Here is a 72,089-nt window from a genome sequence, read left to right as displayed (position 1 = left end):
TAACTCTTGACTTCCTTTGACTGGTATGCTCTTTCTTAGGTGTCCCCGGAGGTCTATGCTGATATTAGGAGGATCCACTATGGCCTGTGCTAGGTGATAGTTGCCAAGGTATTTCATACTTTCCCATTTCCCTTTTTTGCCCTTCTCCTTTCATTATTCTTCTCCTTGATCCTTTCCTATATTCCTTAGGATGGGAGGATTGCCACCTTGGAGAGCCAAGTTGGTTCCAATGAGCGGGAAATCGTACAGTAGGATGCTAGAACAAGTTGGACTAGCATCTGTGGATTCTTCGGTGCTTCATGAGGATAGTGTAGAGTATGATTCAGATGATGGCTTTTGTCCCAAAGGGATTTGTTCTTGCATTCACTGGAAACACAAACACATAGATATTTTCTTTCTTTTTTCTTTTTCCCTCCCCTTGTTTGTTCATCATTTATTTCAGTATCTTATAAAAACTTACTTTTGGCACAAAGAAAATCTTTCTTTCTTTTTTTTTTTGTTTGCAATGCTTAGGCACAATCAATTCCATAACTCAAGTCATAATTAGAATAATTGGAATAACAGGAAAATCCAAATACTTCCTCATTCCATTACCATGTGAATTACTTGAAAAGAGGGACAATTTTCCTACCACAAATGAGATAGGTCAATAACAAGGTGGGGAGACAATTCTTGAGGTGGGTGAAAGTTCACTAACTCTTCTGGGTCTGTCTCCTTGATCCTGTATTGTCGGCTGCTGTAAATAGGCAAATAAAAGGACGTGTGTGTCAATCCCATCAGTCTGACATAGTTGTGGCTAGGGGTCTTCACCAAAAAATCTTCTTATGGCTTCCCTGGGCACCTCCATGCGATATCCTACACAATCCTTTCCTGCAAGTACTTCTTCCAATCAGTGAGAAGGTTAAATTCTGGAACTTCTCTCTTATCCCGGCAACAAAAAACTCCGAGTGGGCTTTTCCTTAATGGTATGGTGAGCTTCAGTTTCTCGAGGAGCCAAATCTGAAAAATAGCAGGACTCCCCTGATAATGGTCTAGTTTGAATCTATGGCCATAGCTCATGTCATCAAATCCCTTGAATGTTTCTGCAAGAACCGTAGGGACGATATCACCTCCATTTTTCAACTATTTTACTACCTCAATCAGAATAGATGGTGCACCATGCACTAGAGTGCGGAGAACATAACAAGCTATCATGCAAAGTAAATAAGCATCTAGGGATCTTTGTTGATGGACTCCTCCTATTTGTGGATATTGGATGAAGATCTGAGCAACCTTTAGAATGTCGATCTTCCCATACCTGACAAACTGCTTTACTTTTTCTTCTTTCCATTCGAAGAAATTATGAATTTTCTCTAAGAAATCTTCTTTCAAAGAGGGTTGGAACAAACTGCCTTTGGGTGGAGATAGCATACAAACCCAAAATACATATAGGTTGGCATCCCAGTGTTGAGGCACTTGTCGGAGCAATTTGTGATGTAGCTTCAGACATCCAATCTAACCCATAAATGACACATTCATGGATTTCAGCAATCCTGGTGCCCACATATTTATGTTTAAGGTCCATTTTCTCAACGTCTCATCCAATGAGCCCATGAATTTTTCTGAGACCAATACAAACAACAAGATATGATGATTTATCAAAGCATTACTCATTAGCTAATGATTCAACAGGCCTTTACCACAGTTGCATCATGCTCTTCTTTTTTTTTTTTTTTTTCTTGACTGAGAAAAGTGGAGAACAAACTAGCCTTGATAAATTGATGCCAAGTAGTGACTTTTTTTGCAAGGGATAGAATCCCGGTTAAGAATAGATGGACCATAGGTGAATGACAGATACCTAATGGCCTTGTAGGCCAAATGGCGATTCTTGGGGGATAGAATCCTAGGTAAGAAGTGATGGGCCAATGGGTGGATGACAGATACCTAATGGCCTTTCATGCCAAATGGCGATTCTTAGGGGGCACAAACTATGATGATCTTTTAAGGTACTTTGATTATTAATCATGGAACCAATTTATTGCTTAGATGGTTGAGACCACACTTGCACATGTCAAGTTGCCTACATATCCCTCGAAAGGAATCCGGTCTGATGTAATTCAGGCTATTCACCCTGTCAAACATAATATTTCTTGAGTTGATCCATGTTAACTAGTCCGAGTATTTCTTCACCGTTGTGGTCTACGAGTTTTATAGCTTTTCCTGGTAGAATTTCTTTCACAGTGAATGGGCCGCCCCAATTGGACCTGAAATTTCCTCTTGGGTCATGAATTGGGACTCTTTGTTCTCGAAGAACAAGTTCGCCCACCTCTATGTGGTGGGGCTTCACATTTTTGTTAAAGGCCCTGGCCATTCTCAATTGATACTTCTTCTGATTATCCATGGCCTTCATGCACCTTTCATTAAGAAAATTGAGCTTGTCATGTCTGGCCTTCACCCACTCTCCTTCAGGTAGCTAACTATCAAGAAGCACCCTTAGGGATGGTACTAGGATTTCCACAAGTAGAACCACTCAACCCTATATACCAAAGAGAAAGGGGTTACCTCTGTTGAGGATCATACAGAAGTCCAGTATACCCATAAGACAAGGGGTAACTTATAAGCCCAATCCTTGTTTGATTCTGCCATTTTTTACTAAATGACTTTGATATTCTTGTTAGCTGCTTCTACTGCCCCATTGGTCTGCAGACTGTAAGTGGTAGAGCGATGCCTTCTGATACCGAATTTTATTCAGATTTTGTTGGTCTTGCTCCAGAAGTGGGATCCTTGATATGATATCAATTATTGAGGTACTCCATATCGGGAAATGATATTTTCTTGGATGACCTTGGCCACCTTAGCAAATGTGAGGACTGCATAGGACTGAGCTTCTATCCACTTGGTGAAATAATCAATGGCTACCAAGATGAACTCATAGCCATTGGATGCTTTAGGGTTGACCTTTCCAATGATATCAATGCCCCAAGTGGAGAATGGCCAAGATGAACTGAGCGAATGAAACTCTGTTGGTGGGATATGTATGAAGTTAACAAATATCTGACATTTGTGGCATTTCTTGATGAAGTCCACACAATCAGCTTCCATTGTGTTCCAGTAATATCTTAGCCTGAGGATCTTTTTAGATAACATCTTGGCATTCATGTGGGGTCTACAAAGACCTTGATGAATTTATTCCATGCTAGTTGTAGCTTGTTCCTCATCTACACACAACATCTGTATTTCATCATAGGACCATTTGTAGAAGAGTTCCTCTTGGAGAATAAACTGGGTGGCATATCTTCTCAGAAACTTATTCTCTCTATGAGTTGCTTCAACTGGATATTTTCTTTCCCTTATGCAATCCACTATGTGAGAGAACCAAGACCGACCATCCATAGTGAGAGAGTTCACTGAATTATGATAAATGGGCCTGCTTCTTTGTCCTACCAAGAATGGTCGGACTCTAGCCATAGGGTTGCACTTTACCATAGAAGCCAAGGTTGCAAGGGCATCAGCAAACCTGTTATTATCCCTCTGGAAGTATTCAAACAAAATTTTTTCAAAGTGTTCAATCACCTCTTTCAGATGTTCTTGATATGGCTTTAGCTTCTTATCTCTAGTTTTCCACTTTCCCTATGTCTGACAGATGACAATGGATAAGTCTCCATAAACCTTGATCCTTTTAACCCCAATGCTCAAAGCCATTTCCAGCCCCAAAGCACAAGCTTCATACTTAGCAATGTTGTTGGTACATGGGAAGTCGAGGTGGAATGACAAAGGTAAATAAATACCATTAGGAGTGACAAGCGATACTCCTGCACCACACCCCTTTTGATTGGCTGCTCCATCAATGAATAATTGCCATTCATTAAATGTGTCTTCTTCCTCTATTGTGGTGACTCCTTAATCGGGAATGGCATCATCCAAGGATCTTCCATCTTTTGTGGGGTGGGCTGCCAAATGATGGGCTATGGCTTGCCTCTTGATAGATTTCTGAGTAACATAAGTAATGTCAAACTTTGATAGCAAAAGCAACCAATGGGCCATCCTTCCTATTAAGGCCAGTTTCTCGAAGAGATATTTGATGGGATCATCCATATTTGAGATCAAATCCACTGGATAGGAAGCAATGTAGTGTCGTAACCTTTTAGTTGCCCAAATCAATGCGGCATAAGTTCTTTCCAAAGATGTGTATCGGGTCTCATATTCAAGAAACTTCTTGCTGAGGTAATATATGGCATACTCTGCCCCCTTTTTCTACTTCCTTCTGTGCTAGCAAAGAGCCCATTGAATATTCCCCCCATGGACAGGTACAACAGAAGTGGTGCTCTTTCCACCGGCGGTGTCAATATTGGTGGGTTCATTAGGTATCCCTTGATCTTGTCAAAAGCTTGCTGGCATTGGTCATTCCATTCCGTTGGCTGATCCTTCTTCAATAACTTGAAAATTGGTTCACAGATTGTAGTCAACTGAGCTATGAATCTGCGAATATATTGGATGTGACCCAGAAATCCTCGTATTTGCTTCTCAGTCTGAGACGTGGGCATTTCTTGAATTGCCTTGATCTTGATAGGGTCAACTTCAATGCCTCTTTCACTCACTAAGAAGCCTAACAACTTTCCCACCATTACCCTAAATATACACTTCTGAGGGTTCAACTTCAGCTAATACTTCTTGATTCTTTCGAAGAATCACCTTAGTATGGGAATATTCCCTTATCGATCTTTTGAATTTACTATCATATCGTCCATATGAACTTCCACGTCTTTGTTCATCATGTTATATAATATGGCCGTGGTTGCTCTTTAATAAGTTGCCCCAGCATTGTTCAGTCCAAAAGGCATCACCTTCTAACAATAGGTTCCCCACGGAGTGGTGAAGGCTATTTTCTCATGATCTTCTGGGTGCATGCTTATTTGATTGTATCCCGAGAATCGATCCATGAATGATAACAAAGCATGCCCCACCACATTATCCACCAAAAAGTCAATGTGAGGTAATGGGAAATCATCCTTAGGTCTTATTTTGTTAAGATCTCCGAAGTTTACGCACATTCGTACCTTTCCATCTTTCTTCGGTGCTGGTACAATATTGGCCAATCATTGGGGGTACTTCACCACTTGTAGGAACCCCGCATTCCATTGCTTCAAAACTTCTTCTCTGATCTTCTTACTCCATTCTGGCCACATTCTTCGAAGCTTCTGTTGTACAAGCTTTGCCTAGGTAAGTTGGCAATCGATGCTGCATAATATTGGGTTTGATTCCAAGTATATCCTCGTACGAGCAAGTAAAGACCTCGGTGAATTCCTTCAGAGGATTATTCATCCGCTCTGCTTCTTCGTCATCAAGGGTAGTGCCAATTTTTACCTCTTGAAGGCATTAGTCGGTTCCTAGATTAATAACTCGAGAATCCTCACGAATGGATTAGGCTTTCTTTGGTTTGAATTGTTTTATTAATTCTTAATATTTATTAAGATCATCATCGAAAAAAGGAGGCAAGTCATACTCGGAATCAAAAATTTCATTCATAAAAGAAGGAGTAACAAATTTGACATACAAGGACTCTGGACTCTTCTCAAGAGGAGAGATTGACACAGACTTGACTATAGACTCGATAACTGGCTTGATGCTTTCACCAGCGATAATCAGGCTGGCTGACTCAAAAGCATGAGCAAACTTGAAGTTTTCCTCAATGCTTGTCCAGTCCAGAAGTGGTTTAGTGGCTTGATGGATGAGGAGGTGTAGCAAAGGGCCTTCTTCGCCTTATGAGAAAGTTGCTACTATTTCTTTAGTGGCGCAATGGTTGTTCTGGACAAGTGCCTGCTTCTTCATGAATACCAGCTGATCAATCTCGTGCTCTCGGAAGCTGAACTTCCTGAGGGGTGAAGATCGATGGAGACTACTCAATCCTTTTTCTATAAAGTCTATCTTTTCGAGCCTATTGAGGAATGCCATCCCTGTACCATGGACACATCTTTGACCACCTTCACGAGCCTTCCGTAATTGGTTTGGGCACAGTAGGTTTTGGCACAGTACATACAAACCATCATCCTTTGTGCTCTCCTCTATTTTGCATACTCACTTCTTCTTTTGAAAGGATGGGGCTTGAGCTCATGCAACTCTCGAGTTCTTGGCTCTTGTAGGAGAGAGCAAATGAAGCCTGTCAAATCAATGCGAAGTGGCAGACTCGAGGTGAGCCTTATCTTCTTCTCACATTCTCTCTTTATGAGAACTTGACGACTAGGTGCCTCCTTTGATTGGATCAATGTTGTAGGATCATCAGAGGAAGACCCAGTCTCAATCAGTGCAATTTCTACTATCTCAGTGATGCAACTGTCTTGGTCACCTTCTTTGACTAGCGTTTTCTATTGTTCCACTTCATGAGTCACCCAATTGAACTCATCTTGGAAGAAAATTTCAAGTCCTTATTGTATTTTGGTGGCGGTTTCATCAAACCATGGCTCTACATTCCCACAAAACAGGAAGTCCTCTCCTTCTTTCACAAAGTATCTATTGAGAGTAGGGTAGTAAGTGTCAGAGATCTTCCTAGTCATCCTCAGCACTTTCTGCCCCTTGACAGTTAGAGGAGTGTATCCGAGACCATTCTTTCCTTTGTTCATGTCAAACTAGGCATGCCAAGAAAATACTACATGTTCTTCATCATCTGATTCACTGACTTCCAGATGGCTTCTTAGTTAGTTGGGATTTTCTCCTTTGGAGTTTCTTTGGCAATGGCTCCGTAAGTGGTGTCTATTTCAAAACCATTCAGTTGCACCTCCTGGTCTTGTTCTTCCACATTTTCAATGTTGGCCAGAGTGTTAACCACTTCAGGATCTCTAGCCACTAAGATCACCTTCCCCTCATGAATGAACTTCATTTTTTGATAGAGACTAGAGGACACCACCTTCGCAGGATGCAACCAAAGCTTTCCCATGAGCATGTTAAAAGCTATTGATATATCAATGACTTGGAAATCAACATCAAACTTCATCGGGCCAATCTTTACAGCAAGGGTAAGGATGCCAAGGATCTTCCTCTTGGTATTATCGTATGCCCTTATGGTTTAGGTGGTTGGCCTCATTTCTTCCAAGTTGACACCGATACTCTTTGCTGATCTCAATGGCAGCACATTCAAAGCAGACCCATTGTCAGCAAGAACCTGGGGAACTACTTTGTCAAGGCATTCAATTGTAATGAGGAGAGCTCGATTGTGTTGGGTTTCCCTAGGAAGCTTAGAATCCAAGAACATCAGGGACTACACCACATATGTTGCTCTCACTGTATGTGCGAGGTGTGTCAGATTTATCTCGATCGGCACTTGTACATTAGCGTGAGACCTCAAGACTGCTTTACAGTGCGAAGGGGACACCATCAACAATCCCCAAATGGAGATGTTTACCTGGGACTTCTTGAGTTGAGCCAAGACTGGGTCCTCTGGCTCTTTCTTTATGCTGCTAGTTTTGGCTTCATTAGCCCTTGGCTGCTCTACTGCTAGAGCCTTGCCCTTATAGTCTTTCTCACTTCTAGTTTCCATCATTGGTTTTTTCACAATAATCTTGGTGGGATAACTTTCTTCATCATCACTATTGGTTAGGGTGATTATCCCCACCATAGAATCATCTTCTTTTGATTCTCCTTCCCTGTTTGGGGTGGGAAGTCAAAGACCTCCACAAATATCTACCACCCTGGGTCATAGCTTCTTAACTGCATTGAAAAGTTGTTAGAATGCAGCATCTATTGCCTCTACAATTATGTCATCTGGTCCTATTTCCTCCAGATCATCCAATTGCTTATGGTAGTAAAGATCACTGTTGGTTACTTCCCCTAACATTTTGTCAATTTCTTCTACCCTTTCTTGCATTTTCAATGTGTTGGAATACACTTCACATAGTTTTTCTTCCAACTCAAATGTGGAGTACTATTCATCCATATAAACTTATGTTGGATCTCTAGATTCCCCCTCATTCTCTGAATCTGATGTAGAATCATCTCCCTCCATGCATATGGAAGGGTAAATGCCACTTGTTGGATCATTTATTAGGTCATCATTGCCAATGGCATAGACTGAGAAATATGTCGGATGTTCTGGTGAGTAATATTTGGACTCATCATCATAATCATTGTACTAAGCCTAGTCTAGATACCCATCATCCTCTTGAGAATCAAAGTCATCTCCATCCTTCTCATCATCATTTTCATCCTCATCGTCATTGTCATCATCCTCTTCTTTGCAGATTTCACTCCCACTTGATTCTTCATCAAATTCCTCAGGGCCATCAAATTCCTCAGGGCCATCAAATTCTGTAGCATCCAAACGCTCATAGTATTCAAAGCGTACGGATCAAAATATTTCTATAGGGTAGATCCTATCATTACTAGCTCAAAGTTGGACCAGGCTTGACTCATCGTCCTCTGTGTCACTCCCTATATGGATTAAGGAAGTGTATTCTTTGATCTGCTCCCTTATAGCCAATGTGGTTACTACTCTGAGAAGATTAGCTGTGATCTCTTCAATTACCTCTGGACTGTCTTTTGAAGTTACAACAGGCTGAATTAGAGAAGTGGTATCACTCTCCTAGTCTTCCCCCAATTGCATTTACTGATCCTATTGATGAAGTCATCTTTGGGGAATCTGGTAGTGCAAGCATATCCTTCCAATCTTACCCATCCATCCATCCTTTTTTTGGGTTATACACCGAACCTTGAGAATGCGATTGGTATGAGGGTGATGAGGGATATGAAGTGGGATGGTATGAAGATGATGTAGTGTGAGAGGTAGGATATGAAGATTACGGGTGATAGGATGAAGAGGTTCCTCCACTTTGATGGTGGGGGAAAGGTTAATGATATGGCAAAGGCTGATAATGTGGCGGAGGCTGGTAATGCAGTGTGATGGATTCTTTTAATGAGGAGGGACAGACGGGGGGCACCCAATGTTCTGAGTCTTCCTCTAATGATTCTCTTCTTTTAGGGGTTCTTATGACTCCAGCCCTTTGACTCATAATTTTCCTATAAGCATAGGCATTCATATGATTCTTCCGAGCTCTAGGTACAATGAGTTGAGTAGGGTCACTCTCTGTAGTTTCTTCATCTAGATTGTTCACATGATCGGGGAGTGGATTGGTATTGACATTGGGAGGCTGTTTGATCTTGACCTCAATAGTTTCATTATCCTACCAAGTCCTGAATTGCATGTTGTAAACCCAAACATCTTTCAGTATTGTTCCCCTTTTGAGTGTGGTAGGCACAATACTCATGATCCCTACACCAAGCTAGAGGAGGGTTGCTGATCACTCTTAGAGCCATTATCCCTAGGAATCCTTGCTTCTTTAACTTCTCATATGTGGCCATTATGGGCATCCCCAGATCAAAAAACTGCCTTCTTCGGTGAGGAGCCTTTTTGGCGGGTGCATCTGCTTGTATTATGAAGGGCTGTGAAGAAGTGGCTAGTGAGACTGACTGCTGAACTGCACTCACCATATTAGTTTTTGGACCCTTTCCCTATTCGACTCGGGTGTTCTTGCTCGCATCTACGAAAGATCCTTGATACTGGGCCTCTCTCAGAATTCTGTTATCCACCCATGTGCTGGTGGCTATTAAGGCATCAAAAGTTAACAAATGCTGATAGTAAAGAACATCATAATAGGGTTTTGACAAGTTCTCTATTATCATCTCTAGCTGCTCTACTTCTGAAGGCCTATCTGCCATCTTGGTAGCCTTGTCTCTGAATCTCATCAAGAAGGTGGTGAATCCTTCTTTAGGCTGGTGCCTCAACGTCTTAAGCTCCTGATGTTTCACATCCACCTCAGCATTGTAGGAGTATTGTTTGGTGAAGGCCTTCACCATCGTCAACCAATTCTGAGTTTGTGATGTCTCCAACTATGTGAGCCATCTCAGTGCTAGTCCCAATAGGGTTAACATGAAGGCTTGTCCCATCTAGTTATCTGTAAGTTGCAATGACTCGATGATGCTGAGGAAGACCTTGAGATGAGCTTTGGGGTCTCTTGACCCATCAAACCTATCAGTCTGCCACTTAAATTTTTCTTGAATTCTTGCTCCAGAGAAGAAACTTATTTCCTCAGAATCCACTGCTTGGTCTTCTGAGCCTTTTCCTGCTCGAATAATGTTCTCCAACTTCTCTAACTTCTCTCTAAGCTTCCTTTCTTTCTCTATCTTTGGAGGCTCAAAGAGAACGTGTGCTGTAAATTTCTTTGACCACTAACCTAGGAGGAGGGACCTAGAATTGGCCCCTCGTTGACCATTCAGTTGGGTAGGTGAAGATCCTCTCTGACCGGTTGGCCAGACATGCTCTGGTTCCCCTGAGTCAACTCGGGAAGAATTCCTACAATGACCTAGAGCTCCATTATGGTCCACATCTCCTATTGCCGGTGCTGGCTCATTCCTGGGATCATCTCTGAGAGGGTTCTGAAGTGTATGCAATATCTAAGCTATCCCTTTTTTGACTTCAGCCATAGTTGTTTGCAAGGTCTCCACAGGATGGTCCCAGGCCTATTCGGGTGTTTCCATATTGGGTGGATCTATGCTTACTGAGTTGTAATCACCTGGTAGTAGACAACATCGAAGAGATGACAAAGGTGATTCTAGATTTAGCCAAGTCAACCAATTACCTTGACGCGTCCAAAGGGACGGCGGTGAATACTTGAGATGTTGAATTGTGCCTGAACGAAAAGTGGTTTATTTTAGGATTCTTGAATTCCCAACCCCTTGTTCGTGCATTCATCAAATTAATAACCAATGATTCATCCAAAGTCAATTTACTAAATGGTAGGGGTGGATAGGGTTTGATGCCCCTGGTCCACCCAATGTCATAAGCGGGAAGTTCATACAAATGGCTTGTTAAGAATATTCTCATAAGATATTCCATGTAATAAAGTCATACTGTCCTTACTCTTTTTCCCACAAGTTGTCCTTGCTCCTAATTTTCTTGGGACTTCTCAGGACTTGACGTGACTTTAACGGGATTGCCCCTGAGTCACGTATCTAGACATTCTTATTAAGGAGGAGGGACACCTTTTATCCGAAACCCACTTAGGAAAGAAATTCTTTATGATAGGAATATAGTGTAGGAACCTTCCTTTTCAAGACCACAAACAAGTTCTACAGTTAGCTTGTGGCGCTCCTAGCTTCTTTATCAATTTTCTACATGATGCGAGCATGCGGTGGATGCAATAGGACCGACAAGGCCTCCTTGACAGGATCTATATACATAAGGTACATGATCCTTTTGATAGACCTGTAGGTACGAGATCAAGGGGGTGACTTCCTTGCCCATTACTCATGACTACACACAAGGTTAAGTAATTGGCCACGGGGCGGTGGAACTGTGAGTGATTGTGTGCAAAAGTGTAATATAGGATAACTATTATTCAATCGCAGAATGTCATAAAGTACTTGGACCTCCCCAAGGGTGCTGGCACAAATAAGGACATCCTCGTCGTTTGATGACGCATTCGATCTCCGAATGCTATAAAGTTCACAGACCTCCCCGAGGGTGTTGGCACAAATACAACATCCTCACCATTTGATGATACCTTCAACTCTTGTCTAGGAAGTGGGTATCATTTGCTCTTAGAGTACTCTCCATGACATGCGCTGACCTCCCCGAGGGTGCGGGCATGACAGGGAGTCCCTTGCCAAGTGATTTCTCTTCAAGCACGATGCATGATGCAATTAAAGAATACAATTACAAACATGGGGTTAAGACAAACACGTTTTCAAAAAAATGTGGTGGAAAATGTTCTTGCATTTAAAGGTAGCATCTAGTATTGGAAGCTTGACATTTATCCCCAGTGGAGTTACCACTGTGAGGGTAGTAGCCAGAGATGGGCTACGCATCCCCATCCTCTCTCATCTCTCTCTCTTCACCTTCATATGAGGGGGAGGGGTTTGAGTTGTGTTGCGCTTTGCTTGCGGGCCCCACATCTTTGTATCGCCGCTTGGAGATACGTGGAGGCCTATTTTGCAAGAGTATAAAATTCATCATTTGAGATGAGGGTTTTGATGATGGTCCAATTCGGGGATCAAGATTATACAAATGGGGATTAGAGTCATCACCTAGGGTTATAGGCCTAGGACTCGGGGGTGGGCCCGATTCCTAAGAAAAGGGCCTGAAATTTGGTCTGGTCTAGAGATTTAGGGTAAATGTTAGGTTACAGAGTTGGGAAGGTGTTATGCACCCAATCTGCCCGGTTCAACCGGTCTTCTTGCTAGATGCTTGAGAACGAATATTTTCCATAATTATTACTATTCCACATGTATTGCTAAGTTATCACACATATATACATTAATTGAATTCAAACTATTATATATATACTAAAACAAGGCTTATTAGATATCTACATTATGCTTAAATGAGGAGAGAGATTATACCTAAATTTGACCCTTGTTTGGGGTCAAGAGGGGTGGACCCCTGATTGGTACCGGCTCGAACTGTCTTTTGTGTTCTCCTAGCTCAAGGAAAGATGGTCTTGACATCCAACTTCCTTTCTTGAGAGATGCTAGTTGTGATGGTATCTGGACAGAGTTCTGGCTAGGAACAGTCACTTTTAGATTTGGATTCAGACAGAGCTTTGGCTAGGGAAGGCTATTTCTAGCTTTGAAATCGGATAGAGCTTCGGCTAGGGAAGGCTATTTCTGAGCTTGGGAAGAGGTGGCACTCCGATAGAGCTTTTGTTGGGGATAGGCTAAGGGAGGGCTAGGCTAAGGTGACACTTTGGTAGAGCTTTCGTTGGGAATGGCTATTTTTGGAAATATTCCATGGACACTCGGACAGGGGTTTAGCTAGGAAAGGGTATTTCTGAAAAGAAATAAGCCAACCTAAAATTGGATTGAAGAACTCCAAAGTCTCAAAGAACACTTTGAAGATCTGAATAGAGTTTTAGATCTTAACAAAGATCTCTTCGTAGACCCGAAGAACCTTAGAAGGGGGGTTTCTATCTCAAGAACGCTCAAGAACACTCAAGGGAGGTGGCTCAAGAACATACTATTTTTGGCAAAAAATTGGATCTAACTAAGAATTTGGATTGAAGATCTTCAAGATCCCAAAGAACACTTCAAAGATCCGAATGAGTTTTTTGATCTAAACGAAGATCGCTCTGAAGATCAGAAGAAAATCAAGAGGGGGCAGGGGAGGGAAATTTCACTCTGAAAGGGGATTCTGGTATGTTGGTGTCTTTATCTAAGGGAGAGGGGTATTTATAGTTTTTTCCAGCCAAATAGGAGAGGGGGAATCCCTTTCTCCAGTGGATGAAAAGGGGGGCTTTTGCCTAAAGTGAAGAGATAGGATTTTCCTCCAATGGATAAAGTGGGGTTGAAGGCAAAAATGGGTGAGGAGGGCTTTTGTCCAGTGGGTAAAAGGTGGTTTTTAGAAAAAATAGGAGGAGAGAAATTTTAGCTAGAAAAAAGTGATTTTCAAAAAAAAGGGAGGAGAGAGAAACTTTAGCTGGAAAAAGGTGATTTTTGAAAAAGCGAAAGGAGAGAGAAGGTTTAGCCGAAAAGGAAATTTTTAGAAAAGCGAGAGGAAAGAGAAGGTTTTTCCAGAAAAAGGTGATTTTTGGAAATTTTGGAGGAGAGAGAAAGTTTATCCAAAAAAGGTGATTTTCAAAAAAACAAGAGGAGAGAGAAACTTTAGTCGAAAAAAGGTGATTTTTAAAAAACGGGAGGAAAGAGAAGGTTTAGTCGAAAAAGGAAATTTTTAGAAAAGCAAGAGAGAGAAGGTTTAGCTGAAAAAGGTAGTTTTTGAAAAAGCGGGCGGAGAGAGAAACTTTAGGTAGGTAGTGCGAGTGATGTCACGGGTGATGAATGCATGGGTGTGCAGGCAATGTGCACAACGGGTGCATGCGTGCGTGGGTGTGTGGACAATGTGCACAGTGTGCGGGGCACCTATGTATGGTGCAGGCACAGTGTGCATGGCCATGAAGGCAAGGTGTGCACAGAATGCAGTAGGGGCATATACAGTATGCAATGGGGGTGCGCACTTTGTGTGGCGGGGGAATACATGCTGTGTGACGGGGGTGCGCAGCATACAACAGGGGTGTGCAGGGGTGTGTACATGGCTGTGGGGAGCGAGCACATGTGCGGGCTAGCCTATTGGCCAGAGTGCATAGTGCGCATGTGAATATGGGTTTTTCCGGTGATGATTACAGGAGATCCGTCGGTCCGATTTTGGCATAACATATATTGTGAGAATCATATTTTTAAGCACTATTCATCTGTGCGGTCATCTTGACTAGATTCCTTCATATATGAAAAGTCAAAATTGGACCCTTTCTCTCCCATACGGGGATTTTCATGGTTTTGGGTAGGGGAATATTTCCATCAGCAACTCTGTCGGTCAGAAGTTGCAATTCGCATCCAAGATCCAAATTTCATCATAGCTAGAGGAGGGTGACAAAATTGGGCGTCTACAATGAGTTTTACAGCTTTGCCTGGTAGAATTTTTTTGACAGTGAATAGGCCACTCCAAATGGGCTTGAATTTCCCTCATGGGTCATGAATTGGAGCTCTTTGTTCTCAAAGAATATGTTCACCCTCTTTTATATGACGGGGCTTCACATTCTTGTTGAAGGCCCTTGCCACTCTCAGTTGATATTTCTTTAGGTTGTCCATGGCTTTCATTCGCCTTTCATCAAGATAGTTAAGCTCGTTGTGTCTGGCCTTCACCCATTCTCCTTCAGGTTGTTAACTACCAAGAAGCACCCTTAGTGATAGTACTAGGATTTATCCTTAGTGATGGTACTAGGATTTCCACAGGTAGCACCACCTCAACTCCATATACCAAGGAGAAAGGAGTTGCCCCTGTTGAGGATCGTATATTCTGCTTCTTCATCATCAAGGGTAGCAAAGACCTCGGCGTATTCCTTCAGAAGGCTAATCATCTATTCTGCTTCTTCATCATCAAGGGTAGTGCCAATTTTTACCTCTCAAAGGCATTGGTCAGTTCCTAGATTAATAACTCGAGTATTCTCATGGATGGGTTGGGCTTTCCTTAGTTTGCATTATTTTATTAACTCTTGATATTTTTTAAGACCATCATCAGAAAAAGGAGACAAATCATACTCGAAATTAGAAATTTCACTCATGATAGAAGGAGTAACAAACTCGACATACACGGACTCTGGGCTTTCCTTAAGAGGGGAGGCCGACACGAAGTCATAAACAGTAGAATCAACAACTGACTCAACTACAGACTTGATGACTAGTTTAATACTTTCATCAGTGGTATCTAGTTTGATTGACTCAATACCATGAGTAAACTTGAAATTCTCCGCAATGCTAGTCTAGTTCAGGAGCAGTTCGATGGCTCGATGGATGAGGAGATGTGGCAACAAGCCTCTTTCTTCTTCTAGGAAGGTTACTGCTATTTCTTCAATGGTGCAATAGTTCTTCTGGATAGGTGCCTATTTCTTCATAAATACCAGTTGATCAACCTTGTGCTCTCAAAAGCCGAACTTTCTAAGAGGTGAAGATTAGTGGAGTCTGCTCAATCCTCTTTCTATAAAGTCCATCTTTTTCAACCTATTGAGGGATGCCATCCCAGTGCCTCAGTCACATCTTTGACCACCTTTATGGACCTTCCCATTGCAGCTGACTTGGGCACAGTACATGCAAACCATCATTCTTTGTGCTCTTCTTTGCCTTGCATAAGTGCTTCTTCCTCTGAAAGGCCTGGGCTTGAGCTCATGTAACCCCTGAGCTCGTGGCTTTTGTAGAAAGGAATAGATGTGACCTTTCAGATCCGTGGGAAGTTGTTGACTTCAGATGAGTCTTATCTTCTTTTCCCATTCCCTAGGACTTGGCAATTCCTTTGACTGGATCAATGTCGTGGGTTTGTTAGAGGAGAACCCATCTTCAATTAGCGCTACTTCCACTATTCTAGTGATGTAACTGTCTTGATCATTTTCTTTTGTTAGCATTTTCTATTATTCAACCTCATGAGTTATCTAGTCGAACTCATCTTAAAAGAATACTTCAAACCCTAGTTGCATCTTTGCAGTTGTTTCGTCAAACCATGGCTCAACATTTCCACAAAAGGAAAAATCTTCTCCTTTCCTTACGAAGTGCCCATAGAGAGTGGTGTCATAAGAGGAAGAGATTTTCCTAGTCATCCTTAGTAACTTTTGTCCTTTGTTGCCATTCTTACAAATTGGTCTGGGGGTTTGAGGAATGTACCCAAGACCACTCTTTCCTTTGCTAACCACAGGAGTAAGTAATTTTGAAACACACTGATGATACTTTCCCAATCCCATCCCCAGAAAGTATTACATGTTCCTCATCATTTGATTCACTGGAGGACTCCATATAGCTTCATAGTTAGCCATAATCTTTTCATCTGGCATTTCTTTGGTGAGTGCTGCACAAGTTTCCTCTATTTCAAAACAACTAAGTTGAACTTCCTGGTCTTGTTCTTCTCCATTTTCAATGTTGGCTAAGGTGTTCACCAATTCGGGACCTCTGACTACTATAATCACCTTTCCTTTATGAATGAATTTCATTTTCTGATGGTGAATAGAGGATACTGCCTTCATATGATGTACCAAGGCCTTCCCAAGAGCATGTTAAAAGATGTTGGTATATCTATGATCTGGAAATCAATATCAAACTTCACTGGGCCAATTACTACGAAAATGGTGAGGATGCCAAGGATTTTTCTCTTAGTGTTGTCATATGCCCGTATGCTTTTGGTTGACAGCCTCATCTCTTCTAGGTTGATGCCAATACTCTTTGCCAATCTGAGGACCTATTGTCAATGAGAACCTGGGGAACCACCTTGTCCAGATATTCTACCGTGATGTGTAGAGCTATATGTGTTGGGCTCCTTTGGAGAGTTCAAAGTTTGAGAACATCAATGACTGTACAATATATGTTGCCCCTACTATGTACGAGAAGTGTACCAGATCTATCTCAATTAGTACTTGCACATTGGTGAGAGACTTTAAGATTGCTTCACGGTGCGTGGGCGAGGCCATCAACAATCCCCAGATCGAGATATTAGCTTGGGACTTCTTAAGCTGGGCCACGACTAGATTTTCTGGCTCTTTCTTTAAGTCACTACTTCCTACCCCATTAGTTCTTGACTGTTCAAAGGCTAGGGCCTTGCCCTTATAGTCTCTTCCACTCCGAGTTTCCATCACGTTGGCAGGTTTCTTTACGATGATCTCTATGGGATAACAATCTTTATAATCATTGTTTGTTATGGTAATTATCCCTACCATAGGGTCATCTTCTTTCTCGCACCTTCTTGATTGCATTGGAAAGCCGTGCAACTACTGTATCTATCATTTCGGCAAGTGTGGAATGTCCCCCTATTTTCTCAAGGATTATCAACTGCTTAGTGTAGCATGTTCACTAATGGCTACTTCACCTAACAATCGGTCAATTCCATTGACCTTGAGTTTTATCTCAACCAAATGCTCATAGATGCTACTCATGTGCTCTGCTATGGGGTTTACTTCACCCTCAAAAATGATTTTATAGCCTTCACTATCCTTTGAATATGATGCTTGATCTTTCCCTTCCATATGAATTGTGAGTGCTGGCTGAATAGCATCTATGGGATCAATCATTGGGTCATCTTCATCAATGGCAAATACTGAATTTCTCTCAGATCTCTTGGAGAATAGCATCCAGACTCATCATCATCATTATTGTTCCAAGGCCCTTGGTAGTCATCCCAATATGGGTACTCATCATCGACTTGAGAACTAGAATCATCTCCATCCTTCTTATCTTTGCTCTCGTCCTTGTCATCATCCTCGGTGTCACTCCCTATGTGGATTAGGGAGGTGTGCTCTTTGATTTGTTCTCCCACTGCCAATGCTATCACTGCTTTGAAGAGGTCATCCATGACTTCTTCAATATTCTCTAGGTTATCCTCATGAGGTACGGTGGGCTGAATTAGAGAAGTGTGATCGCCATCCTGGACTTCTCCTAAACCATTCACTGATCTTGTTGATGAGGTTATCTTTGGGGAGTCTGGTAGTACAAGCATATCCTTCCAATTGTATCCATCCATCCATCCATCCTTCTTTTGGGTAGTACATCGAACCTTGAGAATGGGACTGGTATGAGGGTGATGAGGGATATGAGGCGGGGTGATATGAAGGTGATGTGATGTGAGAGGTAGGGTATAAAGATTGGGGGTGATAAGATGAGGAAACTCCTTCTCCTTGATGGTGTGGTGAAGATTGATGATAAGGTGAAGGTTGGAGATATACTGGAGGCTGGAGATGTGCTGCGGTGGATTCTTTTGTTGATGAGGAAGGATGCATGGCTTTCTTGTAAGCCCTAGCCTTTTGACTCATGGCTCTCCTGTAGGCATGGGCTTTCACGTGATTATTCCAAGCTTGGAATACAATGAGTTGAGTGGGATCACTCTCTATTGCTTCTTCGTCTAAGTTGTTTAGCATGGGATGACAAAAGTGCTTATCTAATTGATACATATGAACAACCTTTGGAAGGAGTCACACTCTTTTTGACAAACATCCTTAACAAATCCACGGATGTGCCCTACCAATTCTAGAGGAAGGGATAATCTTTGCACAAGCTGGAACTTCTCTTGCCATTCAACATGCCACTTTTCTTGGTATTTCTTGGCTTCCCTAATAAAATGGATTATAGAACTTAGGGTCCCAATTTTTCCAGTCACTCATTATTGCCAACATGTTGACGGTTCCATGATCTTGAAGAGGATTGATATTGACATTAGGAGATTGCTTCACCTTGACTTCAATGGTCCCATTGTCTACCAAGTCCAGGATTGCATGCTGGAGACCTATGCATCTTTCAGTGTTATGCCTCTTCTGAGTGTGATAAGCACAATATTCATGATCTTTGTACCAAGCTGGGGGAGGGTTGCTGATTACTCTTAGAGCCACTGTCCCTAGCAATCCTTATTTCTTTAACTTTTCATACACTGCTATTACTGACTGTTGAACCACACCTACCACATTGGTCTCAGGACCCTTTCCCCAGCCAACTCTGGCATTCTTCCCTACATCTTAGGAGGATCCTTGGTATTGAGCTTCTCTTAGGATTCTATTTTCCACACGTGTACCGGTGGCTATCAAGGCATCAAAAGTTTACAAATGTTGATAGTAAAGGACATCATAATAAGGCTTTGACAATTTTTCGATCAACATCTCCACTTGTTCTACTATTAAAGCCAATCTGCCATCTTGGCGGCCTTATCCCTAAACATCATCAAGATGGCAGTGAATCCTTCTCTTGGCTATTGTCTCAACATCTCAAACTCTCGATGTTTCACATCCGCTTTGGTGTTGTATGAGTATTGCTTGGTGAAGGCTTTCACCACTATTATCCAATTTTCAGTTTGGGAAGGCTCCAACTGGGTGAGCTACCTTAGCGCTGGTCCTGACTTGTCTCATCTGGTTATCTGCAAGTTGCCATGACTTTGTGATGCTAAGGAAGACTTTGAGCTGAACCTTGGGGTCCCCTGACTTGTCGAATCTGTCGATCTACCATTTGAACTTCTCAGGAATCCTTACCCTAGAAAGAAATTTATTTCATCAGAATCCACTATTTGGCTTTCCAAACTCTTTCCTGTTCGGAGCATATTTTCTAATTTCTCCAATTGCTCCCTAAATTTTTTCTCTCTCTCCATCTCTAGAGGTTCCATTCGGACATGCACTGCAAACTCTTCTTCTTCATCTTCAATTACTACCCTGGGAGGAGGGACCCTAGAATAGGGACTTGCTCTAGTTCTCCTAAGCCAACTTGGGAAGAATTCCCACGATGACCCGTAAGTCCATTCTAATCCAGCTATCCTATAGCTTGTGTTGGTTTAGTACTGGAAGGGTTCTGGAGTGCATGCAGTATCTGTGCTATCCCTCTCTTGACCTCAACTATTTCTATCTACAAGGTCTCTACAGGGTGGACCATGCTTCCCTGGGTGATTTAGGATCGTGTGGATCCATGTGAATTGGGTTGCAATCACTTGAAGGTAGACAATCTCGAAGAGACGATGGAGGTGATACTGGACTTAATCGAGTCAACCGGTTACCGTGATATGTTCAAAAGGAACACGGAGAATACTTGAGGTGTGGAATTCTGCCTAAACCAAAAAGTGGCTTATTTTAGTATTCTTGTATTCCCAATCCCTTTGTTCATACATTCACTAGATTAACAACCAATGATCCATCCAAAGTCAGTCCACTTGATGGTAGGGAGTGGATAGGGATTGATGCCCCTAGTCCATTCAAATGCCATAAGTGGGAGATTTATATAAATGGCTTGACCAGAGTACTCCTATTAATACATTCTCTACCAATAAATTCATGCTTTCCTTAATCTTATCCCACTAGATGACCTTCCTCCTAGTTTCCTTGGGTCTTTTAGATGATTTGGCATTCCGTAGGACTTTGATAGAAATCAGCCCAGATCGTGTATGCCAAATCATCCATATTTCATTTTTAAGGAGGAAGGACACCTTTTATCTGAAACCCACTTAGGAGAGCACTTCTTTATGACTAGAAATTCCTTTTCAAGCCCACAAAAAAATTTTACATATCAGCTTGTGGTGTTCCTAGCGTTATCCATCTATTTTCTTTATGATGCAAGTATGCAGTGGATGCAATAGTACTGACAAGGCTTCCTTGACAGGATCTATATAAGCAAAGTACGTGATCCTTTTGATATACCCGTGGGTATGAAATCAAGGTGGTGACTTCCTTACCTGTTACTCGTGACTACACACGAGGTTAAGCAACTGGTCATGGGGTGGTGGAATCGTGAGTGATTGTGTGCAAAAATGTAATGTGGGAATATCATTATTCGATCTCAAAATGTCATAGTGTATGGATGTCCCCAAGGGTGCTGGCACAAATATGAACATCCTCGCCGTTTAACTATACCCCACACCCATGTATAGGAAGTGGCTACCATTTGCTCTCAGAGTACTCTCCATGACATGCGCTAACCTCCCTGAGGGTGTAGGCATGACAGGGAGTCCTTCATCAAATGATTTCACTTCGAGCATGATGTATGATGCGGTTAGTGAGTATAAACACAAACATGGGGTTAGTCAAACATGTTTTCAAACAGATGTGGTGGACTTGCATTTAATGGTAGCATCTAGTGTCAAAAGCTTGACATTTATCCCCAATGGAGTCACCACTGTGAGGGTAGCGTCCAGAAATGATGTCACGTTCCTCTTTTGTGGGGAGGAAAAAATGGGCTTGCATCTATTCTGTCCTCTCTCCTCTCTCCTCTCTTTCTCTTTCTTGAGGGAGGGGTGTGCCATGTGTGCTTACCCTGTGGGCCCTGTACTGTCGTATCCCCACTCGAAGATACATGGAGGCCTATTTCACAAGAGTGTAAAATTCATCATTCGAGACGGGGATTTGATGATGGTCTAATACGGGCATTGGGATCATGCAAAAGAGGTTTGGAGTTAACACCTAGGATTATGGGCCTAAGACCCAGGGGTGGGCCCAATTCCTAAGAAGATGGGCTAAAAGTTGGTCTGGTCCAGAGATTTAGGGCAAGTGTCAGTTGGGAAGATGTTAGGCACCCAATCTACCCAGTTCAACCGGTCTTCCTACTAGATGCTTCAGAATGAATATTTTCCATGATTATTCGTATTCCGCATGTATGGCTAAGTTATCACACATATATACAATAATTGAATTTAAATGATTATATACATTATAACAACAATATAAAGTCTATATTGTGCGAATTTGGGTAAGAAATTAGACATGTGCTTGACCCCTGCTTCGGGTCAAGAGGGGTGGCACCCCGATTAGTGCCAGCATGAGCTATTTTTTGGATTCTCGTGGCTTAAGGGAAGATGGTCTTGACCTCCAACTTCTTTTCTTGAGAGATGTTTACTGTGGTGATATTTGGACAGAGTTCCAGTTAGGAACGATTTCCTTTGGGTTTTGGGCCGGGTTATCTGTTTGGTAGAGCTTCCGCTAGGGAGGGGCTACTTTTGGATTTTTGCTGAGGTGTCGATTCGATAGAGCTTCCACTGGAGATAGGCTAATCCTAAGGATTGAGGAACTTCGAAGGCCCGAAGAACACTTTGAATCTTACGAAGATCTCCACAAAGACTAGAAGAACCTCAAGAGGGATTAGGGGACTAAGGGAGAATTTCTTCTATACAAAATCTCTCTCAAAGAATGGAAAGGATTGAGAATTTTTTAAGGCCCGAAGAACACTTCGGATCTTATGAAGATCTCTCCGAAGACTTGAAAAATCTCAAGGGGGGAAGGGGGAGGAGAGAGGACAGAGCTTCTCTCTCTAGGATGCTCACTTCGAGGCTTGGATGTTGGTGTTGTGTTGTCAAAAACCAAAGGGAAGGGGGGTATTTATAGGATTCTTGAACCAATGGGGAGAGACATGGAATTCCCTTGGCCTATGGTAGAAAAAATTGGTTCTTTTAAGCCAATAGGGATGAAAAGATGAAAATTTGGGCCAATAGGGTGGGAGATGGTTTTTTGGACTAATAGGAAAATTAAGTCTTTTTTGGGCCAATGAGGTGAGAATATTCCTTTTTGGGCCAATAGGAGGTTACTAAGTAGGGTATGTTAGCTGGACAAGGTAAGGTGCATAAGTGGGTGAAGAGAAAATTTCTTCACCCATCAGGTTGGCGGAACACGTATTCCGGCCATTGACGATGGCACACAAGGCTGGGCAAGGGCATTCGGGGTATGCATGGGTGTGTACAGGGGCTGGCCGTGGTGCATGACACATGGCAGGCAACGGGTGCTCGAGGCTGGCACGATGAGGGCACATGGCATGGCACGCAGGGGCACATGACATGGCATGCAGGGTAGGCTGGCATGGCAGGGGCATGTGACATGGCACATGGGGGCGTAGGCTGGCATGGTAGGGGCACGCGACAAGGCATACGAGGGCATGGGCTGGCACAGCAGGGGCGCACAACTTGGTAAGCAGAGGCGTGCGGTATGGCACTCAATGACGCAAGCTAACTTGTAAGGGCAAGCGACATGGCACACGGGGGCACGTGGCATGGCAAGCTGGGGTGTAGGCTGGCATGGTAGGGGTAGTTTGGCATGGCAGGGGCATGTGACATGGCACAGGGGACACGTAGGTTGGCAGGCGGGTGGGCACATGCGGTATGCAAGGCGGGCCTATTGGTTAGCAGGTAGGAGGGTTGGATGGCTGGCTGACTGGCTGGTGTGTCCGATATGCTCGTGAAAAAATATGATTTTCCAAGGAAGATTGTAGGAGATTTGATGGTTCGATTTTGAAGAACCATATATCGTTGGAATCGTATTTCCAAGTACTATCCATCCTACAGTCATCTTGACTGAATTTCTTCGTATATAAAAGGTCAAAATTGGACCCTCTTTTCCCCCACGTGGGATTTTTGGGGTTTTTTACGTAGGGGATGTTTCTGGGTTTCCTAAATCAAATATCTTCTTTATCGATTGGAAGCAAGAAGTCACATCTAAGATCCAAAATTCATCATAGCCGGAGGGGGTGACAAAATTGGGTGTCTACACCCAATCCCCCGTATTGGACCATCATCAAATCCCTATCACAATGACAACCTTTACATTCCTGTGAAACAGGCCTCCACATATCTCCGAGCAGTGGTACGATGGTGCAGGGGCAGGAAAGCTGGGACACACCCCTCTCTAAGAAAGAGAAAGAGAGGAGAGAGGGCCGAATGAACGCCAGTATTATCTCTCTCCTTGGAAGGGGAGGAGAGGTCTCTTTTCTGGCCGCTGCCCTCACGGTGGTGACTCCACTGGGGACATGTCAGGCTTTTGACATTAGATGCTACCATTAAATGCGAGAACATTTTCCACCACATCTACTTGAAAACATGTTCCATGATTGTAATCGTACTCGATAACCGCATCATGCATCGTCCTTGAAGTGAAATCATTTGGTGAGGGACTCTCTATCATGCCCACACCCTCAGGGAGGTCAGTGCATGTCATGGAGAGTACTCTGAGAGAAAATGGTAGCTGCTTCCTATACAAGGGTGTGGGGTTGTAGAGCCCTACTCTTTAAACCTCGATTTATTGATCGATCGGTTTAGTTTGGTCTTGCAGGGTCCGAATCGGAATGGGTTGATGCCGGTGGATTATGGTACATGACCAAAAGAATGACATCAAATGTGGGGTGGCTGGATAAGATTGAGCCAGTACTCGAGATGATCCGCACACCTAAGTTGTGCCCTTGCACATATCATAAGGCCATGTATGAATAGGAAAGGTATGTTATCGTATTTGAATGATATGAACTTGGCCCACAACATGTGGTTAAAGTAAGGTACATGTTAAGACTCTGTTTTCCTCTAAAATACAGTAAGGTTGACTTATTTGGCCAACTAGTGGGTGACACTGGTAGGTGCGAGACCGACCAGTGTGAACCACTTGTTGGGGTAATGTGGACCCTAGCATGTCCGACTTGGATGAGCACATGTATTTCTACCTCCTCATTGTAATGAGATCTTGTATGCCTGATGATGTCGGTTGCATTGCTTGGGAAACGCGATTTAATGTGCTTTGGTCCATAAATGGGCAAAACCCAATGGACCTTAGAAGATATTTATTGGCTAGGGTATAAATAGCTTTTATATCTCTCTCTCCCTCATTTATGGTTTTTAGCAAAGTTTGGTCAGTGGAGTAAAAAGGAGGAAAAAAGGAGGAAGAAGAAGAAGAAGACTAGGGACGAGGCTTCCCCCTTGGATCCCGTAGGCATGTTTTACCTTTTTGCCTCTGGTATCTTCACTGGTGTCTTGAGATCTACATTTTGAGGTAAGTAACACCATAAACCCTTGATATATGATGGAACCCTCTTTATGTATGTTTGAATCTAGAAGATAATGGAACCCTTGCATGATTCCCTTGAATGATTTGAGAAGGGAAACAAAGATTTGGGAGTTATTGAAGTGGCATTTGAGTTTGGGAGAAGAAATCCCAAGATTTGGGGTTTTCAAGCTAAGGTACGATTTCTTTCCCTGAATCTTGTTGATGGATTATCCATGGAACAATCAAATTGATGAGGCTTAGAATGTGTGGAAAACAAATGCATTATAACTCTGGGAAACAAATTCTTTTTACAGATTTTCAGAAAGAAAAAAAAAAAGAAAAAGTGGCAGCCCCTTGGTCTATGATGCTATTAGGTCCCACACCATACCCATTATGTTGTTGGATTTTTTTCTCAAGTGCTTGAGAGAGAGACAGTGAACCAAGATGCTTCATAGCCTCACAACCCCTCCCCATGGGAACGGTTGTCTATAGCACGTGCTAAAGGGTGTGCAAATCCAAGGGCTGGGAGCCCTCAGATGCACAGCATCTGTATTACATGTCATGTTGTGCAACGGAGGATCCTGATCCCTCCCCTTTCTTTCCTTCCCCCACTATTTTTTTTCTTTTTTTTGCTATCTCATTTGCATGTTATCATTGGAAGGATCTAGAGTTAGATTGAGACGAATCTAGCATCATTGCAGTCCTTTATACAAAGTGAACAATATCTTTACTATCCTCATTGAAATAGGATGAGATCTTCAATTATATCAATTCAACCCTTCACGTCTGAAATTGTACCAAGCTCCTTGAAATAGTATTGGCTTGGGCTGCTATAAGTGGTAGTTAGAATGTTATTGCAGCTTTTGCACGCCATGTAAATCTGTCTTCCTGTTGCAAAAGTAACCCGGCATGCATGCATTGTATGTAGAATCATATTGATGTGTTTGTGTTCCATGGCCCAAATTAGCCTCTGGAGATTACAAGTCTTAAGAACAAGAAATATTAAAGCCTGACAAATCTAGAGGCTTTTCAGTAGATAACAATGTTAGGGGAAGTGTTTCTTGAGGAAAAAGACTGCTCCTACACGTGAGTGTTTGCCCTCTTGGAGGCTACATTCCCCCACATAAGTCATTTTCCCAAAATGGGGAAGTGTCTCCCATGGGGGAGTGTGGTGTGGCTCCTGTGCATGCATAAAAGCCAATGGAAGCATAAACCATTCTCCCAAAATGGGGAAATGTTTCCTGTAGAGGGGGATGTGGCTCCTGTGAGTGTGGAAGGCTAATGAAAGGCACCAAGAAGCATCAACAAGTGTCATTTTCCACTTCACAGGAGCAAGTCAGTCATTTTTCCCCCCATGCAGTCATGTGTCTAAGAGAATACTCCCCCATAAACCACTTAACCCAAAATCTTAATACATTAATGTTTTTTCCATTTAGTAAATCTTAATACATTAATGTGGGTTGTGCTAGTTGTGGTATTATTATTTGGGGACACTTATCTACGTGGGCCAGTTTGGTTGACTAGCATGAACTAGACTTCTTCAAGTTACTTGCTGCTTTGACATGCTGAGGGTCCTATAATCCATGGATCCCAAAAGAAGAGAGTCATCAAAAGAAGAATCAGAAGATCGAACTCCCACCTTTCATCCTTCCTCATTAATAGAAGAATCCACCTTACCATATTACCAACCTCCACCATACCTGCCACCTTCACCATAGTACCAACCTCCACCATATCATCAACCTTCACTCCACCAAGAAGGAGAAGGAATTTTCTCATCTTATCACCCCCAATCTCACATCACGTCACCTTCATACCACCCCACTTCATATCCCTTATCACCCTCATACCAATCCCATTCTCAAGGTTTGGTGTATAACCCAAAAGAAGGATGGACTGATGGATATAATTGGAAGGATATGCTTACACTATCGGACTCCCCAAAGATGACTTTGTCAATAGGATCAGTGAAGAAGACCAAGAGGTAATCCCACTTCTCTAATTCAGCCCACTATATCTTTAGAGGACAATCCAGAGGTGATTGAAGAAATTACAGATGGTCTTCTCAGGGCAATAACAGCATTGGCCATAGTGGAGCAAATCAAAGAGTACATCTCCCTAATCCACATAGGGAGTGACACAGAGGATGATGAATCAGGTCTGATCCAACTTCGAACCAGTGATGTTAAAATCCAACACTATGGAAATCTTTCAGTCCATATTCTCTAAATACTATAAGCATTTGGATGCAGAAGGCTTTGATGTTAAGAGGAATCTGATGAAGAGCCAAGTGAGGGGGAAATCAATGAAGAAGAAGAAGATGATGATGATGACGATGAGAATGAGGAAATGATGGAGATGACTCTGATTGTCAAGAAGATGATGAGTATCCGAACTGGGATGACTACCAAGGGCCTTGGTAAAGTGATGAAGATGATGAATCAAGATACTATTCACCTGGGGATCTGGGAGGATATTCAGCATATGCAATTGGCGAGGATGACCTGATGGTTGATCCCATAGATGCAATTTAGTCAGTACTCAAAATTCACATGGAAGGAGATGAGCAGGCACCTATCCAGAAGAACCATTGTACCATTTAAGAAATAGCAGCAACTTTCTCAGAAGGATAAGAAGGTCCTTTGCCACATCTCCTCATCCATCAAGCCACCGAACCGCTCCTAAATTGGACTAGCATTGGAGAAGACTTCAAGTTTACTCATGCTCCTTAGTCAACCAACCTGAATACCACTGACAAAAGCATTAAGTCGGTTGTCAAGTCTTTAGATGAGTCTATTGTCTATGATTTCATGTCAACCTCCCCTCTGGAGGCAAGTCTAGAGTCTGTGTATGTCGAGTCTGTTACTCCGTTCATGAATGAAAATTTCTGATTCTAAGTATGACTTACCTCCTTTTTCTAATGATGATCTTAATAAATATCAAGAGTTAATAAAACAATGCAAATCGATGAAAGCCCAACCCATCCATGAGGACACTCGGGTTATTAACATAGGAACCAACCAATGCTTTCGTGAGATAAAAATTGGTACCACCTTAGATAACGAAGAAGCAAAACAGATGATTAGTCTTTTGAAGGAATTTTCCGAAGTCTTTGCTTGGTGACATTCTGAGATCGAATAATGATATTCTCGTATTACAATTTTGCACACAATCACTCACCGTTCCACCACCCCCATGGCCAGTTGCTTAACCTCGTGTGTAGTCACAAGTAATGGGCAAGGAAGTCACCCCCTTGATCTCGTACCTACGGGTATATCAAAAAGATCACATACCGTGCGTATATAGATCCTGTCATGGAAGCCTTGTTAGTCCTATTGCATCCACTGCATACTCGCATCATATAGAAAATAGATGGAGAATGCTAGGAATGCCACAAGCTAATATGTAGAATTTGTTTGAGGTCTTGAAAAGGAATCTTCCTATAATGCATTATAGTCATAAAGAAATGCTCTCCTAAGTGGGTTTTGGATGAAAAGTGTCCTTCCTCCTTAAAATTGAGATATGGATAATTTGGTATACGTGACTCTCCCGTCAAAGTCCCATAAAATACCAAATCATCTAAATGTCCCGAGAAAACTAAGAGGAAGGTCACCTAGTGGGATAAGATTAAGGAAAGTATGACTTTATTGGCAAAGAATATCTTATAGGAGTGTTTTGGTAAGCCATTTGTGTGTGTCTCCCACTTATGGCATGGAGTGGACTAGGGGCATCAACCCCTATCCATTTCCTATTATTAAGTGGACTAACTTTGGATGAATCATTGGTTGACAATTGAATGGATGAATGAACAAAGGGTTGGGAATACAAGAATCATAAAATAAGCCATTTTTGGTTTAGGCGCAATTCCACACCTTAAGTATTCTCTGCGGTCTGATTGGACACGTCAGGATAACCAATTGACTCGCTTAAGTCCAATGTTACCTCCATCGTCTCTTTGGGACTGTCTACATCCAAGTGATTACAGTTCAGTTCACATGGATCCACTCAACCCTGAATCACCTAGGCAAGCATGTGTCCACCCAGTAGAGACCTTGCAAACAGAAATGGCTAAAGTTAAGAGTGGATTAGCCCAAATATTGCACCTGCTACAAAACTCTCCCAGGACTGATCCCAAGGCTGAACCAGCACAGACTACAAGAGAATTGGAGCAGAATGAACCTCCAGATCATTGTGGAACTAAAAATTGTCCCTAAAATTATATTAGATGCTAATAACATTGTTTAATACTTTAATCATCCATTAGGATATTTGTTCATTTAATTTTTAATCTCATGAACAGTATCATGGGTACTATTCATCCTTAATTAATTAGGATTTCAAAATAATCATCTCTAATCAATTAGGGTTTCAAAATAATCATCCCTAATCAATTAGGGTTTAAAAAATAATCCCTAATCAATTAGAGTTAAAAAAATTAATCATCTTTAATTCATGGATTTAATCCAAAAACTATAATCCATAACTTATAAATTTGATTAGAGTTTTAATTAGGGTTTTAAACCTATTCACCCATAATCTATGGATTAAGTAGCTCCAGGGGTAATTAGCAGCCCTCCCCTAGCTTGGTACAGGGACCATGAATATTGTACTTACCACACTCAGAAGAGGCACACCACTAAAAGGTGCCTAGGTCTTCAACATGCAATCCAAGATTTGGTAGACAATGGGACTATTGAAGTTAAAGTCAAGCAGCCTCCCAATGTCAATACCAACCCACTCCTAGATCATAGAACTGTTAATATGTTGTCAATGATGGATAATCGAAAAGATTTTGATCCCCAGTTCTATGATCCAACTTATCTCATCAGGATCTCTCTGAAGTACCATCTCCAAAAGTGACATGAGTGGGTAGAAAAATTATTGCATATGAAAAGATTGTCTCTCCCCCCCCAGAAATAGTAAGACATATAATCAACTTCATCAAGGTGGCTTATTAGAAAGAATGTGACTCCTTCAAAAGGTTATGTACTATGCAGATAGGCATTTCTATCGTCCCTTGTTCTACAGTCCTCAATCTTGGCACGTGTACAATCTAGAAGAAGTAACAAAGAGTTATCCCACTCAACTCATCACATCCAGAGCTCAGAAGAGTCACATGAATGCTCGCACCTACAGAAAAGTCATGAGTCAAAGAGCCAAGGTCATGGGGACTCCCAAAAGAGAAGAGTCATCAGAAGAAGAATCAGAAGATCAAGCATCCACCATTTCTCCTTCATCATCAATAGGAGAATCCACCATACCACACCTTCAACCTCCACCATACTACCAACCTCTACCATACCATCATCCTCCACTGCACCATCAAGGAGAAGGAACCTCATTATCATCTTACCACCCCCTATATTCATCACAATACCCTATCTCTTACATCACATCATCCTCATATCACCCCGCCTCATATCCCTCATCACCCTCATACCATTGCCATTCTCAAGGTTTAGTGGATAACCCAAAAGAACGATGGATTGGAGGATATAGTTGGAATGATATGCTTACCTTGCCGGATTCTTTGAAGATGACCTTGTCAACAGGTTTAGTGAATGTCTTAGGAGAAAGTCAAGATGTTAATCCCACTTCTCTGATTTTGACAACCATATCTCAAGAGGATGATCCAAAGATAATTGAATAAGTCACAAATGACCTTCTTAGAGTGGTAAAAACATTAGCAATAGGGAAACAAATCAAAGGGCACACCTCCCTAATTCATATCGGGAGTGACACAGAAGATGAGTCTGGTCTGATCAGGCTCTGAGCCAATGAGGTCAAATCTGGCCCTATGGAGATCTTTTGATCCATTTGCTCTGAATACTATGAACATTTGGATACAGGAGAATTCTATAGCCATGAGGAATCTAATGAAGGACCAAGTGAGGTAGAAATCAGTGAAGAAGAGGACGATGACGATGATGATGACGATGAAGACGAGAGTGAGGATTGGGATGGTAATGAAGATTCCAATGCTCGAAGTGATGATGAGTACCAGGACTAGGATGATAGTGACTACCAGGGGCCTTGGAATAATGATGAAGATGATGAATCTGGGTATTATTCACCAAGAGATCTAGGAGGATATTCAGTATATGCTATCCGGGAAGATGACCCTATGATTGACCCAACAGATTTTATCCAATCAACACTCGCAATCCGAATGGAGGAAGATGGGTCCACATTAGATTCAGAAAGTAGTGAGGACTTCAGAGATCACAAAAATGTCTTTGAATGTCACATGAATTTTGTGGCAGATCTCAAAGAGCAAATATGAGATATTTATGGGCGCTTAGGGGTAATGAAACTCTGATTTAAAGAAATTGATCAAATGTTGGGCGAAGTAACCATTAGTGAGCATTACTATACCAAAAAATTAGAAGACCTTAATGAAATAGGGGGAGAGGATACATTTGCAAATGTAGTGGGAGCCGGATTCCAGTGGCTTTCCAACTCAATCAAAAAATTACGAGCTAGGGCTCTTGATATCTATGTAGGACTCGACTTCCCACCCCAAGCAGGGAAGGAAAATCTGAAGAAGGGGATGATCCTATGGTAAGGATAATTCCATAACAAATAGTGATGATAAGGATCACTACCCCACAGAGATTATTGTGAAGAAACCTGCCAGTGTAATGGAGACTATAGAAGTGGAAGAGACTACAAGGGTAAGGCCCTAGTGGTAGAATAATCAAGGACCAACGAGGCTAAGACAAGTGGCTCAAAGAAAGAACCAAAGAATTCGGTCTTGGCCCAACTCAATAAAGCCCATGCCAATATCTCTATTTCGGGATTGCTGATGGCCTCCCCTTCACACCGTGAAGCAGTCTTGAAGTCCCTCACCAATGTGCAAGTGCTAATCAAGATAGATCTGATACATCTCTCACAAATAGTAGGGGCAACATATGTGGTGCAGTCATGATGTCCTTAGACTCTGAACCCCCCAAAGGAGCCCAGCACAACAAGGCTTTGCACATCACAGTAGAATGCCTTAACAAGGTCGTTCCCCACCAGGTTCTCATTGACAATGGGTCTACTTTGAAGGTTCTACCCTTGAGGTTAGTCAAAAGTTTTGGTGTTAATATGGAAGAAATAAGGCCATCAAATTAGACAATACGGGTGTATGACAAAACCAAAAGGGAAATCCTTGGAGTCCTCACCATTGCCATAATGATTGGTCCGATAAAGTTTGACATTGATTTCTAGGTCATTGACATACCAGGATCTTTCAACATGCTCTTAGGAAGGCCATGGTTACATCATGCAAGGGCTGTATCCTCCAGCCTCCATCAGAAGATGAAATTCATTCATGAAGGGAAAGTGATTACAGTAGCTAGAGATCCTAAAGTGGTTAATACTTTAGCCAACATTGAAAAAGGAGATGAATAAGACCATGAAGTCCGACTTAGTGGTTTTGAAATAGAAGTAACTTGCATGGTCCTTACTAAGGAAACACTAGAAGAAAAGATCCTGGCTAACTATGAAGCAGTCTGGAGACCACCAGTGAGTCAAATGATGAAAAACATGCAATACTTCCCCAGAATGGGAGTAGGGAAGTATCATCAGAGCGCTCCAAAGCTACCTACTATGGTTGTGAGCAAAGGAAGAAGCGGTCTAGGGTACACTCCTCAAACCCCCGGACTAGGAAGCAACAATGTCGGCAAGGGACAAAAGATACTAAGAGTGACTAGGAAAATATCCACCTCTTACTATTCTACTCTTAATGTGTATTTCATAAGGGAAGGAGAAGATTTTCCCTTTTTTGGGAATGTTGAGCCATGGTTTGATGAAGCTGTCACAAAGATTCAACCAAGGTTCGAAGTGTTCTTTCAAGATGAGTTCAACTGGGCAACACATGAGTTAGAGTAAATGCAAACTAAGGAAAGTGGACAGGACAACTACATCACTAGACTAGCAGAAATTGCATTAATTGAGAATGGGTCTTCCTCTAGCAACCCTACAACATTGATCTGGTCAAAGGAGGCACCAAGTCCCTGAGTACTCCTAAAGAGAGAGTAGGAAAAGAAGATAAGACTCATCTGGAATTTATAGCTTCCCACTAATTTGAAGAGACACATTTGTTCCCTGCTGCAAGAACCACGAGCTCAAGAGCTACATGAGTTCAAGCATAGGCCCTTAAGAAGAAGGAGTATGTATGCATAGCAAAGAAGAGCATAAAGAATGATGGTCTGCATGTACTGTGCCCGAATCAACTACAACGGAAAGGTCTGTGATGGTAGTCAGAGATGTGACTAATAACAGGGATAGCATCGATCAATAGGCTTGAAAAATTGGACTTCATAGAAAGAGGATTGAGCAGTCTCCACCGTGTCTCACCCCTTAGAAAGTTTGGCTTTAGAGAGCATGAGGTTGATCAGCTCGTATTTGTGAAGAAGCAAGTACCTGTCAAAGAAAATAATGTCAACACCATTGAAGAAGTGTCAGTGACCTTCCTAGAAGAAGAAAAAGGACCTTTGCCACATCTACTCATCCATCAAGCCATTGAACCACTCCTAAACTGGACAAGCATTGGAGAGAACTTCAAGTTTACTCATGCTACTGAGTCAAAAAATCTAAATACCACTGATAAAAGCATCAAGTTGGTCATCAAGTCTGTTGTTGAGTCTTCTGTTTATGACTATGTGTTTGTTTCCCCTCCTAAGGAAAGTCCAGAGTCCGTGTATGGTGAGTCTAATACTCCTTTCATGAATGAAATTTTTGATTCCGAGTACGACTTGCCTCCTTTTTCCGATGATGATCTTAATAAATATCATGATCTAATAAAACAATGTAAACCAAAGAAAGCCCAAACCATTTGTGAGGATAGTGAAGGAGTTCACCAAAGTCTTTACCTAGTCTTATGAAGATATGCCTGGTATAGACCCCAACATTGTGCAACATCGTTTTTTGACCTACCCTAGAGCAAAATTATTAAATAGAAACTCCGAAGAATGCATCCAGAATGGCTAGAATGGAGTGAAAAGATCAGAGAAAAAGTCATGAAATAGTGGAATGTAGGGTTTCTACAAGTGGTGGAGTACCCCCAATGGTTGGCTAACATAGTACCGGTGCCAAAGAAAGATGGTCGTACGAATGTGCATAGATTTTTGAGATCTTAACAAAGTGAGCCCAAAAGATGATTTCCCACTACCTCACATTGATGTATTGGTCGACAACATAGCAAGGCACGCTTTGCTATCATTCAGGGATGGATTCTCAGGATACAATGAAGTGAGCATGCATCCAGAGGAACGTGAAAAGACCACCTTCACCACTCCTTGGGAAACTTATTGCTACAAGGTAATGCCCTTTGGACTGAAGAATACTGGGGCAACTTATCAGAGAGTAGCTACAGCTATACTCCATGACATGATGAACAAAGATGTGGAAGTCTATGTGGACGACATGATAGTGACGTTAAGGGATCAGCAGGGGCATGTTCCCACGCTAAGGCGATTCTTTGAAAGAATAAAAAAGTATCAGCTGAAGTTGAATCCTCGAAAGTGTGTATTCAGGGCAATAGTAGGAAAATTGTTGGGGTTCTTGGTAAGTGAAAGGGGCATCGAATTCGACCCTATCAAGATCAAGGCAATCCAAAAAATGCCCACACCTCAGACTGAGAAGCAAATACATAGATTCCTGGGTCATATTCAATATATTAGCAGGTTCATTGCTCAACTGACAAAGGTTTGGAAACCAATCTTCAAGCTACTGAAGAAGGATTAGCCCACAAAATGGAATGACCCATGCCAACAAGCTTTTAATAAGATAAAAGGATATCTTATGAACCCACCAGTATTGATACCACCGGTGAAAGGGGAACCACTTCTGTTATATTTATCAGTCGAGGAGTATTCCATGGCTCATTGCTAGAACAAAAGAAAACAGAGAAGGGGGTAGAGCATGCCATATACTACCTCAGTAAAAAGTTCTTGGAGTATGAGACACGGTACACATCTTTGGAAAGAACTTGTGCTGCATTGATTTGGGAAACAAAAAGACTAACTTGTGCTGCATTGATTTGGGAAACAAAAAGACTATGACACTACATGGTAGTTTATCTAATAAGTTTGATCTTAAGGATGGATCCAATCAAGTACCTCTTTGAGAAACCAGTTCTAATAGGAAAGATGGCTTGATAGATGCTATTGCTATCAGAATTTAACATCACCTATGTTGCTCAGAAATCTATCAAGGGGCAAGCTATAGCCAATCATTTGGCTACCCACCCCAAAGAAGATGGAAGAGCCTTAGATGATGACTTTCTAGGTGAAGAGATCAAAACAATAGACGGAGAAGACACAGCTAATGAATGGCAGTTATTCTTTGATGGAGCGGCTAACCAAAAGGGTTGTGGCGCAGAAATATTGCTTGTTACTCTAGATGGCCTTTACTTGCATTCATCATTCCGTCTTGATTTCCCTTGCACCAGCAATATCGCTGAATATGAAGCTTCTGCATTGGGACTGGAAACCGCTCTAACCATTGGAGTAAAAAGGATCAAGGTGTATGGTGATTCATCCATTGTCATCTGTCAGACACAACGAAAGTGGAAAACCAAAGATGAGAGACTGAAGCCATATCAAGAACAACTGGAAGAGGTGACTGGACACTTTGAGAAGATCTCGTTTGAATACTTCCAAACGGATAACAATCGGTTTGCCGATGCCCTTGCAACCTTAGCATCTACGGTAGAATGTAATCCTATGGCCAGAATCCGACCATTCTTAGTGGAACAAAGAAGCGAGCCCATTTACTAGAATACAATGAACTCACTCACCATAGATGGTCAGTCTTGGTTTGCTCGCATAGTGGATTTCATTAGGGAAATGAAGTATCTGGTTAATGCCACATATAGAGAAAAGAAATTTCTAAGGAGATATGCCACCCAGTTTATTCTTCAAGGGGACTTGTTTTATAAGAGATCCTATGGTGGAGTATAGTTGTTGTGCATGGATGAAGAGCAAGCTACAACAATTATGGAGGAAATTCATCAAGGCCTTTGCGGACCCCATATGAATGCGAAGATGCTAGCTAAGAAGATTCTCATAGTGGGAGACTATTCGAACACAATGGAACCAGAGTGTGTGAGCTTTGTCAAGAAATGCCACAAATGTTAGATATTTTCTAATATCATACACATCCCACCAACAAAATTGCACTCACTCAGTTCTCCTTGGCCATTCTTTACTTGGGGCATTGACATCATAGGGAATATCAACCCCAAAGCAACCAATGGTCACGAGTTCATCTTGATAGCCATTAATTATTTCACCAAGTGGGTAGAAGCTCAATCATGTCCCATCTTCACATCTGCTAAGGTTGAAAAGTTCATCCGAGATATCATTTGCTGATATGGAGTGCCCCAAGAGTTGATATCAGATCAAGGATCCCATTTATGGGGTAAAACTACAAGATCTGCACAAAGTTCGATATCAAAAGGCACCACTCTACCACTTATAGGCCATAGACCAATGGGGCAGTAGAAGTAGTTAATAAGAACATCAAGGTCATCCTATAGAAAATGGCTGAAACAAACAAGGATTTGGTGATAAGTTGCCACTTGCGCTATGGGCATATCAAACTTCTGTACGATCCTCGACAGGGGCATCTCCTTTTTCCTTGGTATATTGGGTTAAGGCAGTCCTACTCGTGGAAATCCTAGTACTATCCCTAAGGGCGCTCCTGGATAGTCAGTTAGCTGAAGGAGAATGGGTGAAGGCCAGACATGACGAGCTCAATTTTCTCGATGAAAGACGTATGAAGGCTATGGATAGTCTGAGAAAATATCAACTAAGAATGGCAACGACCTTCAATAAGAATGTGAAGCCTTGTCACATAGAAAATGGTGAGCTTGTTCTTTGAGAACAAAGAGCCCTAATTCATGACCCAAGAGGAAAATTCAGGCCCAACTGGAGTGGTCCACTCATTATCAAAAAAATTCTACCAGGCAAGGCTGTGAAACTCATGGACCTCAACAGCAAAGAAATACCCGGACTGGTCAACATGGATCAACTCAAGATATATTATGTCTAAAAGGGCAAATAGCCCAAACTACGCTTGACTTGATTCCTCTCAAGGGATACGTAGGCAACTTGATGTGTGCAAGTGCAGTCTCAACAATCTCAAGGCAATAAATTGGTTCCTAGATTAACAATCAAGGTATCTAAAAAGATCATCATAACTTTTAACCCCCAAGAATCGCCATTTCACATACAAGGCCATTAGGTATCCATCATCTGCCTATAGTCCTCCAAATTCTCATCCAGAATTCCATCCCTTAAAAGTCACCACCCAACACTAGTAAATCAAGACCAGTTCATTCCCCGTCCTTAATTAGTTAAAAAAAAAAGATACTTTGATGCAACAATGGTAAAGGTTTGGTTGTGTCAATAGCTAATGAGTGATATTTTAAAAAATCACATCTCTTTGTTTGTGATAGTTGTAGGAAAGGTCATGTACACTTTGGATGAGACATTGAGAAAATGGACCTTTGACATAAGCATTACAGCACCAAGACTGCTAGAATCTATGAGTATAGCGATGCTCAGTCGGATCTGATGTGTAGAACTACATCACAATTTACTCTGACAGGTGCCTTAACATTGGGATATTGATGTTCACGTATTTTAGTTTGGGTTGGTTGAGATCTTCCCAACCATCGAAGAATTCTGAGTTTGTATGCTATCTCCACCTAAGGGTAGATTGATTCAGCCATCTTTGAAGAAAGATTAATCGGAGGAAATTCATGACTTCTTTGGATAGCAAAAAGAGGAAACAAAGCAGTTCATTAGACATGGGAAGATTGACATTTTAAAGGTGGCCAGGATCTTCACCCGGTATCTACGACTAGGAGGAATCCATAGGCAAAGATCATAGGATGCTTATATACTTTGTATGATGGCTCACTATGTTCTCCAAACTTCTGAATGTGGTACACCACTTGTTCTGATAGAAGTGGTAAGACAATTGAAGTAAGGAGGTGATATAATCCCCACGGTCCTTGCAGAGACACTTAAGGGATTTGATGACATGATCCATAGCCGTAGATTTTGAATTGATCATTATCAAGGAAGTCCTATCATTTTTCAACGTTGGCTACTTGAGAAATTAAAATTGATCAGGCCGATAAGTGGATGCCAACTTGGAGTTCTTTATTACCAGGACAAGAGGGAAGTTTTAGAATTCAAGCTCATCATTGATTGGAAGGAGTACCTACAAGGAAGGACTACATGAGATATTGCATGGAGATGCCCAGGGTGTTCACAAGATGATTTTCTAATGAAGACCCTCGGATGCAACTACGTCAGGTTGATGGGTTTGACTCACACATCTTTTTACTTGCCCACTTACATCAGCTGATAGTATGGATTTGAACCAGAGGGCTCGGAGGAGTTGGTAAACTTCTACACACCCCAAGAATTGTCTCCCCACATTGTTGCCCACCAATCATGTCATTGATAAGAAAGTTATTTTCATTCTGCGTAATTCACTTGGTAGTAAAGTGAGGTAATATTTGGATTTTTCATGTCATTCCAACTATTCTATTGAAGACTTAAGCTGTGGAATTAATCATGGCATAAAATTCTAATTCATTAACAAAGGATATTTTCTTTACACTAAAGATAGATTTCCATTCATAAAATGTCAAGCCTGGCAATACAAAAGGTAAAAAAAAAAAAAAAAAAAAAAAAAAAAAAAAAAAATGAATGATGAATGAACATGGGGAGGGAAAAAGAAAAGAAAAAAAAAATATATATATATATATATATGCTTGTGTTTACAAGAACAACAAGAACAAGTCCCTAAGAATCAGCATCCCCATCCGAGCCATACTCGGGGTCATCCATAGGGAACATCGAGGAATCATTGGGTGTTAACCCGAATTTTCCATCCTCCTGGTAAGGTCAAGAATCTAAGTGTCTCACCAATCAAGCGCTTCTTGCTGAGAGATAACTTGTCTCCTCAAAGAAGCAATCTCCCCATCCTGGGAAATATAAGGAATGATCAAAAAAAAAAAAAAGATTAAAGAGGACAAAGTCAAATAAAGGATGATACCTTGAAGAGCACTACATCACATAGGCCCTGATGCATTCGCCTAATGTCAGCATAGACCTCCAGAGACACCTGATAAAGATCATGTCAGCCAAAAGAAGTTGAAGGACAATTTGATGAGAAGTGTTTGGACACTCACATAGTCATAGGGGATGGGTAGTCCAAGGGAAGCATCTCTGTCCAATCTACGTTCAAGAAGCTTCAGGATATTAGGGTTGGCTACATCAGGATAAAACCAACCCGGGAAGCCAGGAAAAAGGATGGTGGCCATGTTATGCGACCCGCTTACAGCAGTAGAGGGTCAGGTAAAGGAAGGACCAGCATTATTCGATCGCGGCTGAACAAAAGAAGGGGCTACATAATGTGTCCTCCACTGAAAGAACATCAATCAAAAAAAGAGAAAAAGGGATTTGAAATATGAAAAGGATACTCAAGAAGGGGAACATACCATTGGGCCCGTAGGACCAAGGGGGAAACAGATTGTCTCCTCCTCAAGGAAGGTCTCATAATTCCCATTCATGTCTAGGAAGGAGGCATCCCATACTCCTTCGGCCTGCCCCTCAAACTGGTCCTCAAGGATAAGCTCTGGATGATGTATGTTAGGTGGAGGAAGACAAGGAGGAAAGCATAGATCAGCATCAGACCACTAGAAAGTGACCCACTCCCCCAAATACCAAGCATAGCCCCAAAGACCCCTGAACAGAACCTTGTTCTCAGTCAAGTGTCTGGCCCGAGCAAACTCCTTAATGACAGAGAACCCAAGATGTTGAAATGGTCTTCAGGTAACCTACAAGAACAAAAGAAGTAAGTATAGCACAAGACATAGGGAAACTCAGCACCAAATATGACTTACCTCTGTAAGCTCACATTCAGGAGAGAACGAGCGATGGGCCCTGAAGGGTAGCATCCACCCCTGAGTATCTGACCATCTCCCCATCTCGTTGCCTCAGGGAAGAATGATGCTTGTGGATCCTTCAATATGGGGGCCATGATCCCCAAATGCTCATAACACCAAGGCTGATTTGAAAAATCAAGGTAGAAAGGTGCAACCAAATGGAAGGAAAGGTGTGTATGGATGGGAGATTACTTGGATAATATAGCCTGCTCCTTTGAGGCCATGATCTCCACATGCCAGAAGGTCAAGAGTTTGTAATAGGTATGCGTAGGTTGCCTCGCCCCAATCCAAAGTGTCCATCTCCCAAAGATTTTGGAAAAGGGCAGCCATACAGATGTCTATCCCGCCTCGAAGGCTGCTGAAAAGACACTGGTCCATAGCAAACAAAAGAAAATAATAGGTCAACTATGTGATTGTGTCCTATTAACCCTCAGGCCAGGCCTCCACTAGCGAGCACTAATCTCGCCCAGATGGATAGACTTCTGGTCGGCCAAAATGGCAATACCAGTCAAGTCCATAAAGTCCTCTACCTCCATGGTCTCAGGAAGAACCAGGGACCTCCCCCCAAATGGTATGCACGTTAGGGCATAGAAGCAGAAAGGCATGATGGTGATCTCGCTTATGGGAAGATGGAAAAAATGGGTACTTGGCCACCACCGCTCAATCAGGCCTCCTATCAATCCTGGGCTGAACTTCTTGGTCTCTAATGAGGCCAATCTGCCCAGATAAGATGCATTTACAATACGTTTAACTCTATAGGGAAGTACTAGATACCATTCCCAGACTAAATTGGGATGGCCATATCTGGACAATGCGGGTGGCTCTTCCCCATAGGGTACCTAAAAAAAAAATAAAAAAAGATAAATAATATTAATAAATTAAAAATGAAAAAAAAGAGTTGCATGATTTTTCAAAAATAAAGACTTACCGATGCACCCCGGGTCCTTTGGAGTGTCCGTCCGGTATACGAATCTGCAGGACCCTCACCTCCCTTAGATGAGGTACCACGACCCTCTGTGTCATCTAGTTAGCACCCTTTGGGAGTCCTTCTCTTCCTTCTCTCAACCATATGTTTTCAAAATTACAAGGAACCCCAAAAAAATTTTAAATTTATAGAAAAACCCAAAATATTTCAAATCCTCCAAATTGCTCCCTCCTCAAGGACTTTGAAGATCTTCAAAGAGAAGATGAAGATCTTCGAAGAGCTTCAAGGAAAACTTGAAGATCTTCGAAGAAATTTGAAGAAACTCAACCAAAATGTGAAGAACTTCAAATGATCTTTAAATCTTCAAAGGAATATAAAAAACAGAGCTAACCCACCCCAACACTTACTCTCAACTTGGAAAATTGGAATGAAAAGTGAATGGGGGGGACCATTTTATTGTTCAAAATTCGAATTAAAAAAAATATCTAAGATTCCAATTCTAAGGTGTAACTCAAAGATTCTTATTATAAAACACAAAATGCAAATCAAATTCATGTGAAAAGCAAAATTCAAATCAAATGCAAGTCAAAGCAAATCAAGATTCTAAATCAAAGATCCAAATTCAAGAATTCAAATCAAAGGTCAAAAGGTAAAAATAAAGAAAGAATCTCATTGAACCGGCCCAGGTGGCCCAATCTCATTAAATCGACCCTAGGCGGCCTAATCTCATTGAACCGGCCCCAAGTGCCCCAATCTCATTGAACCCTGGCCCCAGGTGCCCAATCTCATTGAATTGGCCCCAGGCGACCCAATTTATTTGAACCGGCCCTAGGTGGCCCAATCTCATTAAACCCCAGCCCTAGATGGCCTAATCTCATTGAATTGGCCCCATGTGGCCCATTCTCATTGAATCGACCCTAGGTGGCCCATTTTCATTGAATTGGCCCCTGACAGCCCAATCTCATTAAACTAGCCTCAGGTGGCCTAATCTCATTGAACCGGCCCAGGTGGCCCAATCCCATTGGCCAATTCCATAAACTGGCACAAGAGAACCCAACCTACGAAAGTTAAGAGTCAAAGTAATAACATCTTTTACAGGATTGAAAGAGCATCGAATTTCTTTCCAACAATCAATGGCCCAGGTAAGATCTTTAAAGTAGTTAAGAGATATTATTTGTTGTATTTTCAACTCCGTTATTGATCAGCAAGATGATGACAGTACATGCTCCGGGTGACAAAATGTGGTCGTTCTTTTCTTTGCCCTTTGGCTGTTAGCATAGCCTCCAAAGAGGGGCATTCTGTCGACACCCAATTTGTCACCCTCCCTCGACTATGATGACTTATGGATAATGGATGCGACCTCTCGCTTTTGATCGATAAAGACAACAATTGACTGAGGTAACCCAAGCCAAAAACATTCCGTTCTCACCCAAAAAATCCCAAAAATCCTATGCGAGAGAAAATAAGGGTCCAATTATAACTTCCCTTATATGAAGGAATCTAGTCCAAAGAGACCATACGGATGGATAGTACTCGGAATCACGATTCCAACTATATATAATGCGTCGAAATTGGACCATCGGATCTCCCGCAATCATTCACAAAAGTTATACCCTGAGCACCCAAACCCTGCCCATGCGAGCACCCACACCTTGCTATGAGCACCCAAACCCCCGCCCATGCAAGCACCCACATCTTGCCATAGGCATCCATACCCCAGCCTTGTGCACCTTTGCGTGTGCCAGCCTACTACCTCACGCACCCCTACCCTACTTTGCACGCAACCCTGCCTTGCCTCACACGCACTGCTGCCCTGCCTCGTACACACCCCTGCTTTGCCTTATGCGCCTGTACCCTAACTCATGCCCTCGCCCTACCTCGCATGCCCCCGCCTTGCCTCGCACTCCCTTGCCCTACCTTAAGTGCCCCCACCTTGCCTCGCATGCCCCCGCCCTGCCCTATGTGCCCTACAAGCACCCTGCCACCCCCGCGCTCGTCCATGCACCCCCATTGATGGTCGGCATCCTCACTCCAGTGGCTGGATTTTGGAGGAGATTCCCTCTTCACCTACTTATGTACTTTGCACCACCCCGCTAGCATACCCTACACTGTGACCTCCCATTGGCCCAAAAAAGCATCTTTTCACACTATTGGCCAAAAAAGCATCATTTTCCTCCATTGCCCAAAAAATTATCTCTTTCACCCCATTGGCCCAAAAAAACATCTTTTCACCTCATTGGCCAAAGAAATTCAACTTTCACACCATTGGCCTAAAAATTTACTTTTTTTTTATCCCATTCCCCAAGAAAATCCACTTTTTTACCCCATTGGCCAAGGAAATCCCCATTTCCCCGTCCTTGGTCCAAAAAATTTATAAATACCCCTTGCTTTGGTTTTACACACTCAAGCTTCCGAGTTCTTCGGGCCTTCGAAGTTCTTCAATCATCCAATATTTTAAGTGAGCATTTTTCATAGGAGAACCCTTGCCTTCGTTCCCCCCCTTTGAGGTTCTTCTAGGCTTCGAAGTGATCTTTATAGATTCGAAGAGTTCTTCAGGCCTTCGAAGTGCTTCAATCATTCGAATTTCTTTAAGCCACATTCTAGTGTGAGGATAGCGGCCGGAGATGAGATCACTCTTCACCCTTTGGAGGGGGAAGGGACTTGCATCTATTCCGTCCTCTCTCCTCTCTTTCTCTTTCATGAGGGAGGGGTGTGTCGTGTGTGTTTACCCTGCAGGCCCTGCACTGTCGTATCACCGCTCGGAGATACATGGAGGCCTATTTCACACAAGTGTAAAGTTCATCATTCGAGACGGGGATTTGATGATGGTCCAATACGGGGATCGGGATCATGTGAAAGGGTTTGGAGTCACCACCTAGGATTATGGGCCTAGGACCCAAGGGTGGGCCCAATTCCTAAGAAGAGGGCCTAAAAGTTGGTCTAGTCTAGAGATTTAGGGTAAGTGTCAGGTTATAGAGTTGGGAAGGTGTTAGGCACCTACCCGGTTCAACCGGTCTTCCTACTAAATGCTTCAGAATGAACATTTTCCACAATTATTCCTATTCTACATGTATGGTTAAGTTATCACACATATGTACATTAATTGAATTTAAATGATTATATACATTAAAACAAGGTCAATATAAAGTCTACATTATGCTAATTTGGGTAAGAAATTATACCTGTGCTTGACCCCTATTTTTGGTCAAGAGGGGTGGGACCCCGATTAGTGTTGGCATGAGCTATTTTTTGGATTCTCCTACCTTAGGGGAAGATGGTCTTGACCTCCAACTTCCTTTCTCTAGAGATGTTGACTGTGGTGACATTTGGATAGAGTTCTAGCTAGGAACGGTTACCTTCGGGTTTTGGGCCCAGATACTGATTCGGAAGAGCTTCCCCTAGGGAGGGGCTACTTTGAGATTTTTGCTGAGGTGTCGATTTGGCAAAGCTACCACTGGGAATAGGCTATGGGAGGGCTAGGCTGAGGTGGCACTCTGATAGAGCTTTCAGTTGGGATAGGCTAATCCTAAGGATTGAGGAACTGTGAAAGCCCAAGAACACATCAAAGATCCAAATAACACTTTGTATCTTATGAAGATCTCCACGAAGACTGGAAGAACCTCAAAAAGGGGTGGCGAACTAAAGGAGAATTTCTTTTACGAAAAATCCCACTCAAAGAAGGCAAAGGATTGAGAAGTTTCAAAGGCCCGAAGAACACTTCGGATCGTACGAAGATCTCTCCAAAGACTTGAAAAATCTAAAGGGGGGAAGGGGAGGAGATAGGGCAAAGCTTCTCTCTCTAGGATGCTCACTTGGAGGCTTGGATGTTGTGGTGTTGTGTTGTGAAAAACCAACGGGACGGGGGGTATTTATAGGATTCTTGAACCAATGACCAATGGGGAGAGAAAGGGAATTCCCTTAGCCAATAATAGAAAAAAGTGGTTCTTTCAAGCCAATGGGATGAAAAAATGAAAATTTGGGCCAATGGGGTGGGAGATGGTTTTTGGACTAATAGGAAAAGTGAGTCCTTTTTTTGGTTCAATGAGGTGAGAATATTCCTTTTTGAGCCGATGGAAGGTTGTGGAGTAGGGTATGCTAGCTGGACAAGGTAAAGTGCATAAGTGGGTAAAGAGAAAATTTCTTCACCCACTGGGTCAGCAGAACACGTGTTCCAGCCATTGACAGTGGCACACAAGGCTGGGTAGGGGTGTTCGGGGCATGCATGGGTGCTGGGGGCTACCTACGATGCACAACATATGGCAAGCATGGGTACAATAGGGCTAGTAGGCAACGGGTGCACGGGGCTGACACGATGAGGGTGTGCTGCATGGCACGGTGGGGGTGCATGGCACGACACAGCGATGGCACGTGGGTTGGCACGGTTGGTGAGTGCGACATACGAGGTTGGCTAGCAAGGCTGGCTACTGGCCAATGTGCACAACATACGGGGCTAACCTACTGACTGGCTGGCCAGTGTGTATGATATATGAGGCTGGTCTGCTAGCTAGCAACAAGCAGGCTGGTTGGCTCTTAGCTGGCTGGTTGTGCATGAAAAAATATGATTTTCTAGGGAAGATTACGGGAGATTTGACAGTCCAATTTTGACGTACTATATATCTTTGGAATCGTATTTTTGAGTACTATCCATCCATATAGTCATTCTGACCAGATTCCTTCATATATAAAAGTCAAAATTTGACCCTCTTTTCTCCTATACAGGATTTCTAGGGTTTTTAGCTAGGGGATGTTTCTAAGTTTCTTAAATTATCATCTCTGTCGATTGGAAGCAAGAAGTCACATCCAAGATCCACAATTCATCATAGCTAGAGGGGGTGACACAATTGGGTGTCTACAGAATGCCCCTTATTTGCCGAGGGCTGTGCCAACAGTCGAAGGGCAAAGAAAAGAATGACCACATTTTTTCACCAGGAGTATATACTGCCGTCATTTTGCTCATTAATGACGAAGTTGAAAAATGCAACAAGTAATATCATTTAACTACTTTGAAGTCTGAGACTTACTTGGGCTGTCAATTTACAAAAAAGAAATTTTCTGCTCTTCTAATCCTGCAAAAGACGTTAGTATTTGTCTTTTTCCTATTCTAGGCTTCCATGTACCAATCTAAGGAAATCAATAATAAGATCGGGCCACTCGGAACCGATTCAAAGAGAATGGCCACCTGGGGCCAAGTTAATGACATTGGGCTACCTGGGGCCGGATAAATAAAATTGGGCCACCTGGGGCTGGGTAAATGCAGTTAGGCCACTTGGTGCAGTTCAATAAAATTGGGCCACCTGGGGCTGAGTCAATGTAATTGCGCCACCTAGGGCCAGGTCAATGAATTTGGGCCACCTGGGGCCGGTTCAACGTAATTGGGCCACCTGGGGTCAGGTCAATGTAATTGGGCCACTTGTGCCCAACATAGGAGAGGAGAGAAAGAGGAGAGGAAGGAAGAAGAAGAGGAAGAAGGAGGGGATTGAAGGTTTACCTTGGTGCCGGCCACCGCCTTGTTGCCAAAATCGCTGCCGGAGGTAAGTACAACTTCCCATGCCACTCTCTCTCTTCATTTTGACCTAGATAAAGCTAGGTATAGATAGAATCTTAGTGTACACACCATGTTAAGGTTGTAGGATGGGTGTTCTACCCTCCCGGTGTTGTTACCGAGCTCAAACCCAGCCTAGTGAGCTCCGGCAACATGTAATGCCAAAAGACCAACTAGGGTTTTGACCGTTCGATCGGCATCTCTTCCAAATGGCTCAGTGGAATTGGGATTTTTTGGGCTTAGAATAATGCTAGGAACATCCCCTACAAACTCCATGGAACAAATCCCGACAATCGGGCCCGAGCCAAAAAGCCCCAAATTGTTGGACTGCCCTATACCTCCATCGAAAACAGTCCACCAGATCCACTGGGTCTGTTTTTGGTGCCATATTTCCAGTGGACATGGAGCCTTATGTGCTCTCTATCACCTCCACCAGAAGCAGGTCTGATATTTTCGATGGAAATGCTCTATTTCCGATGGTTGTTTCTAGTGACATTACTTTCATTAGGAGACAGTGTCTATACACTTTAGGGGTGACCTGTGTGTGTCCCTCCTGATGTTTTTGACTCATACTAATGGATGATACCCTTGTGTCTAGGACAGTGATGCATATGTGCCCCAAAGCCGGAATTAAATTGATCGATTGATGGTCGTACTTGAACCCGAACACGACCGATTGTAAAACAGGTGAGGGATGGACTGTGTTTATTTTTAAATGTCTATTAATTATTTAATTGTTCACATGCTTAGAATTATATATTTAATTGAAATTGTCATTTTTTGATCATGATATGAATTGTATGGAAATGTATGACGGGATCCAGTGTGGCCGAGGTGGTACTGGTACCGTGATTACAGTATGTATCTTGCATTCATGCATTAAATATGTGCAATAGAGTTATTTGTAGTCACAGGTTACACTTTTTGGCTAAGGTCTCACTGGTATCGTGTACCCTGGGACTGCATTTGGAAATGGATACACTTCGTGGCCAAGGTCTTACCGATGTTACGTAGTCCATACTCAATTGTTATTACATGCTAGATTAAGGTAAACGGTCTCAGGTTTCACTTTGTGGCCAAGGTCTCTCTGGTATTGTGCACCCGGGATTGTATTTGGAGATGGGTTACACTTTGTGGCCGAGGTCTCTCCGGTATCGTGTAATCCATACTAACTGTATCATTATGAAGGCATGTAGTATATATGTCGTTAGGCATCACTCCCTATGCTATGCACCCTTGTCAACAGGGGTTGAGGTGTTGAATAAACCATTGTGGTATGTTTGATGAGCCTTCCTGAAGTGCCACTCCCACATTATGATGTGATTGTTGTCGAAGGCAGAAACCTATCCGGCATGGCCGATGTGTTATCGGTGCCGTGACTGCAAGGAGGGGGTTATTAAGGATTTTCTAGGTGACCCTTAGATGCATACGGGGACCGGTAGGCTTTTAATTATGGCTAAAGTTTGTATCACTATGTAGTCAATATCGTTTTCGAGACAAGGAATACAACCTAATGTGCCGTTGTAGCATTCACCAGACTTAGTTTGTATTATTAGGTGGATAATAAAAAAATGAACTGCATCACGAGCATTATAGACTATGTGTTTAATTTTCACAATCATGCATCATAAATTATTATTGCTATCATCTTGCTTGGATGTGCTTGACCCCACCCGTCACTGAGTGAGTTAGAAAGCTCACCCCACGTATACACCCCTTTTTAGATGATGATGCAGGTATTGTGGTACCGATGGTGGGTGATCTAGTATCTTCTGGGTTGGAGTATGGTGTGAGAGACTAGTGGATGCCAGAAGCAGAGAAGCACGATCAAGACTGTGCTTGCAACCACTATGCTTATGCCGCACCGTGAGATTGTACATCATATTGTGATACTTTTGGATATAGTTGTGGATTGTATATTTTCTTAAGATTATAGTATATATAATGGATGAATGTAATAGAATAACTTGGTTATTGCTATTATATTACCATTAGATGTTTCCCCATTTTATTTATAATTTCCACTACTATACTCTGATTCCGTTGCTTATATTGGTTTATGATGTGAGATTGTGAAAATGTTAAGGTACGTGTCTTACTCACACTGCCGGTATCCCTAATGGTAAATTGGGTCTACTGGGAGTGGGGTGTGACAATCTAGGTCAAAACGAAGAGAGAGAGTGGTATGGGAGGTTGTACTTACCTCCGGTTGCGATTCCGGCAACTAGGCGGCAACTGTCACCAAGGTAAACCCTTTCCCCCTTTCTTCTTCTTCTTCTTCCTCTTTTCTTCCTTCCTCTCTTTTCTTACGTTGGACACAAGAGAATGAGGAATGAATTCCTTATTTCTTACTTATGTGTTAATTTTGGACCTTAGGGTCTGTTTGGTTGGACCCTAATCAGACCTATCGGGTTATTATGGCTTTCAGAGCCCAAGAACCCAACCACTTAGGTCTGAAACGATTTCACATCATGAGAAAAATGTGGGGGATGATTTGGGATCATCTGAGATTGTTTATGATTCGAGTGGCAGGACCCACGGGCATCGACACCATGACAGCAGCCTGTTATACTCACCAGAAATAGCCCATTGGATTTAGGCCTAGTGGATCTGATGGCATATTTTTGGTGACTGCTTGCTATCCCATAGCTGGTATTGCACGGGTGGTTGCCCTTGGCCATACTCAAGGCCTTTCGGTAACACCGTTACTTGCCAGGATTCATATGTGAGTAGTCGAGTCACTTACCGTCTGGGATCGAAAGGTACGAATCCCCTCCTCTTAGACTGGCGCATGATGCACGAACATGTGGGGTCATCTCTCCCCCTTCGGCAATGGGTGACCGCAAGCTAAAATCAGACCGTGCTTCCGATCTCCAGTCCGAGACTTATCACAGTAGTTCAAATTAGACCGAGTTAGGGCACGGGTGTAACACTTTGAATATGATGAGGATTTGCAAACCAGCTAAGTATTAGAAATTCACTCCTTAAGCCATAAGGAGTAATAGAAATTCACCAACCCAAGCACGACTTTGTTTAAAAGAGGAGAAAGTAGTTTTCTTCCTCATACAGATTACCTAGCAAAAGGTTTTGTGCTGATCAAGTGTAGTGCACCCCCCAAGCTCTATGAATTGACATGATGTTCAATGTGATTTTCTAAGAATTTTTTTTCTTTCTAACTTTGTAGTTTAAAAAAAAATCTTAAGGATATTCCCTGATGTGGGGAAGATTTTTCTTTTTCTCTTGATTGCTAGGATGTTCAAATCTGACCATACTGCTTGTTTTTTGGTCCAGATCTCTCTCTCTCTCTCTCTCTCTCTCTCTCTCTCTATTTTATTGCTTTCTGTATTTAGATATCATTCATGTTGTGTACTTATTCTCATATAACTCTGAATAAATTTGTTGAATTATAAAAGGGGAATTCCATTTCCTGTTTGATTGAATTCTATATTTTTTGAGTTTTTGTTTCTTTCTTTGGTCTTGGCAACAAGAAATGAACTTTTATACATTGTTTCCACTATTTTGGCTTTGAACTGGAGATGGAATTGAAAGAGATGGTAATATAACTTTTAATCAAATAAGTCATTTTAATATCCTTAGCTCTGTTTTTGTTTCTCATTCAAATCTTTCAAGCTTTTATTCATCGAACTAGAATAATAAATGCAAGATATAAGGAAAAATACTTTTCTTTTTCCTTAGCTTTGCTTGGATCCATATAGCCAACCCCATTAAGGCTTTGTTGTTGTTGTTGTTGTTGTTGTTGTTGTTGTTGTTGTTGTTGTTGTTGTTGTTGTAGTATACAAAGCAAAATACATTTTGCTAGCAAAGCTTCTGAATTTCCTTTGATTCTACCTTGCACCCTTCATATTGCTGTGGAAGAGCTTCATTACAACTTTTTTTTCCGGCTTGGGAGAGGAACTCTTCTCCATTTGAAGTCTTCCTAAATGAATTGTCTGTATTTTTACCCTTGGAATTTTCTGTTTGGTGGTTCCTATATAATAACTTTAGTTACCTTTGAAGCATATTATTTTTTCGAAGGTAATCTGATCTGTATATTTTCTTCTTTGGTGTACCTTGCTTGTTGGAATTTAAAATATAACTACAAGCATACGAATCAGTGTAGCTACGGGTCGAACACAGGGAGAGTAGTCACTTTATTTTTTTATTTCTTTTAATAATGCGAAAGTGAACCGATTAATGGTTGTGATCTAATTTTAATTACCGTCCTAAACATATGTATCTAAAATAACGTCCTAACCATTCGTCATCTAAGAATTTAAAGACGCAAGCCACGTAATTAAAATTAAATAAATAAATAACTGAAAATAAATAACCCACGTAATTTAAAAATAAATAAATAAATAAAGGAAAAAATGCTGAAATAAAAATAAAGTAAAAGAAAGGGGAGAAAGCTAGAGAGAGACTCACAAGTAGGTTTCTCTACTTAGCCCGAGGGATGCATCATAATATGAGCTTCCCTACTTGACCAGAGAGTCACTCTTACAAGGGTTACTCTACTTGGCTTTAGGGAAAGGGAGACAATTAAAATAAAAGTAATAAATTGATGGTTCTATGGCTAGGAGGGGCAAAACCAACATATACACTAGCCATGAACCTTAGGGGAAAGGGATAGCAATAATGTAACGACTAAAATTAAAATCCTAAATTAAGAAAGAAACGGTAGTCAAAAGAGGGAATGAGAAGGGGTAGAGAAGACTACAGAAGGAGCCTACTTACTTGAATCAATACTTGAACTTGAAAGCTTGGGTGATTTGAGATACTACTAGTACTAAAAACCAGATCTGGAATAAACCAAATCAGAAATTTCTAGTACTAGAGAAAACAAATCTTGAAAAAAAATTGAACTTGAAAAAAAAAGATGCTCCACGGCTAGTGATCTTGTCACCTAGATCTAAGCCTAGAACTATAACTTTAAAAATTACAACTCAATTGCATAAATCATAAATCATAAACATAAAAGGCTGAATAAGAATAAAAGAATGCTTGCATTAATTGACATAAAAAACTATTACAAAAGTAATTAAAGCAAAAATAGAGAAGAACTAAAACTAAAGAGTGAGAGAGGGAGAGAGAGAAGAAAATTAAGCATAAACTAGAAAATAAACTAAGGGGAATAATAAAATAGGAGGGGGGAGGAAGGGACTTTTATAGGGTTTTTTTCTTGTCTCCTTCCTTTTACAAGTCTTCTTTAAAAAAAAAAAAAATTAAATTAAATTAAATTTTGGTAAAAATCTTTATTCTCTGAGATATTGTGTGAGGAAAGAGAGAATCTGTTTTCAAAATTAACAAATTCTATTCATTCCTTACAATATTTACCAATACCTTACAATCTTGATAGAATCAGAAAGGACTCTTTGCATAGCATTTTCAAAATCTTGTGAGGTGGCAAGGAGAAAAAATAGTCTTCAGGATTTTGTAGGAGAGAGGATGTGGTACCAATGAGTGGGTCCCCACCTTTGGACTGGTTCTTGATTCACTTTAAGCACTTTCTCTTGTAGACTTGAAAACTAACAAAAATAAGAAAAATAAAAGTAATACTATCCAAAGTAGGATAAAATGTACACTTATATCCCTAAGATTTCACACATTATTGTGCTCATCAAATTTCCCCATACTTGACTTTTGCTCGTCCTCGACCAAGATAAATAAATAAATAAATGAAAGAAAAGGCCTAACTCACTTTCGTAGGAATCACAGTTGCATTTAGCATGTGCAACAAGTTTTTAAACCCCTAAGTTATCCTAGTGGACGAATTGTGTCTTGTAGGTGTTTCCAGTGAATATTCACCCAAAATTCAGAATAAATAAATCCCAACCTTAGTTAAAGGTAAGGTTCATACCGATCCAGAGCAAAGATAATTTTTCTTACAAGGGACCCCCACGCTTGAACTTTTATTACCCTTGATCAATTCCAGGCACTAGCATATTTCTTAATTTGGAACTCACCTCGTCTCTTCCAAAACATCCTTATCTTAAGGCAAAACCACTTGTGAAGAAATAGGGAACCAATGACTAAGGCGTTGGAGTGTTTTTGACCAAAACATATTACTAAGCATTAATGACATTTGCACATTTTTTTTCTCCTTTTTTTTTGCTTAATAAACTCTATTCTACTCCACTACTTTTGGCCTGAATGACATGGTGGAATAAACAACAGACACCCAAGTTACTATGTAGCTTCACTTTTTATACATGCCCACAGAGACAGTAATGCTAGAGTTCCTTCAGAAATTTCCTCCCAAGGAATTTCGATCAAGACACCACGCTTCCTGAGGCGCAATGCCCTATCTAGTTCCAAGGGAATCAACTCTTATTCTTCTTTATACCACATTTCACATTTCATTTAAAATTGTGCATTTATCAACCCATGCCAAATTAAAAAGAATGTCTCAACTCCAAATCAAAAGTACAAGGAACCCACAGACTTACATATGGTCCAACACCATAAAACAGGGGTCTCTTATTTTTCAAAAGAAAGTCCCATCTTAAGACACAGGCTTGTTTCTTTCTTCTCAACAGGGTTTTTATACGTTCAAAATGGGTACCTTAGTCAAAACTTTTATTTTCATACATCAAGCAACCAAATGGTATGATCATTAGCCAAAAGCCAAAGTAGGACTTCATCCTTTAGTAAGCTAAAAAAAAACAAAAAGCAAAACAAATAAAACAAAGTGAAAAAAGTAGAAACTGGTTTTCCTTCCCCACACTTAAGTCATGCAATGTCCTCAATGCATGGAAAGAATTAAAAACAAAGACAATGCAAGGGGGTCATACCTGATTAAAAGTTAGTCATCAGTGTAAAAAGGTTCATGGAGATCCATGACCTCTTCACTACCAGTATTAGGAAACTCGAGGAATGGTTTCAAACGCTGACCATTAACCTTCGAAATTATCCCTGTTCCTGGATTCAAAATCTCCACAGCCCCATGGGGATATACATTATGGACAATAAATGGGCCATCCCATCGGGATCTAAGCTTACCAGGAAAAAGATGCAATCGAGAGTTGTACAATAAGACCTTATCACCAATTGCAAAAGATTTACGCAGAATGTGCTTATCATGGAAAGCTTTGGTCTTTTCCTTGTAAATCCTAGAACTTTCATAGGCATCATTCCTAAGTTCCTCCAACTCAGATAGTTGGAGCCTACGGTGAATTTCCGCATCAGATAAATCAAAGTTGAGCTTCTTGATGGCCCAAAAGGCCTTATGCTCCAACTCAACTGGTAAGTGACAAGCTTTCCCATACACCAAACGGTAGGGAGACTGACCAAGGTCAGTCTTGAATGCAGTCCGATGGGCCCACAAAGCATCAATGAGCCTAAGGGACCAATCCTTACAGTTGGGATTAATAGTTTTCTCCAAGATTTGTTTGATCTGCCTATTAGACACCTCCACTTGGCCACTAGTTTGGGGGTGATAAGGGGTAGATAACTTATGGGTGATCCCATACTTTTTCATTAGGGCCTCAAAAGGCCGATTACAAAAATGAGTACCCCTATCACTAATTATTGCACGTGGTGCACCAAAGTGGGAAAAAATGTTCTCTTTTAGAAACTAAACCACTACTTTATGGTCATTAGTTTTACAAGGTATGACGTCTATCCATTTAGAAACATAATAAACAGCCAAAAGTATGTATAAATTCTAAAAAGAATTAGGGAATGGTCCCATAAAATCGATGCCCCATACATCAAAGATCTCAACTACCAAAATAGGGTTGAGGGGCATCATGTTCCTTTTATTAATACGGCCAAAAGACTGACAGGCAGGACAAGCCTTGCAAAAATCAAAAGCATCTCTAAAAAGAGTGGGCCAATAAATTCACATTGGAGAACCTTTGCGGTAGTCTTCTTAGGTCCAAAATGTCCACCACATGCATGATCATGATAAAAAGAGAAAATAGAATGTTGCTCATGATCAGGAACACATCGTCGAATAATCTGATCCTGGCATATCTTAAACAAATAAGGATCATCCCAGAAAAAGTGCTTAACTTGAGAATGAAACCTATACTTATCTTGGGTGGACCAGTGATCCGGAGTCACACTTGAAACTAAGAAGTTGACAATGTCAGCAAACCATGGTTCATTGGACACTGCAATTAACTGTTCATCTGAAAAGTTCTCGTTGACTGGAGAATCAACAGTAAAGGAATTGGGAAGCCAGGATAAATGGTCTGCAACTAGGTTTTCAACTCCTTTTTTATCCCCAATTTCTAAATCAAAATCTTGCAAAAGTAAAACCCACCTAATAAGACGGGATTTGGCATCCTTCTTCTGAACTAAGTATCTGAGAGCAAAATGATCAGTATACACCACCACATGTGAACCAACTAAGTAAGACCGAAACTTTTCTAATGTAAACACAACCGCTAAAAATTCTTTTTTAGTGGTTGTATAATTGAGTTGTGCATCATTTAAGGTTCTACTAGCATAATAAATGACAGTGGACAACTTATTAATCCTTTGACCCAAAATCGCTCCTATGGTAAAATTTGAAGCATCACACATAAGTTCAAAAGGTTTAGTTCAAACAAGTGGTTGAACAATGGGTGCATTGGTCAACTCCTTCTTAAGTTGTTTGAAGGATTCTAGGCACTCTTTAGAAAACTCAAAAGTTTGATCTTTGGCAAGTAATGAAGTGAGAGGTTGGGCAAACTGACTAAAGTTCTTAATAAACCTTTTGTAGAAGCCCGCATACCCTAGAAAAGATCGGACATCCTTAACAGATTGAGGAGGTGGTAAATTATCAATTAAATCCACTTTGGCTCTATCTACCTTAATTCTCTCCTTAGATATTACATGGCCTAAAAAAAATACCAGATTTAACCATGAAATGGAATTTCTCCTAATTCAAAATCAAATTCTTAGATATACACCTTTTCAAAACTAGAGAAAGATGATGAAGACATTCAGAATAGGAATTCCCATGAATTGAAAAGTCATCCATATATACTTCTAAGAATTTTTTGACCATGTCAGAAAATATGCTCATCATGCATCGTTGGAACGTAGCAGGGGCATTGCAAAGCCCAAAGGGCATACGCCTATAAGCAAATGTTCCATATGGGCATGTAAAAGTGGTCTTATGTCCTCTAAAGCAGTTAGGATCTGGTTATAGCCAGAATATCCATCAAGAAAATAATAGTATTCATGTCCAGCTAACCTCTCTAACATCTGGTCAATGAATGGCAATGGGAAGTGGTCCTTCCAGGTTGCCACATTAAGTTTCCTGTAGTCTATGCACACTCTCCACCCAGATTGGACACGGGTTGGAATTAGTTCATTATTGGCATTGGGAACTACAGTCACACCAGACTTCTTAGGCACTACGTGAACTGGGCTTACCCATTGGCTGTCATAAATAGGATAAATTATTCCATGATCCAAGCACTTTAGGATCTCTTTCTTAATAGCTTCCATCATCACTGGGTTAGCTCTTCTTTGGGGTTCCATGGATGGTTTGGAATCCTACATAAGATGTATATGATGTTGCACAATAGAAGGGATTATACCCTTGATATTAGCCATGGTCCAACCTAGGGCTTCCTTATTATCTTTTAACACTTTAAGTAACTCCTCTTCCTGGCTAGAACTCAAATTTGAAAAAATTATTACAGGAAGAGTCTGGTCAGGCCCTAAGAAAGCATACCTCAAATTAGATAGCAACTTCTTAAGATCTAGCTTAGGGGGCTCAACTATAGAAGGTTTGGGAATGGAAATGGAAAGGGGTCCAAAGGGCTCCACAGGTGTGTGAAGACTTAAGACTTTAGAAAAGAAATTTTCACTATCATCATCCAACTCATCCATACACTCTTTAAATTCTGAATCAAAATTAATATCGAAGTTGGTAATTAAATAATCAGAAAATCCCAGAAAATCCTCAATCATATTAATCTCTTCTTCCATATGTGGTTGCTTGCCTATCCTAAACATGTTAAACTCAATAGTTTGGTTACCAAAAGATAATCTTAAGAAACCATTCAGGCAGTTGATTAATGCATTACTGGTAGCCAAGAATGGTCTTCCTAGAATTATTGGGATCTCATCGTTGATTGAGAAGGGCTTGGTATCTAATACAATGAAATCAACAGGGAAAATAAATTCCCCTACCTTTAGTAAAACATCCTCAACCATCCCTTTAGGAATTTTAACAGACCTATCTGCCAACTGAAGAGTAGTTCCAGTGGCTTTTAATTCTCCCAATCCAAGTTACTTGTACACATAGTAAGGTAAAAGATTCACACTTGCACCAAGGTCAAGTAAGGCATGCTCAATATAGGTGTTGCCTATGGCACAAGATATAGTAGGGCTCCCTGGATCCTTATACATGGCTGCTATAGGCTGAGTAATTATGGAGGTAATGTTACCTGCCAAGAATGCCTTTTTGGACACACTAGTGATAAGTTTGTGAGTACACAAACCTTTCAGTACCTTTGCATAGGCGGGGATCTGGGATATGGCATCCAAAAGGGGGATGTTCACTTCTATCTTTTTGAAGAATTCTAAAATTTTGTCCATGGAAGCAGTCTTCCTTTTGTTTACCAAATGATTAGGAAATGGGACAGGATGAACATAAGGACTGTTAGGAATTTGCCCCTATTCAAAAGAATCATTTTTGGTTTCCTCAACCAAATCCTCTTTAGTTTCAGAAAAATCTTTAGGTTCATCAGACGAACCTGAAACAAGAGGCACACTTATGTCCTCAACTGAAAGAGAGTTAACATGAGTAATAGATGAGAAAGATTTAGGAACGCTCTGTTGGTACTCTCCACCACTCCTAAGGGCATAAACAACATTACATTGGTTAGAGGGCCCTTGTTGGGTCTGACCTTGTACTATATTCAGTGGTGCATTAGTTGATGTTTGTGAACTAATAGGCTGATGATGCCTAGGGTTAGGCTCTGGTTGACTAGGTAAAGTTCCTTTCTCCCTCTCACGCATAATTGAGACAACTTGAGTGAGTTCTATCGTAATATTTTGATGGCTTGTCATGAGAACGGCCATATTTTTTTTCTGAGTCACTTATTCTACTTGCCTCTCTAGTGTTGGTAAACCCAAGGGGTTGCTGATAAGATGATAGGAGAGGGGCCATAGGAAAACTGGCCTGAGGTCCTACATTTGACCTAGGAAAAGTATTTTAGAAAAAAGATTGTTATGCAAAGGGAGACCTTTGGAGTCCAGGTTGACCTTGATTATGGAAATTGGAAGGCCCTGCTTGGTTGGCCTGATTCCAAGAGAAATTTGGGTGATTTCTCCATCCTGGATTGTAGGTATTACTATATGGATTATTTTGGTATAATGCATTAACACTATCATTAGAAGTGCCCCCAGAGGTGTTAGGGCATTCTTCTAGGAGATGTCCAGGGGACTGGCACCAAGCACAAATTTAACCAAATTGACTGATGATGGCTCTCTAGGAACAATAGCCTCAATTCTCTTAATTAGGCTATCCAAATGGACTTCCTTGGATACTATCCCATCCATAAAATATCATTTTCCTCCTATGGTTCTTTCACTCTCTTGGGTTGACTCCCACTCACAGGTTTTGTCAGCTAAGTCAAGTAAGAATTTCCATGTCTTTCCTTCATCTGTAAAGGAAGTGAATCCCTCAGGGCACATAGACTCTATCATTTGTTTAGTTGGGTAATCAATACCCTCATAAATTATTTGACATAAATGCCATAGGTCTAGGCCATGGTGAGGGCATTCTTGGAGTAGATTCTTGAATCTCTCCATAAGTTTGGAAAATGACTCACTAAGCTTTTGCCTAAACTAAAGGATATCACTTCTAAGCTTATTGGTCTTGTGAGTTGGGAAAAACTTCTTAAGGAAGACAACTGTGAACTTTTCCCATGAGGTTATGGAATTTGTGGGTAACCCATACAACCACTTCTTAGCTTGGTCTTCAATGCAAAAGTGATAAACCTAAGCTTAATAGCATTATTAGAAAGCTGTTGGATCTTAATTAGAACACATACCTCTTCAAATTCCCGTAAATTCCCGTATGCATCCTTAGAGGTCAACCCATGGAAGTGGAGCAACATAGTGATGTATTGAGATTTGAGTTCAAAATTATTGCCTTGGGCTTGTGGTAGAACTATGCAGGAAGGTTGGGCTATTCTAGCAGAGTAGAACCTATCTTTCAGAGATTGCTGTTGGTCTCCCATATTGAAGGGTTTTAAAGAGAGAAAACGTATAGGGTCACTACTTGTTGGATCTCTTCTTTCTAACCAATTCTTAGTATTACGTACCCACCTAACACTCATGCAACAGAAAACTACCCACAACTAGAGTAAGACAAGCACAAAAGAATGGATAGTAAAACTTTTTTTTTTTTTTTGATTTTTTTTTGGCCTTTTGGGAGCTTACCGGCAGGGATCCGGGGTTGCTCAGGTCAATTCCTAAGGTATTTCTACAGGGCGAAACCTGTCTTTATCATACTGTGAGGCATGGCGACCTCCACTGATACAACTATTATTGCAAGTTGATCTTCTCAGGAATTCGATAAAAGAAAAGAAAAAACAAAACAAAGCAAATAAAGCACTCTGATTTACCAAAAGAAAGTGAAAAATAACATGGAACTGTCTCCCCGGCAACGGCGCCAAAAACGTGTTGGGATTTAAAGTGTAACCGCAAGCGTATGGATCAGTGTAGCTATGGGTCGAACACAGGGAGAACAACCATTTTATTTTTTAATTTCTTTTAATAATGCGAAAGTGAACCGATTAATAGTTGTGATCTAATTTTAATTACTGTCCTAAACATATGTATCTAAAACAACGTCCTTACCATTCGTCATCTAAGAATTTAAAGACGCAAGCCACGCAATTAAAATTAAATAAATAAATAACTAAAAATAAATAACCCACACAATTTAAAAAAAATAAATAAATAAAGGAAAAAAATGCTGAAATAAAAATAAAGTAAAATAAATGGGAGAAAGCTAGAGAGAGACTCACAAGTAGGTTTCTCTACTTAGCCCGAGGGATGCATCATAATATGAGCTTCCATACTTGACCAGAGAGTCACTCTTACAAGGATTACTCTACTTGGCTTTAGGGAAAGGGAGACAATTAAAATAAAAATAATAAATTGATGGTTCTATGGCTAGGAGGGGCAAAGCCAACACATACACTAGCCATGAACCTTGGGGGAAAGGGATAGCAATAATGTAACGACTGAAATTAAAATCTTAAATTAAGAAAGAAAGAGTAGTCAGAAGAGGGAATGAGAGGGGGGAGAGAAGACTATTGAAGGAGCTTACTTACTTGAACTTCAACCCTTGAACTTGAAAGCTTGGGTGATTTGAGATACTACCAGCACTAAAAACCAGATCTGGAATAAACCAAATCTAAAATTTCTAGTACTAGAGAAAACAAATCTTAAGCCAAAAAAAACTGAACTTGAAAAAAAAAATCCTTCACGGCTTGTGATCTTGTCACTTAGATCTAAGCCTAGAACTATAACTTTAAAAATTACAACTCAATTGCATAAATCATAAACATAAAAGACTGAATAAGAATAAAAGAGTGCTTGCATTAATTGACATAAAAAACTATTACAAAAGTAATTAAAGTAAAAATAGAGAAGAACTAAAACTAAAGAGTGAGAGAGGGAGAGAGAGAAGAAAACTAAGCATAAACTAGAAAATAAACTAAGGGGAATAATAAAATAGGAGGGGGGAGGAAGGGGCTTTTATAGGGTTTTTTTTTCTTGCCTCCTTCCTTCTACAAGTCTTCTTTAAGAAAAGAAAAAAAATAAAATAAAATTAAATCTTGGTAAAAATCCTCCTTCTTTGAGATATTGTCTAAGGAAAGAGAGAATATGTTTTCATAATTAACAAATTCTATTCTTTTCTTACAATATTCACCAATATCTTACAATCTTAATTAAATCAGAAAGGAATCTCTGCATAGCATCTTCAAGATCTTGTGAGGTGGCAAGGAGAGAAAATAATCTTCAGGATTTTGTAGGAGAGAGGATGTGGTACCAATGAGTGGGTCCCACCTTTGGACTGGTTCTTGATTCACTTTAAGCACTTTCTCTTATAGACTTGGAAACTAAAAAAAACAAGAAAAATAAAAGTAGTACTATCCAAAGTGGGGCAAAATGTACACTTATATCCCTAAGATTTCACACATTATTGTGCTCATCACTGCTCCTAAAGTTTAGACTAACTATTTTTGATACTTTTAGTTAAGTCGGGGATATTCTTCTTGTATTTTCCTTGTTTTCCCCCTTATTTTCTTGTTCAATTTATGAGGTGGTCATGCTTAGATTGGTGATGTTATGACTTCTATATTATTTCAGATTCTTAAGTTTACACATTTTATATGCACCTAGAAGCTTTGTAGAGGGATGAATTTTACTGAATGAATCTATGTGGCTTTCCCACCCCCTCCTACCCCAGGAAAAAAAAACTTCTGTATGATTAGGCCTATTTGCTTTTTTTTTTTTTTATTAAAATGGTTGCTACACTCACACCATTCTCTGGGTTCTTCTCTACACTATTAATCATACATTGCATCTGGTGATACTTACATCTTTGAACAGTGAGATCTTCCATAAGCTTAGTCAATGAATCCAAAAATGTCTTCTTAGATATTTTTCTCCAAATGAGAGGAGAAACAAATGAGAGGAGAAACATAAAGCATTTGAGATAATTGCTAGACATCCGAAGATTGGTAATGGAACTGCCTAGTCTTGATGTCCAGCTGAGAACCAACTAATGACAATACATAACCAGATCAGAGGAGAAACTTCTCTTGCCTTCAACATCCATGGTATTGAAAAAAAGAAAAAAAAAAGGAAGTATAACTCTTGAACCCCTATTAAAAAGGTGATGTGTACTTGCTTGTGATTATTCATTTCATAGGCATTTCAAGTTCTGATTGACATAGATCTTATTCATTACATTAATTTCTATTTGCTCAGTGAAATTCTAGGGAGCTTATGCGTTTCATCTACTTGGTGGTCTTAGTTGGATTTATTTGTACAATATATGTATCCGTTTGTATGCATTGAATGTTGAGTCTTATTTTTCCGTTGCTGATATCATTACATCACTGCTGTATCTGGATTAGAAAAATAAAAGCAAAGATTGCTTTCACAATATATTATGCTCTAAGCAACAATAATCAATGGCAACTATATATGAATAAAGAAGTTATAAATTTTTTCTCTGTAGGTTCAAAATGCTAAATAAGATAAGCACTATTGGCTGCATTCAGAGAGATGGTCCACAACATTTGTTGGTCTGTAGGAAATTTTGTATTCTAATGAGGTCCAATAACTAAGGATAAAGAAATTGAAAGGGGATGACTGGAAGAGGTGGTTGGTGTTGGTTAGTACGTAGTAGCAGATCCACCTATCCCTTGTAAGGTTCCCTTGCTAACATATAGAAGGTTGGCCAACAGCTATCTGCCCTCTTTTGTGGCTTAGGGAGGCACTCTTCTAGCTTTTTGACCATGTCAAGTCATTTTGTTCAATTGATAGGAAATTTTATGCTAGGATGAATATGGTTGCAAACAAGACAAAATTATTAATGAAATGCATCCTTCCCATCCCAATTATTCCTAGATGTTAAGTAAATCGAGTTGCACAAACTTCCTTGATGGTTGGCTTGATCATATGATTGAAATCTCACCCACCAGAAGACCAAAATTTGCAAACAATAAAAATTAGGAATCATTTTACCTTGATGGTTGGCTAAAAACTGAAATTTTTAAAATGATACATGGGAAGGGGTTGAAGTTACCTGGAGGGCTCCGGAGGAAATAACCCAATCTCCTAGAACCAAGGTGAACTCTTGAACCGAATCCAAAAGAGAAGTTTGTCACAATATTTGAGTGTTATGAAGAGGCAATTTAGATGGGCGGAGGCGGCGGACTCTCACTATTCAAATGAAAAAACAAAATCAAATGGGGAAATGAAACTAAAGAGAAAAGGGAGGATGCATATGGCATACATGTTAGGATTTGTGGTTTGCAGCGGTGGTTGGAGTCGCTGTAGTTGCCAGATTGCCAGAGTTGGTTGTTGTGGTTGTTGGCTCTTTCTGCTCTCCAACTCTTCTATGTGGAATAATTCTATTTGGCTGAATTAGTCGGCGAATTGAATAACTAGGATCAAACATAGAAGGGCCAATCACTTTATGGTTCTCATGATTCATGGTCACACAATCCAAGCAACATGACCAAAAAATAGAGAAATCATGAAGATTCTGAGATGGATCTGGATGGAATTAGCACGACCCATCAATCAAATTCTTGGTGCGAATCATCAATTGTATAATTTTTTAATAATGGTTCACACTTCTTTAATGATCTTTTTTGTGGTTATACTGGTGATGATAGGTGGATCTGGTAATTGGTCTGTTCCGATTCTGATAGGTGCACCTGACATGCCACCAAGTCTCTTGCTCCTATTAAGCCCAGCCTTAGTAGAAGTGGGTAGCGGCACTGGGTGGACGGTCTATCCGCCCTTAAGTGGTATTACCAGCCATTCTGGAGGAGCAGTTGATTCAGCAATTTCTAGTCCTTATCTTGGTGTCATGTTTCCCAGTAAATGAGCGTGACCTAGAAGCAACAACTTCAGGCAATTTACTGTTCCGATCATAAACTTTTTTAATAAGTTGTCTTGACTGGAATTTTATTTTTGTGGTAGTGTGAATATTTTGAAAGTCAGGTCTGATCTTTTTCTTTTCCCTTTCTTTTCCTCTTTTTCTTTTTTATCTGGTGTGCATATTTTCAACTTACTTACCGGGGGGGGGGGTGCCGTCAATAGTATATCTCTTTCAGGTAGTCTACATGTTTCATATAATGGAGTAGAATCTCCTTTTTATTGACATTGTTTGTTGACATCCAGAATAAATAATCAGTCCTTTTAACTTAATTCTGCCATCTTGTTTATTTCAGCCCATAAATTGGAAATTTGTAAAAAATGTATTACAACTGAACAGATTCATTCCTATTGATAATGATCTATTATCAACCTTATTTTCATGTTTGTTTATATGTTATACATAGTTTAGTTCTTCTGATATCAGATTGAAAAAAAAAATAACACCATTTTCCATATCCTTGCTGATCAGTATATGAGTGGACTGTTTACTCTGTTTGCAGGTCTACCTGCATATGTATCGCAACATCTTCCAGGCTCCTTTGATATCGGTGATGTGTTAGAGTTTTAAGTCCAGCTGCAAACTGCATGTCTATGGCACTTTCCTTAATATGGCTGTATGCTGAACCTGTAGAGTTAGTGGGATTCCAAATGCAAATCAATTAGCATCGTATGGGGGAAGGGAGAACGATCCTTGCTGTACATGTGCTATTGAACTAGATGGATATACTAACCATGATATCCAGATTACCTGCTCTTATGTGGTCCTAGTTGAAGGCTATTCTTTCCCCAAAACTGCTGCTTCATCAATAATAGTGTGGACTCTGGACTGCATTGTTGTTCATGTTTTGGACTAGCCCTATAATAAAACCCATAAGAATTTGACTACTAAGTTTTTTAGCAAGATTTGAGTTCAAATTCTCTTATAAATTTATGCCCCTGTTATTAATCTAAAAATTTGACTAGTTATACATTCATTGACTCCTATTTATCATATGTAACTACTGCTACTCCTCCAACCACACTTTTCTTAAATATAAAATAAAAAACAAGAAACTCCCCTCTTCCTTCTCCTTGTTTTGTTTTGGAAATTCACAGACCGCTTATATTGGTTTACTCATGCTATTGCCCTGTCAAAAGAATGGGGTTTTCATGTGTTACCAAAAAAATAAAAACAAGAATGGGGTTTTCATGCAGCATTGTTTCTCTCATCTTATATCTGGTATTTCTGTTAAAACATGCCATTTTCTATCAATCATGTTAATTAACTTACCACTTCTTAACTACATGTAAGCTTAGTTAGAATATAAGGATGAGGGAAGAACAATGAGATGAGTGATGAGGAAAAAGATGGAGAAGTAGATGAGGGAGAAGAAGAGAAACGATGGTATGGTGGAGTGATGTGTTGTGAGTAAAATATCACTAACACCAATATATTGTTTCACCAACATATTTACAGGATATTACACATACCTCCCTAAGGAGGAAAAGGAAAATAAAACATAACATAACAAATTACTAAACTAACCTTAGTGAAACATAACTAATATCTCTAACACTCCCCCCTCAAGCTGGAGAATAAATATCATGCATTTCCAACTTGGATAGAAGGGAACTGAACTGATGATGAAGAAGACCCTTTGTGAAGATATCAGCCAGCTGATCTCCAATCCTCATAAAAGGTGTGCATATGTAACTAGTGTCAATCTTCTCTTTAATGAAGTGTTTGTCCACCTCTATGTGCTTTGTCCTGTCATGTTGCACAGGGTTGTGGGCTATACTTATGGCAGCCTTATTGTCACGATAAAGCCTCTTAGGTGCCTCAGTATCAAATCCCAACTCTTAGACTAGCCTTCTCAACCAAAGGAGATCACACACTCCATGAGCCATAGCTCTCAATTCTACCTCTACATTAGACCGAGCCACCACATGCTATTTCTTGCTCTACCATATAACTAGGTTGCCACCTACAAATGTGTAATAGCCTGATGTTGATCTCCTATCATAGACTGAAATAGACCAATCTGCATTAGTGAAGCCTTCTATCCTCATGTGGTTATGCTTGAAAAAAAGTAGTCCTTTTCCTGGAGAGGACTTCAAGTATTGGAGAATGCGTAAAACACATCCAAGTGCCCACTCTTGGGAGCATGCATGAATTGACTCACCACCCCTACTTGCAAAAGTAATGTCTGGATGAGTCAAAGACAAATAGATAAGCTTCCCAACTAGCCTTTGATATTTCCTTACATCAACAAGACAATGGCTAGCATCTTTCCTCAGTTTATGATTCTGCTCAATAGGAAAACTTGCAGGTTTGCAGCCTAACATTTTTGTTTCTTTCTATAGGTTTAGAATAAACTTCCTTTGGCATATATTTATTCCCTTCTTAGAGCTAGACACTTCAATCCCTAGGAAATATTTTAAAGGTCTTATAGCCTTAATCACAAATTGTTGGGCTAAGTAGTTCCTTAGATTGGCTATCTCAGCTCAGTCATCTCCAATTACCATAATGTCATCAACATAGACAGTCAGAGTTGTAATGGTACCATTACCATGCTTAGTGAATAGAGTGTGGTCAGCCTGACTCTGGGAATAACCATTCTTTAGAATGGCCTGTCAAAACCTTTCAAACCAGGCCTTTGGAGATTGTTTAAGCCATACAGAGCCTTCTTGAGAAGGAACACCTTTCCTGCAATTAAAGTGAACTTGAAGCCAGGAGGAGTTTACATATACACCTCCTCTTCTAAGTTGCTATGAAGAAAGGCATTCTTCACGTCCAATTGATACAATGGCCAATCCTTATTCGCTGTCAGAGATAAAAGGACCCTTATAGTGTTATGCTTAGCCATAGGAGAAAATGTCTCCTAATAGTCAATCCCATATACTTAATTGTATCCTTTTGTCACCAGAGCCTTGCTTTGTACCTCTCAATAGTACCATTTGACTGATACTTGATTGTGTACACCCACTTACATCCAACTGTAGTTCTCCCCTTGGAAAGTCAACCAATTTTTAGGTACAATTTTTTTCAAGGGCCATCATTTCCTCAGTCATGGCTTCCTTCCATTTAGGGTCAAACATATCTTCAGAAACATTCTTGGGAATAGAAGCAGATGAGAGAGCAATAGTAATTACAACACCTATAAGGGAGAGAGAGTCATAGAAAACAAACTAGGCTATAGGACTAGTATAAACTCTCTTTCCCTTCCTAAGAGCAATAGGAAGATCTAACTCTGATGAGGAAGGAATGATATTACCTGACTAGGAAGGGTGGATCTTAGGAGTTAGATTCAAAGAGGACTCTTGGCAGGTCTTCTTGTTCCTCCTTGTATACATAATGGTTATCTTTTCATTACCTAAGACTTTGAATGATCACCAACATCAGTAGTATCCACCTCTTTGTGTTTCCCAATGTCAAGCATAAAAGGAGAGATAGGCAATGGGGAAGGAAAAGGAATCTCATCAGTAGTCTTTTCACTTCTATTATGCTCCCCTTGAAAAGGATGCTGAGGAGAGGCAAAAAAGGGGAAGACTCCAAGAATATGACATCTTTAGAGAGAAGCCTTCATCTGGAAGAAGGATGATAGCACTTGTATGCCTTGGTAGTAGAGGAGTAGCTAAGAAATATACATTTAAGTGCCTTTGGGGTTCAGTTTAGTCCGAGAAGACTTATTAACATGGACATAACATATACACCCAAACACTTTTTTTTTTGGGTTTTGGGGGGGGGGGGAAGAGAAAGAAGAATACTAAGGAGACAAGATGTTCAACGGAGTTTTGGAGTCAAGGAGTTGTGTTGGTATGCGGTTGATCAAATAAGTAGCAGTAGGGAGGGCATTAGACAAAAAAATTTTAGGAACATGCATGCCAAAGAGAAGAAGAAGTCCTCCAACAAATGGTGATTTTTCCTCTTAGTTATCCCATTTTGTTAGGGTGTGTCAACACAAGCTAGCTGATGGATAATGCCATAGTCAGTAAAAAAGTCTTGAAGACCATCATACATATACTCCCCCCTTTGTCAGAACAAACAATTTTAATTTTGGTGTCAAATTGTGTACATACCATATGATAAAAAATTTTAAAGGCATCATACACAACACTCTTGTGCTTTATCAGAACAGTCCAAGTAGTGCGGGAAAAATCATCAAAAAAAGAAATAAACTAATAAAAATCAAGTAAAGAAGTAGTAGTAAAAGGCCCCCAAACATTAGAGTGCACAATGTGAAATGGAACAATAGATCTATTACCATGATATGGATAAGAAGAATGACAATATTTAGCAAAAATATATGGATCACAATGAAAGACATGAACTAGGAAAAGAAGTAAATAAATAAGGTAAATGTTTCCTTATAACAATAAAAGATGGATGTCCCAAACGTTAGGTGCCACAAAATCACAGAATCCATAGAACTGCTATCAGTACGTCCACACACATAAGACTAAGCTGTAGCCAAAAAAGCTGATTAAGGTTCAAGTAGGTAGAGTCCTTTCTCCTCATGCCCACTCAATAATCCTCTTCTGCACCAGGTCCTGAAAGAGAAAATGAGAATTTCTCCTCATGCCCACTCAATAATCCTCTTCTGCACCAGGTCCTGAAAGAGAAAATGAGAAAGAAAAAAGGTGACATAATAGTTTAAGGATTTTGTCAGATGACTCACAAATAAGAGGTTACGAGTAAGACCAGGAACGTGAAGAACATAATCAAGTGAAATGGAAGAAGTAATAGGAATGCTACCTTTACCAGATATGGAGGAAAGGAAGCCATCGACAACCCTAACCTTATCTCTACCGAAACAAATAGAGTACGTATCATAATAATGAGACGTTCCAGTCATATGATCCGTAGCACCAGAATCAATAACCCAAGATGGAGCTGTGAAAGGGGTAGATGAGGAAACCTATAAGGCAGAAGCTAGGGATCTGGCACTATAAGGGAAGAAGATGATAAGCCTCCTAGTTGAGATATGACCCTACGAAATGCTGCAATATCCTCCCTAGTAAGGGAATTGTGCTCTGCTTGTGAGCTAGAAGCAGATCTTGTAGTAGTATACTCGGCCTCAACATTGTGGGCTACAGCTCCACCACTATGTCCACCAAGAACACCACTAGAACCACCACACATGCCAGGAGGTTAACCATGAAGAACCCAACATCTCTTTTTAGTGTGCCTAGACTTCCCATGGTGATCACATCGTCTGTTATCTACACGAGGTGGGCCTCGGCCACCACCACGCCAATCCTTCTGAGAGCTAGTAGTAAGAGCTAACCGCTCAAGAGGAGGGGCATGTTCCATGGCCATCCACCTGATCTCTTCAATCTTCAAATAGCTATACACTTCATCAAGGGATGGAAGAGGAGATCGGCCCAATATTCATATTCGGATAGGCTCATACTCAGGATTCAACTCACCAAGTAAAATAAGAACCCATTCCTTTTCAAGTGTTTGATAAACCTTAGCTTTATCCTCAGGATTGGACAATTGCAGGTCTCTATAGTGGTCATACTCCTCCCAGAGACTAATGTGTTACACCCATGCCCTAATCTGGTCTAATTCGAAACTATTGTGACAGGCCTCGGATCAGAGATCAGAAGTATTTTCTGGTTTTGGCTCGCGACTGTGCATTGTTGAAGGGGTAGGATGACCCCATATGTTTGTGCATTTCATACCTATCTAATTGGAGGTGATTCATACCTTCCGATCCGAGACGATAAGTGACCAGACTCCCCACACTTGATTTTTGGCACGCATCATAATTACCGAAAGGCCTTGAGCATATTCGAGGGCAGCCACTCGTGCGAGGCCAACCATAGGACAACAAGATGTCAAGATAGCAAGCTATCTTGGCCACTAGAAGCAAGCCACCGAAAGAACCCTGGGCTTGAATATGGTGCCTATTTTTGATGGGTTGGCAGGCTACTGTCGAGGTTCCGATGCTTGTGGTTCTCACCACTCCCATCGTAAATGACTTCGGATGATCCCAAATCATCCTCCACATTTTCCTTGTGATGTGAGCACCTTATAGACCCAAATGGGTGAGTTCTCGTGCCCCAAATTTCATTTAACCCAATTGGTTCAAAAGAGGTCCAAACCAAACAGACCCTTAAGGCCCACTTAAGTTATAAGTTGGGAAATGAGGATTCATTTCCTCATTTACCTTGTGCCCAATGTAGGAGAGGAGAGAAAGAGGAGAGGAAGGAAGAAGAAGAGGAAGAAGAAGGGGATTGGAGGCCTACCTTGGTGCTGGCTGCCGCCTTGTTGCCGAAACACTGCCGGAGGTAAGTATAATCACCCATGCCACTCTCTCTCTTCATTTCAACCTAGACAAAGCTAGGTATGGATGAAATCTTGATGTACAAACTATGTCAAGGTTGTAGAATGAGTGTTCTACCCTCTTGATGTGGTTGTCGAGCTCAAACCAAGCCCGGTGAGCTCCGACAACATGTAATGCCAAAAGACCAACTAGGGTTTTAATCGTTCAATCGATGTATCTCCCAAACATCTCAGTGGAATTGGAATTTTCTTGGCTTAGAATGATACTAGGAACATCCCCTATAAACTCCATGGACCAAATCCTGACGATCGTGCCCGAGCAGGAAAGCACTGATTCGAGTTGGACCTTCCTGTGTCCATAAAAAATATGGCATAGGAAACATTGTAGCTGTTTCCGATGGGCATATGAGCCTTATGTGCTCTCTGTCACCTCCACCAAAAATAGGACTGATATCTTTGGTGGAAATGCATTGTTTCCGATGGGTGTTTTCGGTGACAGTACTGTCACCTAAGAACTATATCTGTACCCTTGGGGGTGACCTGTGTGGGTCCCTCTCGATGTTTTTGATGCATACTGATGTACGATTCCATTTGTGTCTAGGACAGTGATGCGCACGAGCCTCAAAGCTAGAATTAAATTGATCGATCGGTGGTCGTACTTGAACCCGAACACACCCGATCAAAAAATAGGTGAGGGATAGACTGTGTTTATTTCTAAAATATTTATTATCATTAAATTGCTCACATGTTTAGAATTGTAGGTTTAATTGTAATTATTCAAATACGATTATGATATGCTACATTGTCATTTTACGATTTTGATATGAGTTGGATGGAAATGTATGATGGGATCTGGTATGGCCGAGGTGGTACCGATACCATGATTGGCATGTGTTTGGATGTGTGTGTGTGTGTGTGTGTGAGATGGAATTTGGCATGGCCAAGGTGGTACTGGTGCCATGATTTCTATATGTATGTTGCATTCATGCATTGATTATGTGCATTAGAGTTAGTTGTAATCGCGGGTTACACTTTGTGGCCAAGGTCTTGTTGGTATCATGTACCCTAGGACTACATTTGGAAATGGATAGACTTTGTGGCCGAGGTCTTGCCGGTGTTGCATAGTCCATACTCAACTGTGATATGTATGCTAGATTAGGTAAACGGTCTCGTGTTACATTTTGTGGCCAAGGTCTCTCTAGTATCGTGTACCCAGGATTGTATTTGGAGATGGATTACACTTTGTGGCTGAGGTCTCTCTGGTATCGTGTAAACAATACTTATTGTATCATTATGAAGGCATATAGTATACATATGGCTAGGTGTCACTCCCTATGCTACACACCCTTGCCAACAAGGGTTGAGGTGTTCGGTAACGCATTATGGTATGTTTGATATGTCTTTTCAAACTGCCACTCCCGTGGTACGATGTGATTGTTGCCGGAGGTAGGAACCTGTCCAGCGTGGTCGATGTGTTACAGGTGCCGTGACTGCCAGTAGGGATTATCAGGGGTTTTCTGGGTGACCCATGGAAGCATACGGGGACTAGCAGGCTTCTAATCGCACCTAGGGTTTGTATCATTGCATAGTGGATGTTGTTTTCGAGATGAGGGACACATCCTAATGCGTCATAGTAGCATTTACCAGACTTAGTTTGTAGTGGATAATAAATAAATGAACTACATCACGAGCATTATGGACTATGTGTTTAATTTCAGCAATCATGCATCATAAATTATTACTGCTATCTACTTGCTTGGATGTGTACCCCACCCCTCACTGAGCGAGTTAGAAAGCTCACCTCACGTATACACCCCTTTTTACATGATGATGCAGGTACCATGGTGCCCATGGCTGGTGACCCAGTATCTTTTGGGTCAGAGTATGGTGTGAGCGACTGGTGGACACCAGAAGCAGAGGAGCACGATCATGACTGTGTTTGCGATCACTGTGCTTATGCCGCACCGTGAGATTGTACATCATGCTTTGATACTTTTGGATATAGTTGTGGATTGTATATTTTCTTGAGATTATATTATATGTCAAGGATGAATGTAATAGAATAACTCGGTTATTGCTATTATATTACCATTAGATGTTTCCCCATTTTATCTATAATTCTGCTACTATACTATGATTTTGCTATTTTTGTTGGTTTGTGTTTTGAGATTGTGAAAATGTTAAGGTATTGCTATCAGAGATCCTGGTAGGTTGTAAGACAGTTATGTGTCTTACTCACACCGCCGGTATTCCTAATGGTAAATTGGGTCTACTGGGAGAGGGGTGTGATATAATGACAGTGTTGTGGTACTTAGAAATGGTCCTATTCCCTTGCTTCATGCCTATGACCTTCTGAAGTAGTTGAAAAACTTTGGCCAAGTCACCCACACGGTCAAACGTTTTAGTAACACTATCCCAAATATCCTCAGTAGTTTTTTTCCTCATAAACCTTCTTCTAATCTCAGGTTTCATGGAAAAAATTAGCCATATCATAACAGTGGAGTTTTCAGCCTCCCACTTTAGATATGTCGGGTCCTTTGGGTTAGGAGCCTTAATGGTACCTGTAACATACCCTAGCTTTCCTCTACTCCGTAAGAAAAGCTTCACAAAATGAGCTCAATCCAAATAGTTGGTGTTATCCAACTTCACAATAGAGATCTGGGTATATGGATTATCAAAAACCATAGAAGGAGGAGGAGCACCACTCAATTCATTGGTTGAAACATCAACAAAGACGGCTCCAAGGCCACTATCTTCAGGCATTTGTAAGAAGAAATCCACAGACAATATGGGGAGTACACACTCTACCTAACTTTGCCTCCACAGGTACTCAGAGAAAAACCCAACAAGAGGAAACGACACAATGCCCAATCAAACCAGATCAAGGCACACTTTAGTGTAAACAAATTAGGACATAATACTTCAAAGGTCACAACCAATACATCTCAAAAAATAGTGTGGCCAGAATAAACCACAAAAAGAGTAAACAATAAAGAAAAACAGGGGAG

At 41.0% G+C, this 72,089-nt stretch overlaps 1 non-coding gene across 1 annotated transcript; it reads left to right on the top strand.

Annotated features, from left to right (window-relative positions):
• The first annotated feature begins 57,879 nt into the window (after nucleotides 1–57,879).
• LOC122063565 lies at nucleotides 57,880–57,986 on the top strand. The gene has a single exon (XR_006135398.1). It is a non-coding gene; the product is annotated as a small nucleolar RNA R71 (small nucleolar RNA).
• Nucleotides 57,987–72,089: the final 14,103 nt, after the last annotated feature.

Source organism: Macadamia integrifolia, unplaced genomic scaffold, assembly GCF_013358625.1.
Source record: "Macadamia integrifolia cultivar HAES 741 unplaced genomic scaffold, SCU_Mint_v3 scaffold1356, whole genome shotgun sequence".
NCBI classification, from domain to species: Eukaryota; Viridiplantae; Streptophyta; class Magnoliopsida; order Proteales; family Proteaceae; genus Macadamia; species Macadamia integrifolia.
This window is presented reverse-complemented; position numbering and strand designations above follow the sequence as displayed.